Genomic DNA, 60948 nt, shown 5'->3' with positions numbered 1-60948 from the left:
GGGATGAGCTTGGAATTGGCTCTTATGCTTCCCAGTTCAGGCGCTAATAGATGGCGAAGGAAAAAGAGGATCCCTTTTAAAAAACTCTTTTTGAGGCCTCATCATTTTGTTAGAAGCTTGTACATTGTGGATGTAAGAAAGGAAGCCGCGGTCGTTGTTAATATGGAAAATAGAGTCTCCCACGCACTGCTTTATGTTCATGTGGTTATGTCCGTGACTAAACATGTATTTTTGGCCGAATAGAAGTTATTTTAGAATGTTTAAGTACTTTAGTGATTTTATTTTGTTTTAATCAATCTATCCAAAACTCTACATCGAAGATATGGATTGAGGACTCATCTTTGAAATGTATGCCTTTTTTTTCTTTTTTTACCGGAAGTGTTAACTTTGTAAATAAACAATTACAACATAATAGAATTAGTGGTTGTAAGGATAACGTCAAGCCAAAAAATTAATGACCAGAACAAAAAAACAACATTTTCTTTACATTTTGAAAAAAGTTGAATATTAAAATAAGAAATTGATATTTATATGTCCGCAATTTTGGATATTGCCAGAAGTAAGGGTTTTACAGACATATGTCTTATACAATGTATCCATGAGAAGCACGAAAGAAAGGTTCCTGCGCAATGTAATGATAATGACAAAACGTTAAAACACATTTCAATTACCCTCTCTAAAACATAAGCTTATTTTAGAACAATGTCCGCCATGTTGGATTTTACCGGAAGTAGGGTTTTTGAAGACATCTAATTTATATAATATATCTATAAGTAGTACATAACAAAGGTTTTTACCAAATATTATGATAGTAGCATGATAATAACACCTTTTCTCATGCTAGCTTTCGATATTTGGCTGGTTCAAGTATGTTGTCCGCAATTTTGGATTTTACCGGAAGTGAGACATTTTTTTCAAATGCCTCCCTATCTGAGATAATAATAATTGAGGAAGGTCTTTGCCAAATTTCATGCTTGTTGCAGGATGTGCACAATTCTTCACAAAGCCGCCGTACTATTTGAATTGTTAATTTGAAAAACAAAAAAAATATTGCCATATTGGTTAGATTTATCTGTCTTTTCCTTTTATTTTCCATGTTAAGTATCAAAATAAGCAGATGTCGCAAAATTGCTAATTACAAGACAACTATTCGCCTTATAACAAAAGAGCAACGAACAAGTATCACACCATGGCCTTCAACAGTGAACAACATTCACTCTGATGGTTACTTATAAAAAGTTACTTCAAGCAAAACGTGAAGCAAACCGGAAGGAACAGTAGCGCCAGTAAATCTAGATACGACCAATGTAAACTCGTTGATCTTTGTATTATTTCATTTTAGATTTTATCAATTAAACACAGTAGTAAAATATATAAAGGGGCATTAGCTACGAGATTTTTAAAACTAAAAATATCATTTTTTTTTAACAATCGCTGATGAATTATTCACTTACAAGTGAATAATTCGACCTCAATTAATCCGTAATCATGTGACCCCATGCTGAAGATTGGTTATGATGTATTCAGCTATTAAAAGGAAAAGAATGTCAACATTTAAAAAGAAACAAAGAAGACCTATTTGGACGAATACTTCGATCAAAAAAAAAAACATTCTTATACATATAAAACAACGATAAACATACTTTTTAACGTAAATTATGCAATCAAACAGATCTAAATTAAAAAAAAAAAGCAAATTGCATATGGTCGGTATCTGTTTATATTTAAATTCATGTTTATATCAGGTTATATTATCGTCAGCAGTTTAAAACAGGTCATCTCGATGGTTTAAAATTATATGTTTTCTGGATAAAAAAAAATACACACATGTTGATACATCGATTCAATATTAATGCATTATTATTTATTTTTTGACTTTTTCAAATTTGGATATATGTTTTGGTTTGTTATCAATCAAATATGAGAAGTTGAGTTAAATTTGTAAACATGGATTTGACAGCGAAGCCCCCTTTAAACAGTGTTTTGTTGGTCATATAATTTTGTTAAATAAACAAAAACATAGCTAAAAACTGTGTATTCGTGTATTTTCGTATGTAATCATGTTCGTGAATTAAGAAAAAAATGTATTTTTGTGGATATTTGAATTCGTTAATTTACATAATGACGACTACAGTATGTATATTAAAGAAATTTATCCTGTTGAACTTACTTTAAATAAAGCTAATACTAACAATGACCACTGCCCTTTCCTCGATCTTGATATCTATATCACTAACGGAAAGCTGAATACTAAAATTTAGGATAAAAGAGATGATTTTTCATTTCCTATCGTTAATTATCCATTTTTTAATGGTGACGTTCCCTTGTCACCATCTTACCGTGTTTATATATCTCAACTTGTACGATTCGCTCGTGTATGTAACAATGTTTTAGATTTTAACGAGAGAAATTTATGTATTACTGAAAAATTATTACACCAGGGTTTTCGATATCACAAACTAGTCAAAACATTTACTAAATTTTATCATCGGTATAAGGACATCATTCGTAAATATAGCTCAACATGCAGACTTCTTATATGTTCAGGTATTTCACATCCAATTTTTATGGAAATATTCTTTATAAAGCACAAAGGTGTCAGTATTCACCTCAAAAACTAACAAAACCTTTGAATAGACTTATTAAAAAGGGATATAGTTACGATACTGTTGTCAGGTCATTAAAGATTGCATATTTTGGCGTTAATATTTATTCACTTATACGGTCTTTGCATCGGAACTGAACACATTTATTCAAAACCCAGTTGTTGGCATGACACGGGTTATGTTCTTCTCATATATGTTATGATGGTATGATACTAAACCCCTAAAGGGAAGGATTGTGCCTGATGTTCATATGATGAAATCATAATCTTTCAGTCAGTTTAATTGAAGTCTGGAGCTGGCATGTCAGTTAATTTCTAGTAGTCTGTTGTTATTTATGTATTATTGTCATTTTGTTTATTTTCTTTGGTTACATCTTCTGACATCAGACTCGGACTTTTCTTGAACTGAATTTTAATGTGCATATTGTTATTCGTTTACTTTTCTACATTGGTTAGAGGTATAGGGGGAGGGTTGAGATCTCACAAACATGTTTAACCCCGCCGCATTTTTGCGCCTGTCCCAAGTCAGGAGCCTCTGGCCTTTGTTAGTCTTGTATTATTTTAATTTTAGTTTCTTGTGTACAATTTGGAGTTTAGTATGGCGTTTATTATCACTGAACTGGTATATATATTTGTTTAGGGGCCAGCTGAAGGACGCCTCCGGGTGCTGGAATTTTTCGCTACATTGAAGACCTGTTGGTGAAAAGTAAAATCACAAAAATACTGAACTTAGAGGAAGATCAATTGGGAAAGTCCATAATCACATGGCAAAATCAAATAACAAAACGCATCAAAAACGAATAGACAAGAACTGTCATATTCCTGACTTGACCTTCCTTCTGCTGTTGTTTTTTTTGTTTTTGTTTTTTTTTTTCTATGGTCGGGTTGTTGTCTCTTTGGCACATTCCCCATTTCCATTCTCAATTTTATACAAGCCTATGGAAAATTTGCAGATCCAGATGCGGATTTAGCCCCCTGTTTTTGAAAATTTTTGGTTGGTTTTTATAGGAAATCACTGAAGCGTAACGGGAGCGGGAGATTTCAATGACTGCGATCGCTGTTATATCAATACAACGTGTTATTGGTTTTTTGTGTGCTTCGTACCTATCTACCAATTTTGTAACTGACTTTTTTTTTTTCTTGTGTTGTGCTGTTAAATCACTTTCAATATAGATCAATAGGTTGATCGCTCACAAATATGTTAAACCTGCCTATTCTTAATGTGTTTGACCAAAGTCTGTGATTCAGACGTGAGTGCTTGTCGCTGATTCATATCTGCCATATTTGTTTTTCGAAAACTGTATTGTTATTTAATTAATTAGATCATCATTTTCTTATTGCAGCTGTCAACTTTTCGGACCATAATTGAAAATATTGTATTGTCAGTTTTTTACTATAAGGACTCCTCTTTCAATGTTGTTACTTAGATTCTGTTATATTAAATTGGTTAATATTTTATGCTTTAAGACAAACAATATAAGTTTCTTTATATGGAATTTCGCTTAAATGACCCTATATGAACCAGGGGGTATAACAAAAAACGCCTCGTCCTTTTTCTAAAAAAAATTATCAGAAGATACCTAGATGTTATTGATAAATATTCCGTATCAACTTCACAAATGATACACGATAGTCTTGAAGTATTGATTCTAGGTACTGTCGTTGCTTATCATTTTTATTACGTGTTATAGTGTTCTTTTATTTGTCTGTGTAAGTTTACTGTTTACTCTATTTTTGATAATGTCCATTTGACAAGGCCCTATACATTCCGTCAATGTGCTATTATGATAGTAAATTTTTGTATTCTTGTCTGTCGTTTTTGTTCGTGTGCTTCATGTTTAGACCTTTTTGTTTTTCTTTGTTGACTTATTTGTTTGTCTTATAGTGATGAAAATTATAACACAATGTTGACCGCTGTACCCCTATTTTTACAGGTTTACCTAAATTAAATTAATTATGTCTATTTATTTTGATCACACATTCATGTCAATATAATATGATAGAATTTAAAACGACTGTCATACAAGTCAGAGGTTTGGTTAGCTATAACACCATTAAGTCGGGTTGGTGACAGTTGTTATTTATTCGTTTAATGTGTTTGAGCTTGTGATTTTGTCATTTGTTTAGGAACTTTCCGTTTTGAATTTTCCTTGGAGTACGTTTTTTTCTGTTATATCAGAGACAGTTATTTGTTTATACCCTTTTTAATTGGTTTCATTAAAATAAGCATAGATAAAGATTTATATATTATTATAGCATTCTTTACAACAATGAAAAAATAAATTAATAAAAGAAGAAATTTTGGTTTTGTCTTCTTTACGTTTCAAGTCCTATAGCAACACATTTCTTGTTCCAGTCGTGGCTGATAGCACATTCTAACATAAACTTTGCAACGTCACGCCGTGGTATTCTTCCGACAATATCTGCAATACATTGTCCCTCTTCTGCTTTTATTTCTTTTCCTGTAAAAAGTGGAAAATGTATAGTCTGACACAGTTTCATCATTTTACTAAAGAACGAAGTGTAATTCTATTTTTAACTAAAATAACCGACATTACTCTTTCATCGGGATGTATGACATCAAACGTCACAAACACGTAAGATACAGCTTAAAAATATCCGTTATGATGTAATGTTACAAAAGAGATGAAGTTGTCTTTAAATACTTTAGTAACGCACAGTTTCTGAATCAAAAATCAAATAAGCCAAAATTGCTTCTTCGTATCTTTCAAGTGTAATAATGGAACTTTGTTACCAAAGCGAAAGCTTACCTCAGTATATGTAGGTAGATGGATAAAACAAAAGGTTTTTTGTCCATAAACATTTCAGATTAGTTTTGTTTGATTAAAAAAATCAACGATTGAAAAGTTTGTTTTTCAATTTTCATGGTTAACAAATGTAGTCATTGGATGTATTACCGCTAATCTTTTTGACATAGGAAACCAAAACGCCCTTTTACAATGTTTTCCATAAATTCAAAATGAAAAGAGAATATTCCATAAACATCCATAATATATTCTTTCATAAAGTAAATAGATAATGACATTGTAGTTTCCAGTTCATAACAGTTCAACAATAATATTTCATTTGAATTTACTTTAATTCAACGAAATGGTTAAAAGAGATATACGGAATGTTTCGTATACCACATTTATTATGATACAAACGTCTCTGTTTCATGTTTTCATAAGCGAATGCTTAAATAATATAAACTATTCTAGATACCTAATGTTTCAATATTATCTTTGTATTTGTATTTACCTGAAGTGGGATCGTTAGTAAGCCCAGGTGGTCGTACGACTGTATAGTCTATATCCGTACAAGACTCTTTCAAATAATCTTCCATTTCTGACATACTCTTCAATGTACTTGACAGAAATATCGGTCTCAAAAAGTATTTTATTATTCTTGGTTCTTCGGGTGTACCTTGAAAATTATAAATAAAATATGAAAATTATAAAAGTAATACAAGAATGCTGTGATCATATGACAAAATTCCAACTTGGCAAGCTTGCATTGAACCATAAAGTATAATTCAAAACCGATAAATGTGGCATCTGATTTTTATCTCATTATAACGCATAAACACGATTAACCTGCTACTTCATTGTAAATTACTCTTATATCAGTATTTTGTATCTGTAGTCTTTCTGTCACTAGTATACTATAAAAAGTATTTGTCTCTTTTTCCTGAATACCAATCTGCAAGTCAAGCTCTTTCCAAAGTTTGTTTTACAACATGTTAAACCCCAATATCTGCCCCAAGGTAAGAACATGTAATTCATTGGTTGTCGATAGTTGCTGTCTTGTCTTATTGTTTTACATTTATTGTTTTAAGCTTACTCCTAGTGTATGGTTTGAGCTTTTTTTTTATTGTTGAAGAACGTAAAATGACCTGTTATAGTTCACAACTTTGTCTTTCAATTTTAATCGTTACCAGAATACCACAAAAACATAATGCATTCTACAAGACAGGGCACACAAATACAATGTATTTAGATAAATAAATCTTCACAAAAATTCGCTTCACCTTCACACGTATATATAGAAAATTTGAATTTCAAAATGCCCAAGTAGAACAACCACAAGACATTTAGAAGTATAGGCAAAATCTGATCGACTCGGCATCTTTGTTGTACAATTCATAAAGACCTATAGACCTTTACTCAAGTTTTTGTCCGGCACCAGAAAATCCTAGTTTATAAATTGTCCCCTAATTCATAAACAGATTGGGTCATAACCCCAAAAATCAATCACAACCTTCCTTTTGTATCATGTTGTATAAAAACCATTATGTAAAATGTAATTTTTGTCTCGTAACAAAATATACTTACTAACTGTTCCCCACGCAGACATACAAATAAGACGTCTTTTGTTTGCCGTTCTCATGGCGTTCACAATTGGTTTTATGCTGTCTAAATAAAATGTGATTGGGGACCATCCTAAAAAACTTGGTCGACATCCAAGACAGGATACCACTGCATCTGTGTTTTTAAAAGTTTCCACCAAGTCATCTTCTTTAAGGATGTCCACTTCTTTCACCTTGTTAAGCAAAAACAAGCATGGTCAGTATTTATACATTTGATAATCTACTTTTGTTATTCTTCATGCGTCGTAACATTGTCTGATAACTAACGACTAGCTTTTTATGGTACGTATACATAATGTTCGGGAGGGGAGAAAAAAAAACAGAAAAGGTTAAATTTTCTATGCCGCTATAAACGAGGGAAATGTCTTCTCGTCATTGAAGATTGGTACTTTACACAAATATCCCTATAAACACAAAACTCTTAAACTCATATTTTCAAGTTAAACATTCGAAATTTCAATTCATTATCCATTTGTCTACCAAGAAGCTAGCCAAAAAAAAAAAAGCCGTAATTAAAAAAGATTAAACATCTACTTGAAGGGCAAAGGGGCATACTAGTATACGTTTGTTTTGCGAAATGAAAACCACTGCAGAGAGAGTATAAATAAAATGTATCATATATCCCGGAGATACTGGAATCTGATAAATGCATAATGAAATGCAAAAATTCACACTAGCTATCAACCAATCAAAATCAAAGATCCTATTAATTACATTTATTTAAGCTTTATTAGATATAGATACATATTTAATATGTAGATAGATATGAAGTACCTGGTGGTATTCATTGACTGTATATTTCTATCTTATCATTACAAACTAAATATTTGACAAATTATTGAATTGATATGGCTATGTGGCGTAAATGATGACCTCAGATATTATGTAGTGCACATTCAAAAAAATACATACAGTAAAACTGTCCCAGTATATATCGGCTTCCTTGCTTGTATTCTGCCTCACTTCGTTTATAAAATTTTACGTGACTCTGAACATGTTATTCAAATTGCATTGCCCTTTCGTATTTCTGATCCATTCTATCAATGTATTATATTCATCAGGTTGTAGTGACAAAGGCATTTTTTTTTTTTTGCTTTACACAAATATATCTGCGAGTTTGACAAGAAGAAACCGGTCGGTCATAACATGTGGAAAGGGGGGGGGGGGTCCACAACACAAAATTGATTTTTTTTAAACAACGTTGTGTTTATAAAACTCAAGTGAAAAACGTGTATTTCAATTGAAAAATGATAAACAAATTTAAACACAATTGCTTTTTTTTTTAAAAAGACTTTTTCCTGTAGGTTATTGAACATGTTGTAAAAGTTAAGTTGAAAAAATAATGCTTTAGTACATTCTTCAAAAGTCAAAAGCGTTGTATATTTAACATTGGTTCCGCACCCGTCATATACATGTCGACTTATCTTCCAGGCAAATTATTTACTAAGTGACATGAACATTTACAATGACCATTGGTCGCTCAGCTATCTCTTCTGTTAATAATGATATAGATTAAAGGTTCAACTTGATTATTGTAAAGACGCAGTTATATATATATATATATAACCTTGTCTATGAGTTATAAAACTTAACTCAGTACTCGGGAGTACAAATTTTGTGCTCAAATTACTAAACCCAGAATTATAATTGACGAGTTTTTTTCAGTTTAAGTTCTACAAGAAATTTTTACGATGTCCGTGTGTCCGAACATTATTATATTTCGAAAAACTATATAAAGTACACTGTAAAACAAACTTAGGGATTTAATGTTAGGCTGGGCAAAGTCTTCTAGCTAATTAATGCAGTAGCAAAGATCTGGTAAGGAAAAATCGACGAATTTGTTTAAAGATAATGCAACTCATCATATAGGCCATCATTATATAAAAGGCTTTCAATGTTATTGATTGGTATCATTTATGATGTTATACGTATAAATTTTAATACAAAATGAACCAGTCTATAAAAGTCTGTATTATTAATAAACCCATTCCAGCTGTTACCTTTTATGTTGTAACAATAATGGGCAATTAAAATTATTCTGAATAAACCGTGTTATTTTTGTTCAAGGTGACGATCTCTTTCCACTACAAACACATGTTAAATAACGATGTGACAAACTGCACATTTATTTTTACAAGTTAACATTCTAAAATAGCCTAACATAGTCCATATGAACAGGTAAAAATTACAAAGATCCTTAATCTAAATATAAAAATTCGACCTCTACTTAGTTTGACCTCGCCTGAAACTTTGCTAGATATATTCCCATTCATTTAAATTTTTTTATCGCTTCTCAAAATTACACATGTACTTGCAACTTAAACCATATTACATACCTTAAGTTTATCGTTCGTTACTGAGCTAAGTCCTTCAGGATTTCTCACCAAAGCAAATATCTCATGCTCATTTTTCAATGCTTCCAACACAAACTGCAACCCAGTAGGACCTGTTGCACCAAGAACGGCAATCTTCATAGTATCTGTCAGTATTGATATACACACGTTTAACTTGTCATCGATTTGATGAGGTAATATTGTAATGAAAAGGAAGTCGAGTTATCTCTCTTCTTTTAAAATTATACACCAAATGTGAGATTAGTTATTCCCCTTTGGACTGTTGCATATTCGATTTTATGCAGCATATATACATTTACATAATTACAATCATCCGTTCAGTCATAATCATTATTTTTATTTATCATTAACGTTGATTGATATGCAATCCACTGTATTGGGAATGCAAAAGAATTTTGCTATTAAATCAGGAAAGCATTATAACGGTATATTAAAGATCATTAAAGTAAATGACTTTATACTTACACGTTTTGTAACTCAGTAGCGGATCCAACCACCTCCTTTGATTGCAAAAAATAATAATCTAGAAACTTCAATTATCGGGAGATATTCCCTTCAAAAATCCTGGATCTGCTAATAATCATGTACATGTACGTATACATGACGTACATAGCATCACATACTGTAAGACAGTTTCTGTAAATATGGTTCAAGACACGTAGCGGCTTGTTCACTTCCTGCATGAGTTATTAAATCTGGTTTCTTAATAAAAATAAAATAAAAAGGGAAACTCTCAGTAGATAAATCTCCAATGTTCCCATCAGAACTAAAACTCGTGTAACTGAAACAATCTGGGGCGTAGCTGGGTCCCTTTGAAGTGCACGCCAACCAGGGGGGGTTTGGGGGGGATTGCCCCCCCAAGATTTGTTTTTTTACTAGACGCAAAATGGTGGGTTTTGAGGGCCTAAAATTGGTTTGAATGACAAATAGTTAAGACTGAATTTGATCATATTTTATTGAGAAACATCAATAGTTTTCAAAAATCTGCCCTTCGTTTTTTAGCTGCAACAAACACGTCCATGGCCTTGTCTAAATTGACCTCAAAATCACGGTGGATGTGCAGTAAACCCAAAGCCGACAATCTGTCATTTCTCATTGTGGAACGGATGTACGTTTTCAAACGTTTCAGTACGCTGAACGACCTTTCAGCTGTAGCACTAGCAACGGGCATTGTTAGGAGAACACAAAGTATTGTATCAATAGACGGATACAATGCGGGGTTGACGATATCAAGCGTTTGACACAGTGTTGTCGGCACTTTTTCTCTTGGTAAAATTCGACAGCGAGCTCTCCAGCGTTCAACTTCTCTCTTGAAATCTTCTAAAGACAACCCAATATCCATCAGGTAGGTCTGATGAATTGTGACAATTTGATCATTAGTTATCTGTTCGACCACACACGGAAGAAGATACTGTGCATTAAAACGGGTTTCTGACTTGAGGAGTCGAGCATTAAGTTCTGTGATCATATGATCTAGAAACGGATAGTAGAGAGAGATTCGCCAATATTGTTTGGGTGTATCGGCTGGATGGTTAGCTCTAGATGTCTGCCTTCCACACCGTCTAGGAACATTTTCAACTATATCAAAAGGCTCTGCCATATCTAGAGCGGTTTGGTATAGCTCGTTCCAAACGTTATCATCATTTCGCTCAGAACGCAACATTTCAACTACGGTTTTACATTCCTTCACAGCCTCTAGAAGGTCGCATTCAGCACCTTGCAGGAAAATTGACAAATGAACTGTACTTTGTAACACATGCTCTGATACTACTAATGCAATTACAAACTGGAATCTCATTAGCGACGCAAGATGTTGGCCTGTCTTGTCGTCACCTAAGTTTTGTAACCGTTCTAATGAGTGGACAACTACCGGAAACGCTGTTTTGAACGTATACAGAGCATCTGCACGACTAGTCCACCGAGTTTCGCATAGAGTTCTTAATTTAGTTCGTTTTTCCATATTTTCCTTCGTAGCCGCGTCTGATGAAAGCTCGTCAAAGAAAGCTTGTAGTCGCTTTGCGGAATAGTCGAAAGCAAACCCTATTTCTTGGACGACTGTCATGACGTTTCGAACCGAATTGTCCTTACAGCTGTGAACAACCGCTAAGTTGAGACAATGCGATTTGCAATGTACATATGTTGCTTCTGGTATTATGCTTGATATTCTGGCCTGCACACCGTTATATTTGCCGGACATGTTGGCAGCTCCATCATAGCCTTGAGCTCTCATTTTGGCGATGTTGACACCCGCACCCTGTAAAGTTTCGATTAGTAATTCCGCTAAATGCTCACCCTTAGTACTAGTCGTCATGACAAAGTCTAGAAAGTCTTCTTTTATAGAAATATCACCACTAAGAGAATCCCGCTGTATATATCTAAGACAAACAGATACTTGTTCCCGCGTCGAGACATCTGTTGATTCGTCCGCGATCAGGGCAAAGAATTTGCTTGAATTGCACTTATCAACAATATCGGTGCGAATTTGATTTCCAATTATGTTGATGATTTCATTCTGTATATCAGGGGATGTGTATTTTGCTCTACTATTACCGTTCGCGAGGTGTTCGGTCAGAATAGGATCACCTTGTGCCTTTGAATTCAAAATAGCCATGAAGTTACTTCGCTCTGGGGTATGCCCACGAATAGCAATGTTTTGCTTCCCACAGAGTAACAGAGATTCCATTATTTTTAATAAGATGTGTCGGTTGCGGTTTACTTGTGTTTTTTTATATTCACAAATTTTGTATATAATTGGCTCTTCTTTCGAATCTTTCGAACAAACTTTAACAAAATCATCTGCCATCGCTTGGTAAGTGAAATGAGGAGATCCATCTTTAAGGTGCCGCTTTACAAAACAAGCTAAATTAGACCAGTCTGTCACTTTATTTATGAAGAGCTTATCTTTTGATTCCTGTCGTCCAAACAAAACACATGGTGCACAATACAAGGCATCATCATTCATAGAATACCTAAGCCATGGGTTTTCTGTTAGCCACTTCGCCGAAAGACGGCGTTGACGATTGCCGAGGTCTCTGGAAGAAAAAAAACAAGACACTATACATGTCTGACCCTGCGTCAACAATCGAATGTATATTTTCGAACATTACATAGTTCAGCACAGACAAAAATCTAGATACTAATACACGCTAGGAGATGCAAATTTTCTATATGTATATAAACACAATGCAAATAGAAAAGCAAGTAAGTGCATTTTTGAAATGGGGAATTACAATAAGAGACAAAATTCCGACAAAAGAGAAAAGGAACTAGCGAGAATTCTAGCACCCATATACGGACACAGCAAACCCTCAAACAATGATGTGTGATAGTCCAGCAAAAAAGGAACCAAACACTAAAAAAAAATACAGCAAAAAATACAAGCAAGAGTAGACTAACATTGACCAGCGGCTCCCGACTTGGAACAGGCGCAAAATTGCAAATAAATTAATTTTAATAATAGTGGTTCAATGCACTTGGAGTTACTGATTAAACACTTCAGGTACCACTTAAATACGTGGTGGACAGACGGACGGACGGGATCAATTGGTAGCTGTAACTGTATCTGACTTTTGTATTGATGTAAAAGAGGGACGAAAGATACCAAAGGGACAGTCAAACTCATAAATATAAAACAAACTGACAACGCCATGGCGTAATATGTTCTTTATTTCGGATAGGTAGGTTTTGCGGTTTATCGTGGGCACATATATACAAATGGTACGAGCTTCTGTATGAAATTAATCTGCGTAAAAAACACAGTGACCTCATAGCCTCTCGATTATTTTTATGTCGACTCCTCATTGACGTTTACCAAACATGTCTGGTGCATGTACAGTTACTATCATTCATATATACAAATACTTCTTTAAACAAATTTTAAATCAATTGATTGACCATTTGAGGCTAATTATTTTATTCCTTGCATTGGAGGTAGTACTGCGGAATTTAATTAGTGAAGTCTTGGAAGGTTATTTTATTTTATTTTTGATGCGTTGACGCCTTATTTCGACAGGTATGTGTCAACACAGTACAATATGAAGTAGCCTTTCAGTTTTGCCAAAATTATTGTACGAAATTTACAAGTTAACCCTTATCTGTACAAAAACATGGGTTAAGTTAACTACCCCTGCAATCTTCTTAGTTCAGGGATTAGCATTATATATTTTTTTATTGAAGTAGAGTTAGTTTACCTTGTCGGAAATTTGAAGGTGTGAACATCTTTCCATTTGTTGGTCAAAAGTTGTAACTTTTCATCTTTTCCTAAGGATGTCGAATCTTTCAACAAAGAAATATCTGGATAAGATGGTCCTAGATTTTTTTGTACTGGCGATGACACTAACTCTGATGCGGCGCTTAAGCTTAGTTCATCGTCAATTTTTGACGTTTCAGAGTCTCGACTGTTTGCTGCTGGCTGTGCTTCTGCATGACTATCACTGTTTGTACTGTTAGAAGGCGTTTTGGTGAAAAAATTGTCTAAAGTTTGCCATTTAGGCTTGTCACGCTTTGAACTGCTCATGTTTACGTTGCTTTTTAGTTACGTTTAGTACCGGAAGATTAATCACGCAAATAAATTAGAAAACGATTCCGGCAACGGTTGATTTTACATACGGATTGTGACGTTATTAAGATAAGACTAGTTATAACTTATAGTATACTGTATACTATGATTTTCTACTTAACATGGTTACGGGAAATGTTATATTTGAATTTCATACTCGTTTGTTTTATTTCGGTGTAAAACATTTTTTTAGAACTCACGATGTGCACGCCATGGCGTGACAGCGTATATGGAGCTACGCCACAGACAATATCTGCATGGGTAGGACAGGGCGCTCTGGCTAAATCAGCCACATTCATCTTTCAAACTAAAATTTAGTGTGTCTTTTTTTGGGCGTAACTACATTGGAAATTAAAACAAATAATTGTAAGTGCAATAGCTTTTTTGAATTTGCACTGCTTGGTTGTGCACGATCCTTCGCAGTCAATCTAATTAAATTATAGATCTCGGATTTCGTTATTCTACGTTACGCGCGATGTTCGTACCTCATTAAAAATTCGGTGTAGTTGGCAAGATGCAAGTCCAAAATATATAATTTTGTGATATCATATTCATTGCTATTGTACGTATTTTAAAAAGTAATAATTTTTAAAATAAAAACGAAAAAAATAATTGTTGAAACTATGTTTTATGCTGCATGCGACAAGCTTCATTTTTAAAAAACGGCGAATTTTAGGTTGTCCCGCGTAACATATTTCATTTATTGTAACCACTGAACTATGATTTGCGTCAAAACTATTTAATATTTTGAAAAACAGTTTTTTCCATTATTAAACAGAATGATTCCTTCAGTCTTTTATGCATTTTTTATGACGTTATAAACATATGAATAGTATAACGTAGTATAACGATATCAGAGATCTATATTTTAATTAGATTGCTTCGCAGTTACTCTTTTTGCTTTTGAGGGAAAAGTTAACCTTCTTACCAGCTTCATGTAGTGGTACCGATCTCAGGTCTTGAGAGTCCAATAAAAGTTCTTAAGAAATTTTGGAAATTATCTTTTAAAGTCGACATGTTGCCATTCTTGAGTAATAACAAATCGGTAATGACAATAGGTATAAAATGTGTTTACTATAGTTGTTACTAGTGAGTAAAATCAAATGCGTGAAACTGCTTATTTTTATTTAGTTTAATCTTTTTATCATTATAATATAATAAAATGACCTTTGGTATCATCTTTTTTAATGACGCGACAATCAGAAGGGTCATACATATGAAGAGTTAAGTATTTACTGTAAACTTGTTAATTACCCCGACCATACGTGTACGGTCGGACCATACTTTTAGAATGGTGCAAGCGTCTTATTTGATGATCGGTTTGACTTTTTTATTGTATAAATTTCAAGATTGTAATAGTTTAATCTAAGAAGACTTAAAGATGATTCATTTAACATCAGAATCTGACTGAGGAAGGGTATCTGTTATCCGAAATATTTATAAATAACTACATTTATAGTTGCCTTTTTTTTGTATTTGGAGTTGTTGTGTACATATTTTAAGGCGTTTATATATATATATATAAGTCTGAAAATTACACCAAACAGTGTTAGAGTTAGATTTTATACTGACAAATTTTTGTCCGTCCCTCAGCGGGATTCGAACTCACACCTTTGATACACTACAGCACCAATCGCTTAGCCTCATGTATACATATATATAGAATAGTGTGTACCCAAAGATTTGGGCTGATGGTTTTATTTCGCCAATTTTTAAATCAGATGATCCTTGTGATCCATCTAACTATAGAGGTATAACAATTACTAGTACCATTGGTAAACTTTTTAACAATATTTTGAATACAAGACTTGACAAATTTTTGTACCAAAACAACTTAATTCATAATTCTCAGATTGGTTTTACAAAAAATGCCAGAACTTCAGATCATATATTTATTTTAAAAACACTTATAGACAAATACTGTCACAATAAAGAGGGCAGATTATATACTTGTTTTGTAGACTTTCGCAAAGCATTCGACAGTGTAATTCATATAGGTCTTAAACTGAAGCTTATTAATATGAAAGTTGGTACTTTATTTTATAATATTATATCAGATATGTATAACAATAGTCAAGCATGTGTAAGAGTTGGAGCTTCTCTCACTGACCCTTTTAGCATTAAATTAGGTGTAAGACAAGGAGACAACTTGAGTCCTTCATTATTTAAAATTTTTATAAATGACTTCCCATCTTATCTTGACTCCTGCCTGGATGCAGTTTCCCTGCACTCCGAGAAATTAAATTGTTTGATGTATGCAGATGATATTGTGATTATGTCAACATCAGCCACAGGGCTTCAAAGTAGACTTGATCAGCTAGAAAAATATTGTGCTGACTGGTGCCTTAAAGTTAATATTAAAAAGACTAAAGTCATAATTTTTAATAAGGCTGGAAGGAAAATTCAAGCGAATTTTCGACTGCAGAATAACTTGATTGACTGTGTCGCTCATTACAAATATTTGGGTGTTCACTTTACTGCATCTGGAAGTTTTCATCTAGCTAAAACTGAACTTTATAATAAGGCTCTTAAGGCCTACTATAAACTTAGAAAGGATTTTATCAATTTGTCTCCTGGAATAAAATCTTGTGTTCATATTTTTGATCATACCCTTAAACCCATTCTGTTATATAATTCAGAGGTATGGGGAGGTTATAATGTTTCTTGTAATAAATTACAGTCTTCCTTATTTAATCTTGAAAATATTTTTAAAAATCTTAAGTGTGAGAATCTCCATCTTAAATTTTCTAAGTTTATACTTGGTGTACACAAAAGGAGTGTCAATTTTGCTGTATTATCAGAACTGGGGCGTTTCCCCTTACATTATGATATTGTAAAGTCAATTGTAAAATACTGGTATAGATTTGAAAATCTTACAACTGAATTCAGCTTATTGAAAGATGCTTATAAATGCAGCCAAGAGCTTCACAAATCTAACATAACTTCTTGGTACTCATTTGCTAAGAAAGTATTAGAAGTTTTTGAAATTAAACCAGAAGTAAAACATTTTGGACAATATAAATTTTTGAACATATCTAGCAAATTAATTCACACTAAATATATTAGCAATTGGTATGCTAGCCAAAATAAAGCTTCTGATGGAAAACTGTTTAATTATGTGAAATTTAAGCAGAATTTTGGTTATGAAAATTATCTTTCTTTAATAAAGGACTTTGATTTAAGAAGATCTATATGCAAATTACGTATTTCTGCTCATAAGCTTCAAATTGAAGTTGGACGTTTTTCAAATATTCCACGAAATGAAAGAATTTGCAAAAAATGCTCCTCTGGCTGTGTTGAAGATGAAATCCATTTTTTAACTAACTGTGAAAATTCTAAATCAGATAGAGATGCTCTCTTTGACTTTGTTTGCCAAAGAATTCCAAATTTTTCTTTACTGGATAATCAGCATAAATTTATTTATTTATTAAACTGTGAAGACAATCAGGTCCTTAATGCTGTTGGTAAATTTATTAAAGTGAATATGAGTTAGTAATTGTATTGTTACTGTATGTAAAATAATGTTTGTATCTACATTGTATGTATCTATCAAATTAATATTCTTTTTCCTTATTCATGTATGCTCTGTATGCCCCTTGTGGGCCCTTAATTGGAAATAAAATATGTTCTGTTCTGTTCTGTTCTGTTCTATATATAAACCTATGTGTTACATCGACCTATATAAAAGGTTAATTTCTACTTATAAATAAAACACTCAAAAAAGAGTAATGAAACACATCTGGTAATCCTTAAAATGCAACACGTATGTTACAGTATAGAATATAATTTCAAAACTATAAAAATCTGAATAAAACTGTAAGAGTTTGATGTGTAATCTATTAAAGCTGTCGAAATAAAGTCGTAACACTTACATTGTAGCGGATCTCCGCCTTCACCAAGACCGTCTAGCATGTGACGGTTGCATCAAAATCGAGAGCCCAGCGCTGGAACTAGCCATAAAGTTGTGTTGAGTTACAGTATGCCTTACGACACTGTACGACACTTCAGTGTAACATATCTCTTTGTATTCTGGTTTCAAATATACCCTCCCATATCGTTATATTTCATTATTGAATATAGATACAAGTACTTTCCAAATAGATAAAACTATAATGAAGTCTATTTCTAAAAAGGGTATTCCGTCTCGTCTGTGGTCGTATGACGGGTTGCATATATGTGTAAAATGAACAATGTAATCTAGTTCTTTTTAAACCTAAACTTTCTCTTCTGCTACTGCAGCATTTCATAAAAAAAATCCTTCATTACTGTACAAATCTACATGTTGTTGAATTTTAATACATTGCAGTCGGTCAATTTTATAAATTACGAAATTTCTTTTCCGCCGGTGGCACCGTGCTCTATTCTTGAGGCTTTACTTCCATACCTTATAAATACAAGTGGCACTCATATGAAACACCACTTTAACTTATGTTTTTTTTTTAAATTTAGTTTTAATTTTAAAAAAGCTTTTATGTTTAAAAGATACAAGGATCCTTGAAAGATATATAGGCCTAACAACGGTATTTGAAAACTGGTGACATCCGCAATTTGTACTTATCCGTTCGTTTTCGTATCGTTATTTATATAAATATATTGTATCCCTCATTAAACAAAAGTAAGTAATTTTTGTAACATTCTTGCAGAATTTGTATGCGCCATCGTGCATTTCTACCGCTTATTACATTAAAAATAAGCCAGAGAACTAATGTAACGTTAAAATCGACCATAATTATTATTTTGCGTAGAAAAAGTGTTCCTGTCGGTGTCATATAAAATAGTCACCCGTTTTCTGGTACCTATCTTTACTATATTTCTTTGTGTGTATTGTGTATTACTGTCGTGTATTTTCACAAAAATGTGCATTTTTAGCTCACCTGGCCCAAAGGGCCAAGTAAGTTTTTCTCATCACTTTGCGTCCGACGTCCGTCGTCGTTAAGGTTCATCATAACAAACGGACAAATATATATATGGCTGTATTTACAGGCCAAAAATTATTCTGAGAAGTTGGAAAAGTTTTAATGCCTGGCATCCACTAGATATAATAAAGTTAAATGCATTTTGTGTTTTAGAAAGATTAAATCTCTATTGGATTTTGATGGGTATTTTTTTTTCCTTCATGCAAAAGGTGTGAAAATTAACTAAGTTGACAGATGAATTATAGGTAAATTACAAGATGCCAGTCCTTACGAGGACCCCCTAATCCCTAATGTTGTTTTAGTCTAATTATCAAATGTTGGAGAAACGTGACCACACCGGTACAACTATGAGATGCTCCCTCAGGTAAAACACCGGTTTGTATTGTTTTGATTGTTCTTAATTGACATGGACAACAGGTATCATCACAACTATAGGTGAGTTAAAGAGTTTATCTGAGTCAGTGAGTGGACAGTATCAAAGTAATTCAGGTGTTTGTTTATTTTTACACCTTCTGCAGAAAGGAAAAAGAATGCCCATCAAAAACCAAAAACGATTTTATCTTTCTTAAACCCAAAATGCATATAACTTTTATATATATAGTGGATGCTAGGCATAAAAACTTTCCAAACAGCACAAGAAAGTCTGTGCACAGAGTAGTTTTTTAGTTGAAAATACGGCCATATTTGTCCATTTGTAATGATGAACCTGAACTTTTACAAAAGTCTTCTTCTCTGAAACTACTGGGCCAAATTAAACCAAACTTGGCCACAATTATCATTGGGGTATATAGTTTTAAAAATGTGTCCGGTGACCTGGCCAACCAACCAAGATGGCCGCCATGGCTAAAAATAGAACATAGGGGTAAAATGCAGTTTTTGGCTTATAACTCAAAAACTTAAGCATTTAGAGCACGTCTTACATGGGCTAAAATTGTTTATCAGGTCAAGATCTATCTGTCCTGAAATTTTCAGATGAATCGGACAACCTGTTGTTGGGTTGCTGTCACTGAATTGGTAATTTTAAGGAAATTTTGCTGTTTTTGGTTATTATCTTGAATATTATTATAGATAGAGATAAACTGTTAACAGCAATAATGTTCAGCAGAGTAAGATTTACAAATAAGTCGAACGAACCAAATGGTCAGTGGACCCCTTTAGGAGTTATTGTCCTTTATAGTCAATTTTTAACCATTTTTCGTAAATTTTAGTAATCTTTTACAAAAATCTTCTCTGAAACTACTGAGCCAAATTAATCCAAACTTGGCCACAATCATCTTTGGGGTATCTAATTTAAAAGATGTGTTTGGTGACCCGGCCATCCAACCAAGATGGCTGCCACAACTAAAAATAGATCATAGGGGTAAAATGCATTTTTTGGCTTATAACTCAAAAACTAAAGCATTTAGAGCAAATCTGAAATTTTCCGATGGATCGGACAACCCGTTGCTAGGTAACTGCCCTGAATTGGTAATTTTAAGGAAATTTTGCCGTTTTTTGTTATTATCTTGAATATTATTATAGATAGAGATAAACTGTAAACAGCAATGATGTTTAGCAAAATAAGATCTACAAATAAGTCAACATGACCAAAATAGTCAATTGACCTCTTAAGGAGTTACTGCCCTTTATAGTTAATTTTTAACATTTTTCATAAATTTTTGTAAATTTTTAGAAAATATTTTCCACTGTAATTACTGAGCCAAGTTCATTATAGATAGAGATAATTGTAGCAACAATGATGTTCAGTAAAGTAAGATCTACAAACACATCACTATCACCAAAACACAATTATGTCATGAATTAACCTGTGTCCATTGTTTAATATGCACATATACCAAGGTGAGCGACAAAGGCTCTTGAGAGCCTCTAGTTATAATGATCATTGTATTATGATGTTTAAATATATTGCATGAAAAGGGTCTATGATTGGTCATATAAAATAAATGTCTCAGTGTCTAATGTACAACTCGTCGTTATATATAGCTGTATTTGGCATATCTTTTAGTAATTTGGGTCCTTAATACTCTTCAACTTAGTACTTTATTTGGTCTTTTTAACTTTTTTTGATTCGAGCGTCACTGATGAATCTTTTGTAGACGAAACGCGCGTCTGGCGTATATACAAAATTTATTCCTGGTATCTATGATGAGTTTATATTAATTAATGTATTGTTCATACTGGATCGGTATTCCAAATAATATTATGACGTCTTAAAAGGCTATTATATTTTTTTTCTTTGACGCCTTACATCGACGTCATAATAATGAAGCCACCATTTTCAGTTGAATTTTTTTTTTGTGTGTAATTCACTCCTTTCCTCAAGCTCTTTTCGAGATCCAAAGTTTATAAATGCAATAAAGAAATAACAACTTACTTTGTGTGTTCTAAGAGGGGGGCAATACCCTTTTATGTTAACCTGTTTTGACCTTTTTCAAGGTGTTGTTAACTGAAAATTATCTGAGATAAATTTAAACTGTTCACTGTTTTCAACCCACTGTGTTAACTGTTATCAGCATTTTTGCATTTGTTGTTAACTGTTTGTCAAAATCGAGGTGTTGTTAACATGTTAACGGACCCCCTATTGTCCCTCTCCTTCTAAGGAAAAACAAGGCAAGGGGGAGATAAGAAAAAAAATTGAAACCAACAAATGTACAGATTCCAATAAAACCTGAAAAACTAAAAAAAAAATAATCAGAGTGAAATCTGATAACCTACATCTGTTGACAGAAAAATTAACTGTACATCAACTCTAATCAACCGCAGTATTTAATTTATACAGTCACATTAGAATGAATGATTGCTATGCAAATTTATAAAACATTAATAATTTATGTAAAGTTTAAACAAAATATGGATAAAAGTTAAAAAGAGGGATGGTACTACACATTAAGAATGTAACATTTTGAATGGTTAATGATATTTTAACACCGGAAGTACACTGATGTTAGATTATTTAATTGTAGATGTCCTCCATGACAGACGATTTGGACTGGCAGATAAATAAAACCTTGCCAGAATGCATGTTGTATATGTTGGAACATGAAATAATGTGTGACATTTCCTTTCGAGTTGGTCCAGAACATAGAATACTGAAAGCTCATAAATATATGCTGTGTAGCCGAAGCCCTGTGTTCTATATCATGACGCAAGGTTCCTTGCCGGAAACAGGCGAAATAGATGTCCCGGATGTTGACGCAGAAACTTTCCGTGTCCTATTGGAGTAAGTTCTAATCAAACCTGCGATAAAATGGAGATTATTATTTACAGCCGTGAGTCTGTAATAAGGAGAAGTCCTAGTTTATCCAAAACAGTATATTTCCCTCCCAACGTTTCAAATAATGCAGCTTGTGCAGATATCAAATATTTTAAAATAGTTTCAAAAATCTGTTACATATTTTTTTTTAAATGATTGACACCAGAGAATGCAAAAAGTTAAGTTAGAAACCACTGAATCAGAATATAAAACTGTAACTTTTGGAGTTCCTCAAGGTTCTATACTTGGACCTTTATTGTTCCTTATTTATAAAAATGACTTACCATTAACCTTAGAATATACAGAATCTGATCTATATGCTGATGATACAACTTTACATTTGTCATCTAAATCTATAGTAAAATTAAATATATTTTTGAATAAAGACTTAGACAATGTTATTAAATGGTGTAAAGAAAATAATATGACGATAAATAGCAAGAAATCAAAATGTATGCTTGTTGGATCAGACAGAAAACTGGTAAACTGTAATGAATGTGTATGTTTTATCACGTCAAGATAATATCGCTTTAGATAATGTTGAAGTTGAAAAACTTCTCGGAATTCATATTGATAAAAACCTATCATGGTCAATTCAAATTGATAAAATGTGCAAAACTATTTCAGCCAGAATATATTTGTTAAAAAGGTTGAAACGTTATTTACCATAAAGAGTCTTATTCCTTTTTACAATAACTATAATATATTACCCATTATTGACTACTGTTGTACAGTATGGGGTCTTACCACACGCAGTAATCTGGAGAGGATACATAAGCTCAAAAAACGTGCTGCAAGATTAGTTTTATCTGTTTCTTTTGATTTTCAATCAACAGTAATGTTCAACAAAACTTGCATGGACGACTATATTTACGAGGATACACTAGTTTCAAGCGGTGTTAATGTTTAAATGTATGAATGGTCTAGCATCTGATTATCTATCTATTAAATTTACTGCTTGTGCTGATCTTTACAATTATTGTCTGAGGTCGACTACATCAGGACATCTTCATGTATCAAGACCTACTTCTGATTTTTTTAAAAGAACATTTAAATGTTCTGGTCTTATTACCTGGCATAAATTACCAAATAATAATAAAGAAATAGATAATTTAGATACATTTAAGACCAACTGTTCAAACTATTTTCTTACTGAACAGAATAAAGATGCACGAAACTAATGTATTTTTTCTTCTTCTAATGAATGCATATGTACTTATTCAATATTAAAACTGCTATATCTAACTGTATATGTATTTTATTTTGTATGTATTTTTTCCGTTTTCTATTTGTATTGAAAGTTTTTGAAGGCCTCATGGAAGATTAACATGTGATTGTTAAATGTGTTACCTTCGTTAAATAAAGAATTTTATTATTATTATTATGTCAACTACAGTCTTTCTGTGTGAATCTTACTTTCGATTTAACATGTAAAACCAAAAGTACGATTCAAACAGAAAGTCTGTAGTTGACATCTTGGTGTCAATATTATCATTTTTGTTTTATATGTAACAGATTATTGAATTTCGCATACCAAAATCAATACTCAAATACATCAAACGAATGGATAACAACTGTCATATTTCTGACTTGGTACAGGCATTTTCTTATGTACAACATGGGTTAAACCTGGTTTTAAAGCGAGCTAAACCTCTCACTTGTATGACAACCGCATGAAATTCCATTATATTGACAACGATGTGTGAACAAAACAAATGATAATAGGCAAAAATGTCACAAATAGTGGTACATCAGTCAACATTGTGTTATATCCTTAATCACTATAAAAACAAACAAATATGTAACAAAGAAGCACAAAAAGGCACATAGACTAAGCACATTGGCAAGAATGAAAAACAAGAATACATAACAATAGCACAATGACGGTATGTAAAAGTACAGAGCCACGTCATATGTATTAATGATACAACACAACAAGGTATATAGACACAGCACATTAGCAAAAATGAAAGACGAGGTTACAAAATGATAGAACAATAACACAATGACGGGTTGTATTTTAGTACAGAGCCACGTCATATAATATGCTTGTTTAAAAGAAACACAAAAATGCATATAAAAAAAGCATATTAGCGAAAATGAAAGACGACAATACAAAAATTATCATAAAAGAATAACGCTAGAAAGGGATGTACAAGTACAGAGCCACACCAAATGGATATCATTAAAAAAAAAACAGACTAAACTGTAAAAGTAATCTTCATAAAGACAAATAAAAGAATAACACACTATAGAGATGATAACCAACGTCAACTGGTACGCAAATTTCATATTTTGTTTCACAGATACGTGCGCCTTTGAGTCTCAAGTGTTATGTGAATGAACTCAAATGGCTAAATAAAAACTGAATATAACAGTTTGTTTTGTCACTTGTTTATGTGTACATATTATTGATTGTTGATTTTTTGCATCTGTTTGATAATTCTAGTCTTTAAATAAGTCATCATGCTTTTGATTTAACACGATTTTTTTGGTACTATTTTTAGACATATTTATAGTGACAGTGTAGCAATACCAAAAGACAAAGTAGGTAAAGTACTGTATGCATCAGAGAAGTATATGCTTCCCAAGCTGAAATGTGCGTGTGAACAGTTGCTAGAAACCCTAACCACTTCATCTGACGCACCTATTGTTCTACAGACAGCTCACTCCTTTAACATGACAGACCTACTACAGGAGAGTTTACAATACATACTACAATCACCCAAGCAATGCTTGAACTCTGAAGACGCATTGAATTTGTCAGCTGATTGCATGGAAATGATATTGAGTTCGGACGAATTGATGCTTTCGGAGGCGGCAGTATTCACTTTTCTTTTACAATGGGCTACATATCGTTGTATGACAAACGACCTTGATATTAGTGACCAGTATATACGAGAGACCATGAGTAGCCTTCTTTACTGCGTGAGATTTCCGTGTATGGAACAAGATTTCTTTACCACAGAAGTATCAACCAAAGATATCTTATCAAAAGACGAATTGTTGTCAATCTATCGATCCTTTAATGGCGTAAAGAGTGAAATATTTTCGGAATTAAAAAGGAAGGAACCGGCCGCAAACAGAGTTATACGTTATAGTAACATTTCTTCTACTGGTTCCTGGATAAGCAATGAACAAGATGCAGTCACACTTACATGTAGCAAACCAGTATTTCTGAAAAGCATTCTCTCCTTTGGAACAAAGGTTGCAACTGCTTGTCTGTCACCTGGTGTTGAAATTCGAAATAGCACTGGGGCAGTTTTGTCGAGTGTTCAGAGAGACATATCCATTGGATTTTGTGAAACATTTGATATAGATTTTCCTCAACCTGTGCATCTTGACGCGAATGTGATGTACACTGTAATATCAAAAGGTGTTTCTAGGAATGTGTACTATGGAGATACTTGCAAGAACGTTGTCAGTGTCAAAGACATGATTTTTACATTTGGAGATTCCATTCAAAGCAAAACAGCTACATCAGCTGTCTTCGGACAAATAGCTGGCTTTACATTTCATTTGTAGTAAAACTATCTTCTTTGTTTGTTATAAACATTATTCATTTGTTCAACTGCTTTGCATATTAACAATGCCATATTTTATACCATGAGTTTTGTCACAAGTTCACAGCACAATCTCAATGTGACAATTTATCATTTTACAATTTTATTTATTAAATTTCTTTTTGCAAATATTGAAGACAGTGATTGTTTCTGAAGAAAGATATACATTTTTTGTAACTGGCTTATTATATTTTTTTGGTGAAAATATTTATTTAACATACATGACATATATTATATGCATGTATACTGTATATAATTATACCACTGCTGATACAGTTAAAGGGTCCTCTACAACTTTACAGTATCGGTCAAAAAGAAACGTGTCAGATTTGTACTTAACATATATTTATTTTACACATTATGGCGATGACTGCTTTATGAATTGCCAGATATGAATCAAAGTTTTATGAGATTATTCAATATAGTTGAAATACTGTTGAATGGTGTTATATGGTGATTTTAGATTTGAAGATGGGTATGAACAAAGTATACTATTTAAAATTTCATTTACAGAACCTGCAATACGTCTTGTTTTCTTGTTTTGATTCCCATTGTGTTTTATCTTATATATTCATACAATCTTTAATGCATATAAATTACTGTTTATTATAATGACATGTTCTTTGCCAGTGTGGATTTATATCTGTATATAGTTTGAAATTCATTAATTTCACGCCAATTTCGATTGAAGGGAAGTGCAGACACTTTCTTTACAATTTTTTTTTTAACATTATTGTAAACAAAATACTAACATTATTAAAATGTATTCTCATCTGAAAATATTGTAGAACTAGAAAATTAATGTAGTCTGTCCTCCTGATTAGAGGAACTGTAATAATATTATAATCATTATGTTATTTATTTTCACAAAATATGTATTATATATGAACTGTTATATAGCTGTGTTGGCTATATAACAGTGCATATATTATATTACTCAGAAGTATTTACTTATTTAAAACTATGTGTTGTTTTTGTTGAAAATTAAGTTTTTATTTTATTGATTTTCTATTTAAAGCATGTTTTTATATATTCGGAATTTTAAATATGTTTGTTGATGTTTGAAACAATAAAATTTTAATGAAATCTAATATTCTTGTTGAATCATTTTCACTTAAAACTGTTTCTTTAAAATGAACTAAAGCTAAAAGATATATGCATTTTTTTCTTCTGATTCGAAACACCTACATTGCTAGTGGTAAATAAAGTCTATATAGGATACCGATTTGAGTGTATTCGCATGTTCATGGAACTATCGTATTAAGATATTCTCGAGACTTAAATATTTGGAAGTTGAATTCATTAAAATTTTAAAAAAAACTTCAAAATCAAGGAGAGCTTAAATATGAGAACTTGTCTAACTTAAGTATCAACATGAGAACTTGTCTAACTTAAGTATCAACATGAAAACTTGTCTAACTTAAGTATCAACATGAGAACGTGTCTAACTTAAGTATCAACATGAGAACGTGTCTAACTTAAGTATCAACATGAGAACTTGTCTAACTTAAGTATCAACATGAGAACTTGTCTAACTTAAATATCAACATGAGAATTTGTCCAACTTAAGTATCAACATGAGAACGTGTCTAACTTAAGTATCAACATGAGAACCGTGTCTAACTTAAGTATCAACATGTGAACTTGTCTAACTTCAGTAAAAACATGAGAACTTGTCTAATCTAAGTATCAATATGAGAACTTGTCTAACTTAAGTATGAACATGAGAACTTTTAAGAAACTTCTTTCATCAATGTACATGAATTTTACATTAACAATAGTTTGTTGAATTTTCTTTAGCAGACAGCCAGCGTCTCCTATTAGAACATGTAGTTCCTTAGGTTTTCATTCGCAACTAAGTTTTTATTCGGAAATTGACAGACAGACATCCATAAAGATATAAGGAGATGTGGTATGATTGCCGATGAGAGAACTATCTATCAAAGTGGATGTAAGCAATTATGGGCAATCCTACCTCTCTTAACAATGAGAAATAATCCATACCGTATGGTCAGCTATTAAAGGCCTCGACTAAACAAATAGGACAAACATGAACCAACGACAACTAATGAACATCAGGCTCCAAATTTGCGACAGGCTCGTAAGGAAAATGTTTGTGAGGAATCAACCCTCTCTTATCTCGGATAGTGGTGTAACAGTACAACATAAACACAAACTATAACAAGTTTTAGCTTTCTAAAAGCTATGGACTGCCTCGCTCTGCACTGACTTAAGGTTATATGTGTGCATGCAGTTGTTAAATTAGTATTGGAAAGTGGTATTTTTATATATTGATTGATATAAAATGGATTTACTTTAAGAGTGTGCGTAATTCTTTATCTCATTTAATCCAATAGCTGTTGCTGTATCTCAGCCTCATTATGATGCAACCAATCAGAATTTATACGTGATAAGTAATTAAAACAAGATGGCGTGTATTTCGACTGAAACTAATAGCTCCGCACCGTGATGCGAAGCAAAAATCAGTTAAAAACGGTTTAATTCATCAAATGGATACAAATAGATAAACATCTAACGAAACACTGAGTGGACGGGTACTTGTTCATCCCGAAAACAAAAAGATACTTTGACAAAGTACTGATCTGAGAGTATTCATAGTTACTGACAGCTAATTGAAAGTCAATAACATCTAATAAAAAAAGTAAGTATCTGAGAAAAGTATGGTTATAATTTACTGATAAAAAAAATCAATAGTTTTACCAATAAATGAAAAACATTTAAAAGATCCATAGACATTCACTTCATTTGAAATTAAGTGGGTAGTTGTCTTATTGGCAATCATAACACATCAGCTTATTTTAAATTTATAAAGAAGAGCAAAAATAAATGTGTATTACATGATCTTTTACTTCCGTTCCGTTATATATAGAGGATGTCGTCCTCGAAATTGACGACTATGTGGATCTTCCCTATCCTTATCCCTTGGAACTTGAATAAAAGATATCACATATACAAATACAAGTACGAAGCCAATAAGACAACTAAAAAAGCAACCGTCTTATAGATAATAAAACAATAAACCGAAAACATATATGACAGACAGCATCCGACGGATTCCAATGAATTACAGACTCATGGCTTTGAACAAGCACATACATAATGTGGCGGGGTTAAACATTTGTAATGTTCAGTCCTTCCATTGCCGGGACAGTGATATAACTGCACACAATAAGAACAAACTTAAAAATGAATTGACTTGTGAGGGCGGATTTGAAAAAGAAAAAAGTTCCAATCTTACGGTACTCTCAGTTACTTCAAGTTAATCCAACGTCAATTTATTAGTTGACCTGACCATGTTTCCCAAACTTAAATATTAATTAGTACATTTCTGATCTTCTTCTCTCACGAAAAAGCATAATTGTGATAATAAAGGGGGATCGAGTTAGATATCTATTAAAATCTGATCTGTGTAAAAGATTTAACTGAAGTATGATTGTAATGTTGTAAAGTTTTTAAATCAAGTATTTACTAGAATGATATTTAGTCTATACTATAATTAAAGTTAAAGATAGATTTCCTTGTCCCATGTAGAAGGATTGATGAAAGTTGTATCTCAAACAGAATTTCCAGAAGATATCATGCATGTTTGGTAATGTGTGCTTCCGTTGTTGCCTTCAATACAATTGGTTCGGATTCTACAATCAAAATCTTCACGTAGTTTCTCCACATGACATGACATTGTCACGATTGCTTAGCTCACTTTCAAAACCTTAAGTGACCAAGCTGTTTTTTTCAACCAATAGCCATCAACCAAGATTAAACACAATCAAAAATGAAAATTGCAAAATTGATTCAATGTTGTTTGCTCCAGATGCTTCCTTATATATAAACTAATTTAAAAATCCAATATCCGCATTTGTAAGAAAGGTTTACATAAATACGTAGGTATCTATGGTTTCAAATCACAAATATACATGCACCCGTAAATCGTATAAAACAAAACAAAAAACAATCATAAAAACAGTAACAGAGTTGCACAAAGGGATAAACATAGACAAGAAGCACTGTTTCATTATAATGTATTTTGCAACGAAAATAATAATTGTCACTGTTATCTTGACTTCGAACTGCAGCTTGATAAAGCCTACAAGTGGTAAGGTTAATACAAAGTTTGTATGAACTAACTATTTAAAAATGATAACAACACGTTATAAATTCGGGGCGTCTGACGCTATTTTCTGAATATATATATATAACTTTATCAGCAACGCTGAAAGTGGAATATTTGAAAGCCAATTAAGAATTGAATTCCTCTTTTAATAAATTCATTTGGGTGTAAAACTGTTTACCGAAGAAAATTGTGTATGAAAAGCGCTCCATTCTAAAACCTTATATTCATTGATGAAACCTTCATCTGAAATTAATCTTTACATACAATTTATGTATAAGATTTTTTTGTATGAACATTTCAGTGAGTTGGGAATTGGAAAGCTGCATTAACAGCATCATGATCATATTTGATGCTAATTTTATATATGATAACAACTGTGTATAACTATAGAAGTATTATATTGACTTACATTTTACCTCAATGGTATAACCAAAACATCAGAACGCAGCCCTGTTTTAATACCTGCATATTACAAGCGTCCCTTACTCGGCGATCTCCATAACATCCTCATTTGTAAATATGTAGTCGGATTTTTTTTATATTCTAGAGTTTCCGGACTCTTACTTTGGTTGCTACAGAAGTGACAAGCAGTTTCTTTGGCGAGGGACATCTGTCAGACACTCGTCTGTATCTTACAATGGGTGCATAAATCGTTGTAAGGAAGATAGTTATCTATATGCAGGAATACAGGTAATAATGCAAAGCTCTGGTTCCTTTTACGGATTTGGCTATACTTTTTGGACCTTTTGGATTATAGCTCTTCGTCTTTTATATAAGCTTTGGATTTCAAATATTTTGGCCACGAGCATCACTGAAGAGACATGTATTGTCGAAATGCGCATCTGGTGCATGAAAATTGGTACCGTTAATGTTATTACTACCAATGGGTCGATGCCTCTGCTGGTGGACTGTTAGTCCCCGAGGGTAACACCAGCCCAGTAGCCAGTACTTCGGTACTGGCATGAAAATACGGATTTTTGTGTTATATAAATTTACTGTTACAATATGTTAGAAATTGTTATAAATTAAGGAATGTATCTCCCTCATGCAAAGCTCTGATTCCTTTCACGGATTTGGCTATACTTTTTGTACCTTTTGGATTATAGCTCTTCATCTTTTATATAAGCTTTGGATTTCAAATATTTTGGCCACGAGCATCACCGAAGAGACATGTATTGTCGAAATTCGCATCTGGTGCAGGAAACTTGGTAGTGTTAATGTTATTCACGTACGTCTTTAACATAACAGTTTCCATACCTCCATATATAATATATAATAGCCATAAAACATATAGAGGGCACCTTACGCATTTGTAACAATATAAATGTGTCTATATAATATGTCAAGCTCTAGATCGCACCGAGTCTTAAAAAGTTGTGACTGAATTAAATAGAAACTATCATCGACATAAACTTTTCAAATGTTACAAAAGTCTTTGAGATTGACATGTGACAACAACTGACGAGCTCACTGATGAAAACACGAATATTTAAGGGGAACTATTTTTTTCAAATATCTTTTGTTTTTCGTGCCGTTAGTTTGACTTTTTATTGACGTATACCACTAATAATTACAAGGAATTTCAAAAGTACCTAATTTGTAAAAAATATTAATTTGGGTTTATTTATTTATTTATACTTTTTTTTTTAAACCAAAAGAGGAGTAATTTAACTAAAAGGGTAGAGATTTAACTAAAGGAGAAGTAATTTTACTTAAGGGGAAGTAGTTTAAGAAATAAGACAGAATTTTTAAATTGTTGATATTGATTGAAATTTTCAGCAGAAGTAAATTCCTCTAATTTTCAGTTTCTGCAACGAAATAAATATAATAGTTACTCGTGTAAAGGGCTTGTCATTGGGACTATGATCTTAACTTCAACAAACATAATGACCATCGGTTTGGGCATTATCAATATTTCAGTCATTTATATTATCCCCTTAGGTAGTCTATATATCATGATAATGGCCTTTTTATAAATAAATTTTCCAAATGTTTGTACGCGTTGAAAAACTTAATAAAATTTTCTCACTGAGACAAAAAACAGCTTCTGGCGTTTCAAATTAAAAATGTATAGATAGCTTTTACACTGGTATTGTTGTTGAGTTTTTACTCTGATTGAATAAAAAATATAAATATATTCAAAGAAAGAATATTTGTACCCTTTTTAATAACATTTTAAATTTTACTAATTTTACAAAAATACTTTTTGAAGGTAAGATTTTTTTTAAACTTTCGTTTACGTAATGCATGATTATTCAATATAGAATTGAGGGAAACTCTAAAGTTAATATAATTCTAAAATGTTATTTTAACATCAACATATAGGATAAACGTCATCGAGATCAACGAGATAGCAAACCAATGATGTCTATAAATGAAAGCAAATGCTTTTGTCTCCTCATTGAAATGCGATGCCAGATTGATTTGGAATCAATGTGTGTATCAAACATCGTTCCTGTGACATATCGATTAATTTATATGATATCGTTAAATTTTGAATAGTCAGCTAAGTTTTTGTAGACTTAAAAAAATATATCATATCGAATAAAAGTAGGACAGCACCGATTTTTTGTCTCAATGACGGTTTTTTTACGTGTCCATTCATTCATTCTAATTTATCTTTGCAGTACAGTATTGCTACATGCACGTGTGGTAACAAGACCACTCAAATGCAGAAAATACAAGATGCAGAATGCAATGGCACAGGCTCGTCTGATACTATATCTGTTTATAAAACAAAGCCAGGTATTCTACTTCTATAGTGATTCTTTTCTCAAGTAACTAAAATGTCAACAAGATTAAATATAGAAAAAGGAGAAAAGACAAGAAAAGGCAAGGTTCGGTTTGGGACAAATTTGGTAAAACTGTGTCACTTAACTCATCCTGAGCTCATATTTACTGAAAGCTGAAGTAAATCAATAGCAGATGTTTAGGTTGAGAATTTAAAGGTTTAAACATGTTTTTTCTAGACGTCATTTGTGTCGGTGTAAACTGAGCCGATGACTTATGAGTCATTGAAAACCTGTAGAATAATGTTTTCAATCATTATAAATCTTTGTCGATTTTTAAGTTTCCTTTTGGAACTTATAATCAGCAGAGCCAAAACATGTTTTCATACTAGTGTTTTGGTTGAGATATTGTCTCTTGATGAATACTAAATGTTGCCTCTAGACATCCTTGGTTATGTTCAACTTTGAGGTACTATCTCATTGCTGCTGTTTTTTACGTTCTATTTTATTCATATCTAAACCATTGCTACTGTAATCTCGTAGTTGTGATATCAGGACTTATAAAGTATACGAAATAATTAACACCTCTGTGCTTCAAGATAGATATTTCCCAGGTTTTTTTCATAACAATATATTATCATGAGAATAACAATGTGGTATATAATTGGCTTTCAGACACCTATCTTACAAAGACCAAAAAGTAAGGATATATACAACTATGGGTCAACATATGGTCTTTAATAATGAATAAATCTTATGTCATAGATTAAGCTATAAAAGGCCAAGGGATACTAATTGTGAAATCATTCAAAAGACCGAAAAACGGTCCGATTTAAGTTTTTAACATTTATTAATTTAAATGAAAATCAAATTATGATGCAAAAGACAACGACTGGGCTTCGGATTCACTACTTTTGACATGAACATACAAAATGTTGCGGGGTTAAACATGTTTGTATGTGCTCAAACCGCCACATAAAGAAAATAACACTTGTAGATTTCGTGCGGAATAAGTTTAAAGGGCTTGACTAGCACAAAGCAACTAAAAAAAATTGCAAAAGTCACATAGTATCGATTTAAGATTACTGAAAGCCAGTTCAAATTGGTTATGTATTCCATATGACATTTATTATTGCAGAAAACACCAATAGCTTGCACTTCTCCGAAAGACCTACGGATAAAGATAACCTCCATTTACAGTTAACGACGTCATTATTCTCTTTACTCCAGTCACGAACCAAGGAACACAAGAAAATTCCAGAAATAAGCGGGATCAACGAAACTGCTAAAATCTTCCAAACAAAGTTGCCAGTCGTACTTAACATAACGGAACATGGCATCTATACATTGCCTAATATTATACATACTAACGCTACCGATTTATTGAACAATAATTGTGAATGTAAAAGAACTTCAAAGTGGGCAAAACTTCTTAGTTCGAATATTTCAAAATCTGATTTAGACATTTTGCTTGCCAAAGATATCCAAAAACTCAAGAAAGATCTGACTTTAAACAGAAAGAGTCTGAATTCTTACACCAGACGATTAACAAGTGCACATGACGACAGAAGATCTGCTAAGGCAATAGGATGGATTGGAATTATTGTTATATCATTATTTTTATCATTTTTCTTTCTGTTTGATTTAGTGTTAATTTTGCAACACTTTAAAATAGTTGAGTAACATGATTGAAATAAAAAAAAAATTGGAGCACAGACGGTTACCATGGGAATGCCGATGGTTTGCTGTCATCCAAAACCAAAGTGACAAATTGCGCATCGCGTCGTAGAAAAGTATGGCATTCCCAAGTAAAACAAATGTATAACGAACTAGATGTTTTTGATACAGTCAATAACTTTGACTTGAGTGTGAAAACAGCAAAACGCATTATCAACAACAAGTTACTTAATTTATATCAAAACCAATTTTTTAAAACTTATTTGGATTCGAGCGTCACTGATGAGTCTTGTGTAGGCGAAACGCGCGTCTGGCGTATATATAAAATTTAGTCCTGGTATCTATGATGAGTTTATTTATATCAAAACCAATTTTTGCAAGATTTAAACAATGATAGAAACAAAGTGAATGGCAATAAATTAGGAACGTACCGCTTACATAAGACGAAGATAGCAACCGAAAAGTACATTACATGTCAACTTCCACGAACTGTGAGACTTACGATGTCATTACCGCTAGCTGTTGAGAAGGGACGATATTCTAGACCGCAGATACCATGGATATAATTTGTAAATTACGCATACGAACTCTGTAGAAAACGAAATACATGTTTAATGGTCTGTCCTTTATATAAAGACATCCGTTACAAACTTGTTTCAAAAATCACTAGAACTCATTGATGACTTTGACAGAATAAACAGAGAGTGATTTATTGCTCTTATGAACTGTAAATACATATTCATTATTTTAAGCTTGAATACATTGAATGTAATTTTTGATGTGGTTGTAAATAATTCATTCGATTTTGCCATTTGATAAGAGACTTTTCGATTTGAATTTTCCTCGGAGTTCAGAATTTTTGTGATTTTACTTTTCATTTTTTATAAATTGTATATTTTAAAGTGCTTTATTGTTCATTTAGTGTCTCGTAAGTCTATGTAGGCTGGGTATAGATCTTTGTTTTAACTATTTTATTTGTAAGATAAATATGTGACGCTTTAATAAAATAATCATTATCTTCTATCTGATTTTATCTTATTTCTTAGAATTTAATATGCAGGTCGACTGCATCAATCTGTTATTAATCAGACAATTGTCATGTTAAGGAAGTTTATATAAATAAGATAACTGTGTGAAATTAATGTAAAATTAAGTATATTCAATTACTCTTATTGTACAAATTACTAATCCTTAATCTATACATCTGATAAAATCCGACATCTCAAATACAAAGTGTGCTTAAAGATTAAAAGTAAAGTAAACAGTCATCACGAACAACGTAGATCCATACAGATTGTATATAAGAACAATAATATAGGAAAGGACTTCGGGTGGCGGATATTAAATTGTTATTCAAATTTCTTTTTTTTTTACGTCCGTGTGGTTAAGATTACATGTACGTAACCTGATATTCTATTACAATTGTCCTGTGGAATTGCCATTTGACGCTAGGCCACCAATTATCAACCAATCAATCATTAGAAAGGAATTGTATAGAATGAAGGCTGTTTGTCAAATGATTTGTTCGTTATTATTTCACACAAATAATCAGAAGACATGAGGCTGCAATAATAATGTGTGGTACAAGCAAATTATGAATATCTGCTATAGAATATTACAACTCAGATAATTAGTATTTAAACTAATGATGTTGCTGCTGTACATCATACCTTTCTTTCTTTCTTCGTCGAGGATCCACTCTTGTTGTTTCTTCTCTTTTTTTAATGGAGCTCCACTATCGCTATTATATTTTTTTCAGTTTATGTTCATAGAGTGTTTATATTGTAAACATCATAAAACTTTATATATCCGAATTTTTTTAATTTCCTTATTTCCTCGTATGTTTCCTTTTTTTTCAATTAGTTTATTATATTTTCGGTAATGATTTCACTATTTAGTATGCTGAATTATTTACAAACCTAAAAAGATAAAAACACATCCCAACCTAAACATGCTAAAAGTTCTCTTAATTTTAAGGGACAAAGTTAGTTCTTAAAAAAATTAGTCATCATCACCTCTACAATTAGACTTTTCTTATTTTTTTTATAATCTATATGTACATGTAGATTTCCCTAAACGACTGTCCCAAGAACGCAAAGATAAATAATACATCATGAAAGATTGATTTTTAAATGAAGTTGATAGATGATAAAACACATAATCTTTCAATAATTTGTTGATTCGATTGACTAAAGCAGTTCCTAAAAATATATGAATTATCTGAACTATATCATTGGTCTGAATTCGTGACCTAACACAACATACTGATAAATATTAACAATTGTGTAAATAAACCACCATTTTTTTTCTGAAAACGTCCTGTATTAAGTCAGGAATATGGCAGTTGTTATCAAATAGTCCGTTTCAGTGTATGTTGTTTTGTTGCAATTTATTGTTTCTGTAGTTTTGTCCTTTTCCTCTTATAGTTGATGTGTTTCCTACGGTTTTAGTTTAAACCAGGATTCGTTATCGCTTCATGATTATAAAACAGCGATTTACTACTGTTGCTTTTATCTATAGAATATATGTGATACAATTGAAAATGAATTTCTTAACCGTAATGATTGTCAAGCCACATATGACCACGCATCTGTTCACTTTGTTACGTTAAATTCCTGCATTGCTCGTGTATGACCGAATGAGACTATATGTTACTATGCATTATCACGACTAACACGACAGGTTAGTTCGTAATCTTGTGTGTGCACTGTTGCTTGTATTAATATTATCTTTTTCTGGTGTTTTTTCTTCCCCTCCCCACCCCCACCCCCACCTCTTCCGCTTTTCATTGCTCCTGATACCTTTTTCCTGTTTTATAAATTACATACCCAGCATTTTAATGTTTAACTAGAACACACCCGCGAAATCGCGGGCATTCAGAGCGTAGTTTAAAGTATGTAAAGTGTTGTTGGAAGAATTTTGTAAAATATTGAATGACTGGAGAATTTCAGCAAAAGTATCATAAGTCATATATAGGTTGTTTGGGACAGGAAAATACTTTTTTTTTTTATCCCTCCTCCTTTATTCCCAAAATTCACAATTTTGGGTTTTCTATCAATTTCAATATGAATATAGTTTTCATTTAGTATGTTATGAACATTTAAGTAAGAAGCCTGTAATTCAGTGGTTGTCGTTTGTTTATGTGTTACATATTTGTTTTTCGTTCACTTTTTGTACATAAATAAGGCCGCTAGTTTTCTGGTTTGAATTGTTTTACATTGTCAGTTCGGGGCCTTTTGAAGCTGAGTATGCGGTATGGACTTTGCTCGTTGTTGAAGGTCGTACGGTGACCTGTAGTTGTTAATTTCTGTGTCGTATTGGTCTCTTGTGGAGAGTTGTCTCAACATGGCAATCATATCACATCTTCTTTTTTTTTGTAATCAATGAATTTTGTAAAAGATTTAATGACTGGAGAATTGCAGAAAAGGTATCAAAAGTTCACATGAATATTTTTAGCGCTTATCTGTATATTATGAACATTCATTACTATATATAGTGTATTTACTTTAAATTTTAAGTTTACTAATCGATCCATGGTGGTCATTGATATAGTATACAGACCCTCTCTATTTAATAAACTCTGTGACCGCCGTGTATATTATGAACATTCATTACTATATATAGTGTATTTACTTTAAATTCTAAGTTTACTAATCGATCCATGGTGGTCATTGATATAGTATACAGACCTTCTCTATTTAATAATTACATTAGATGTATGTTTCATTATAATATTTTATTCTGATTGGCTAACTACACATCACGTGTTATTCCGTAAGCAGTTGTTTTGCTCAATACAACTTTTCATTCATGATAACACGTGCTCCAACAATAAAGTGCACAGGTGAATTAAATAATAAAATATATAAAATTCGTGTTTTCATGATTATAGCTAAAAAATGTAATTATAAGTATTGAATGCTTCTTTTTGTAACTTTATAGGGTTGTAAAAGCGTTGACCGTGCGTACATTTTTAGAATGAAGCGCTTCCGCGCTTCATACAAAATGTACTTCGGTCAACGCTTTTACACCCCAATAAATTTACAAAAAGAAGCATTCAATTCTTAAATAAACTCTGTGACCGCCGTGGATAGTAAACTTGAAAATGATAGCAGATAGAATTCTGAAATACACTTTACTCTTTGTATATGTATGTTCAAAGTATACAGAAAAACGCAAACCGGAAGTCTAATCTGACTTAAAATTTTGTCCAATGACGGGACAATATCCGGATGTCTTTTTTCTCGTTTTTTTCCCAAAATAACTCAATCTGAATAATCATATGAATGGATGACAAATGCGACTATGCACTGTACCTATAGGACACAGAGGCGTGTTGATTAATTTATTGTGGAAAGGAGAGAAGCGACACCAAAAATGAGGTCTTCTCGTTAAATAGTATAGATAAGGGCCCAATGGCAGAGCGTTCTTATACGTTAATCTACAGTATCACTGATATTAATAAGTTCGATCCACACACGTCACCGGTTCTTTCGACTCCAAATTGACTATGCTAGATAGTTTTTCCTGTTGTAGCTCGGTCGTTCTCTCATTCAATCAATCAATTCATTGTTAACAAACAAGCATTTGATGTCGTTTGTGGTGATTATAGTCATTCAATTATATGATTAAATCACCAGATAAGAAATAATCCATTACATAAGATAATTAATGTAAGAAAACATTAAGCGTTTATCATGTTTTTGCTTATTGACAATGATAGTACCGGAAATTATACATCCTTTATTCAGGTAAATGAAGCTATTTACCCTCTCTGTGATCCATATCTCAAAAGAAACCCATTATGAACTGTTTCTTAGAGAAGAAAACTGCACTTTTTTCCTGATGTGTTAAAATTGACTGTAATAGGTTGAGAAAGCGATAACAAGAATTCAGTACTTTAGACTGCTAACGTATGATCTATTTCCCTTAGAGGTTTCATCGTCATGGAACCATATGGACTAAAACTCATTTTTATTTTTACTGGATACGTCAAACTAGTATTTTCAATAGGTAAGTCTTCCGTACATATTAAGTTATGACCTAAAAATTAAAAAAAAAATGAGGGAGAAGTCAAAATTGTACAAGAATTTTATGACAAAATACTTATTTGTCTACGGTTTTATGTTCATTTATCTCTCCGCCTAAATTTGTGGATTTATTCCATCTCATTTGCCTCGCTAACAACTGAAATTGTAAAATACATATTCTTTATCCTCGCTTCGCTTACAAGGATAGTTTAATACTTAGCTCTAAACTGTACAGCAATATGTTTACATTTCATTTGAATTAGATCAGTATTAAGATAGTCTTGTATTTAGACTGACATTTTTACCTTATTTGTTTACAGATGCTGTGTACATTGGATGTTATGCAAGTCATGATCCAAATGGTACAGCTGTTTTCTCTGGTTCTAAATTTAGCGAAGTAGTTAATCAAATGTATTTAAACAACTGTACAGATTTCTGTTATACAAGTAATTCCACTTTTGCAGGCTTATATGGATGGATTTTAAAGAAAGCAAGTATTTTTTATGGCAATTTGGCTATTCTGTCTATGTTTATTTTGGTCAAATAACTCCTAACATTGCAGCGAATTGACATATTCCTGGTTTTTGCATGATAAAATTTGAGCGTTCCTGATGAAGACAATCCAAAAAAGTGCATAGACATTATTAAATCTTTCAGGCGTTTATTTCCTTTCCTAGCACTGGGTCGGTACCGCTTCTGTTGAACTGTTAGTTCTTCAAAGTATCGTTACCTGAACAAAAGGAAAGGAATAAAAACCACCAACACATTTATAAACTTTATCAGTAATCACAGATTGCATGCAGAATCATGATAGTTAAAATTAACTATGAATATTTGAGAAATCACTAATGTCACTGCAGAAGTTCAAATTGCATAAAGGACTGCTAGGATAAAACACTATAAAAGATAGACAAAAGATACCAGAAGGGTATTCAAACTCAGAAGTCAAAAATAAATTGACAAAGCCATCGGCAGATATACCGAAGAACCGTATTCCATTTTTCAATCGACCGAAACCATGTCGACTGGCATCCAAGTTTCGATTAAACCATGGATGTGTAAACAAACTCACCCTAAACTAAATAAAGGCGATATTAGTATACGGCTGTTCAATAGTCACACATCGATTAAGCGAAAAGCAAATCCGGGTTACAAACTAATTAAAAGCAAGGGTAACACAACAGCTAAAACATACACGTGTTATGAGATTCTTAACTAAAATATCTATTACAATCGCAACCCATCTTAAAAGACAGAACATGATATTACAACTTCAAGTTCTGTTTTGTTTTTGGCACATCATATTGATTTTTATTAACTGCATCTGTATCCATCAGAGACACCAATATAGTAACTTCATTTGTGGTTCATACGGTGTGTGATATTTAAAACAAAAGTCATATCGTATACACTTTATTATATACTTTTAAGTGGACCTTTTAACGTGTCATGACTTAATACTGATGAGGTCTTTGCAATCGTGAATGATAGCGAAATCGTCAAGAATGGATGATATAGCATTGTACACACATATAGAAGTATTCACAACTTAGTTATACTTATGATACATATCTTTATTCTCATTAAATTTTCATTTTAACAAGGCTTAGAGAAAAAATAATGAAAAGCGTAAGCGGTTTTTTTCACATTTACTCTCTTTTTTCCAATATTCTAAATGATCATTTGATGTATAAAAAGTAAAATCACAAAAATACTGATCTCCGAGGAAAATTCAAAACGGAAGGTCCTTAATCAAATGGCAAAATCAAATGATAAAACACATCAAACGAAGGGACATCCTAACTTGATGCAAGCATTTTCAAATGTAGAAAATGGTGGATTGCTGAGCATGATGAAACGTGCATTCTTGTGACAATTGCCATCACTAAATTTGTGGTATACATATGGAAAAAAATCGACGAACATCAAATACAGCTCATAACTTGCAAAACGTTTGCTGTTTTTTAGTGTGTCTGTGGTTTAGAAGATGAACTTAATACGAATTTGAAAACAGAAGATTCGTTTTGGTGTAACAGCAATTGTTTTGGTGATCATGAATATGGATGTGGAGGATTCAGAGTTATGGCCGTATACCAGTTATTTGGTAAATTATAATCCTGGTACCTTTGATAACTATTGGTACACGTTTTTTTTACTTAACTCAAGGTACACACACATTTAGACCATGCGTTTTCCGATATCTAAATTGTACAATAACAGATCACAGAAGATTACACTCAGCCTTGATCTTTACAGAAATATGCAAATCTTTACTGAATAATATTTGTAAGACTTATTTTTTTATCTTGATGAATGGCATTATGTTTCATCTTATTTTTTACAAAATATAATAATTTATTTTTCATGAATGAAAAAAGTAAAATCACAAAAATACTGAACTCCGAGAAAAATTCAAAACGGAAAGTCCCTAATCAAATGGCAAAAGCAAACGATAAAACTCATTAAATGAATGAACAACAACTGTCATGTTCCTGACTTGTTACAGACATTTTCAAATGTAGAAAATGGTGGATTGAACCTGGTTTTATAGCACTAAACCTCTCACTTATATGACAGTCGCATCAAGTTCAATTATATTTACAAAGATGCGTGAACAAAACAGACATAATAGGTAAATGAGTCAAAATATAGTACAGCAGTCATCACTGTGTAACAATCTTAAAAAAAACAATTATTTAACAAAACAGCACAAAAACCATCTATCAAATTCATTGCTTCGCGTGTTTGACGTCAGAAAATGTAAACGTCACATAGGAAGAAATATAAAATAATTTTGTCGTTCAAAGTTTTTTCAAAAAAAATATAATTTCACATGGGGAATGGTGGTGAGCAGGGTTTAAAAATCGAAATATGTTAGAACTTATTTCAGAAACAGACTTAGATTTAAATTATCCAGAAGTTCTTTAGAAATTTTCAGAATCCACATTTGGTTAATACAACTACGCGAGTAAAATAATTTTGTCGTTCATAGTATTTTCAAATCTATAATAGAACAATAGGCGGAAACTTTAAGACCACAGAGTCACGTTATATGAACCAAACAAACACTGGATGTACAGCAAATTTACCTTTTTTTGCTTTCGAACTTTTGATCTGAAAGCTCATTATAAAAGTTTTTTTCTTAAATGATTAATAAGAAAATTCTAACGACCAATTTTGCTATTATTACAAATCTGAACGTTGTACACTGCTCGTAGCTTATACAAATAGCGGGATATAAACTACGACTTTTCAAAACAGGGAAAACGCATGTTGATAATTACGACTCCGTTTATGTGTTTAGTCTTTTTTTTATGATATCCATTTGGCGTAGCTCTGTACTTATACATCCCGTCATTGTGTTATTGTTCAATCATAATTTTTGTATTCTTTTCTTTTATTTTTTGTTGATGTGCTTGGTCTATATGCCTTTTTGTGTAGTTGTGGCAGTCAATAGGCAACTTTTGATTTAAATTTTCCAAAAGCCAATCCCGATTAATATAAGACGCCAACAGTCCTTGTATTAACAGTCCGTTTTTTATTTACGATTCTCTAGTAGCAACTTTCATTTATCTCAAGACTCTATCATACATTGGTGGAGATCCATGTGCCTTTTTTTTCTCTCGATTAATAGCGATTTTCAAATATTACAAGACTCCAACAGAGGTGAATTTTCGAGACCTATGAATTTTTTCATTTTTGGAATCAAATTCTCCCCTTCAGACGTGTGAATAGAGCCTATGAACTTTATTGTCACCTAACTTTGTAAATCTAATAATTTCAATAAAGCTTGTAATACACAATATAACAATAGGACTTGTTTCATAATTTCCGTTAAGATTGTCATAATCAGATGTATTTGTTTTTTCTCTATTAATTATCTTAAATGTTTATAAAGGTGTAAGTACAACAGAGAATGACGTGATATCATCAATGAGAGAATCTGCAATAACAACGAAAATGTACCCTACACAATCTTCAGACAAAATCATAACTGCCACGGTAGATTTAAGCCATTTTCACGAAACAACAGAAACCTGGGCTACAAGACTTGAAAGAAATAGTACAAATATAGAAAATAGATTACACTTCCCGATAGAAACAATCGAACCACCAGCTACAAGTGAGGACAAAACTGTCACTAAAATAACACATTCCAAAGAAACAACGGAGCCCTTCTCCACAAATTATGTCAATAAAGGTACCACTCCCGTGACAGGTGGACTGACATCCTTCTTAGAAACAACACAATGGTACACTTTGGGTTCGCCGTTGAACAACTGCAAATGTCCATGTCATACTATCAACTCCAAATGGAAGATCATTTTTCATTCCAATATATCGCAACAAGAAATCCTTTATTTAATTAAAGAAGAAGTTAAGGAAATTCAAAAAGAAATTGCTATTGACAAAACAGCTACAAATGCATATCTTAGACGTAAATCTAGTGCCACCGACAAAAGAACATCGTCAGTAACCGTGGGGATACTAGCGGTCATAATTATAGTCCTGGTTTTAATGTTTTTTGTTTGTTTAGATTGCATTTCAGTTTACCAGAAAATTAAAATCAATTGATAGATTTTTTGTTAAAATTTTCTTAACTATATATTAAAAACCAGGTAAATGTCAACTGACACGGTTGCTTTTTCCCCTTTTTATATTCATTGGTGTTGGTATATGTCGCAATATTTGTGAATTGTTTGCAGTGAAATTGTCAGATATTTATTTGTTAACAAGTGCAAGCGTTACCTTTTCTCTATGATATGTATAAATACAATTGAATGGTAAAGCTACCTTGTTTGGTTCATTGAATTTGGAAATCAAAAGTACTGCAACTCTACATAAAAACACACTTTAAAGGACATTAGTTTGTCAAACATCGGTATGTATATTTTTGATTTACAATTTGAGATCTTGTCATTAATGTTCGAATATGAGCCAAGACTTTGCCCATAAAATATGTTGTTAAAAGATGTATTTTATAAAGATATTAATAGTGTAATAGTTTATTTAAAACAAAGAAGTAATTCAGATAGTAGAAATATCTATATATTAACAATTTTTTCCATTCATCGATATATTTATCACACATTTTTGAATTGACTATCAACAAAAGGTGTTTCTAGGAATGTGTACTATGGAAATACTTGCAAGAACGTTGTCAATGTCAAAGACATGATTTTTACATTTGAAGATTCTATTCAAAGGAAAACGGCTACATCAGCTGTCTTCGGACAAATTGCTGGCTTTACTTTTCATTTGTAGTATCTTAATTGTATTTTATTATACACAATTTTAACTGCTTAGAATATTAATAATTGCGTATTCTATATCAAGTTCACAGCACACAATATAAATATGACAATTTTACATTTTACTGTTATAGCATTATTTATTTTACAAACATGACATATCTTTACTATTAAACGAGAAGACCTCATTTTGTGTGTCGTTTCTCTTCCTTCCACGATAAATTAATCATCATGCCTCTGTGTTCTATAGGTAACATGCATAGTCGCATTTGTCATCCATTCTTATGATTATTCAGATTGAGTTATTTTTGGAGAAAAACGACAAAAAAGGATTCCGGATATTGATTCCGTAATCAGACTGACTTTTAGTCATAGATAAGATTTCCGGTTTGAAACCTGCACAAAACCAACCAATCGTATGATAGATAACAAAAATGAATAATAAATGAGCCAATGAGAGCGTTCTCCATATCATGGTGTTTAGATCGCAAGAACCACTATTATACCTCCTTAAGCTGGGGTCACACATTCACGATTTTTACTGCCGTCCTTGACAGGACCATTCCCGATTAAAATTTGTCAAAAGTCTGATCAAGATCGTGTGAATCGTGGATGGAAATTCGATTTGTATCTTTCGCCAGGTAAAATTCGACCGAGTCTGTCACGACTGCGTCCCGATTCTACCGAATGTAATCCGACAGAGATCAGATAGTGACAAGACAGTGAACCGACGCTGACGGAAGTTATCCGTTCGAAAACTGTCGGCATAATCGGGATGATCAAGTACTGTCGGAACGTCATCCTATCACGGTCCGCTCTATCGCATTGCAAACGGCTTTGTCTGGTCTCAGTCGTATTGTATTCTGTTATTGTCGGGACTTATCCAGATCATTCTCGTTCCACAGGACACCGTCCCGAATACACAGAACATTGTTAGGAATTCGATCCGATACAGCAGAATCTGTCACGACATAGGCACGATTGTAATCCGACTAGAAAAAATCGGCTGAGTTTCCCCGAATGTTACGGGACGCACTTAACTGTCGGGGTGCTTTGCCGAACTATTCGGACCCTTTCCGACCAGTAGGAATCTGTTACGAACTAAAACGACTGCGTTCAGACAATAATAGGACATTCCAGATAATTGAGGATACTAATCCGACTTTTTCTCTTTTCGTGTCGTATCGCTGTCTGATCTCAAACGGGAGCAATAATCGGCAATGTGTGAACCCCGCATTAGAGAGGACAATTATTTTTCGCGTTTATCTACATGTAAACTACGATTTTACTACTTTAATATATAGACACTCTCTGTATTATGTCTACTGTTTTCTTTGAAATGTTTACTTTTTAAGGGGTCATACCAGTTGCATATATATTAAAATAAGTTAAGGTGGTACCCAATACTTTCACTAAAATTAATTTAGGTCGTTTAATTTTCATAAAATTTTGTCAAAGTATTAACGTTGACACTTTAACAAAAATATAAAAAAAATTAAAAATTTGAACCAACCGTTTTGTCAGAAAAATTACACTGGTTATATATCAATTTGACAAACACCAATTTTGATCATTGAGAAGCTTAATATTCCTTTTACAACACAACGTAATTAAAACGTTAAGCTGACTTTACAGAGTTATCTACATGTAGTGTTAGGTACCACCTTAAACATGTGGAAACATGAATGTGTCCATAGTACATGGGTGCCACATCGGCACTATATTTACGAAGTTTTGAGTTGATTGGACTTCAACTTCATCCAAAACCACCTCGACCAAAAACTTTAACCTGAAGCGGGACAGATGGACGGACGAAAGAACGAACGAACGAACGAACGAACGCACGGATGCACTAGAAATCATAATGCCCATAAATGGGGCATACAAATTTATTGTTGAGAGTGAAAGTAGTGATTTGACATAAATGAAGGTAGGGTAGAGATTAGAGGGAGGCAATACCTTTTTCGGAACGTTGGGATCGGGTGTTTTTAAGCTCGGGGTCCTTTCAGGATCCGGTAATATATTTAATGATTTCGGTATTTCGGGATATGAATTCCTTTAAATTCTAAATCTTGGGATTTCATGTTTTTAAGCCAAGGATTTCTGGATCAGGACCCCTCCGACCACCCCTCAAATAGCCTTAGTCGGTCTTAGTCATTTATACAAGATTCATATCTTACCATTGGCATGTTAATAAGGCTCTCAAAAGAAATAAAGCACTGATGGATTGTCCTAGAAGCATATTTTATTAGACAAATAATGGTCTATATATAAGCAGTTACATTTATTTCATGTTTGAAGCGGTGCCAATTTTTAATTTGATTTGCCTTTTATCAAAAGATTCATTGTAGCAAAGGAGAAGAATAATTGTGGTCTGAGGCTAGAAACACGAAAATAATTCAATTTAACAGAAAGGAAACAAATATCGGACTTTGGAAAAGGGGAGAGTGCTTTTGATACCTTATCGGACTTTGGAAAAAGGGAGAGTGCTTTTGATACCTTTTATGAAATTCTCCATACATAATATCTTTTACAAAAAATCATCCAACAACAGTTCACAAAGGGGGACGAAAGATACCAAAGGGACAGTCAAACTCATAAATCTAAAACAAACTGACAACGCCATGGCTAAAAATGAAAAAGGCAAACAGAAAAACAATAGTACACACGACACAACATAGAAAACTAAATAATAAACAACACGAACCCCACCAAAAACTAGGGGTGATCTCAGGTGCTCCGGAAAGGTAAGCAGATCCTGCTCCACATGTGACACCCGTCGTGTTGCTTATGTGATTACAAATCCGGTAAATAGTCTAATTCGGTAGGTCATATTCATGAAAGGAACGAAGGGGATTGTAATTACGACGTAAGGAACATATCCGATATCATTTGTGAAACGGTTATTCCATAACGGTCAACCAACTCGTGATGACGTCCTTAAAATTTACGAAGGGATGATTTCAACTTCACCATTTGGAACTCTTGGTTTAATAGCTTCCTTGTGAGCAGCAAACCGCTATCAAGAAAATCATGATAGGAAATGCAAGCACAAGCTGTATATGCTCGCGATTTCGCGGGTGTGTTTAGTAGATATTTATACTGCAACTACATGTAGTTGCGTTATTTCCTAAATATAGTAGCATAGCTATATTTTGTATAACACTTTCTCCACAATCAGGGGTCCATTAAGGGATGAAAATGAGTTTTGACATTTGTGTTATGATATAAAAAGCTATCAATGTATTAGTTTATGTTGCAGTATAAAAACAATATTAGGTCAATGTCATAAAAATATAAACTTTTTTGTACTCGGCGCAAAACTGGGGAAGGTGCTTGGTAGAACCTCGCTCAGCCTCATACAAGAAGTTTATATTTTTCTGTCATTGACCTAATATTGTATATATACATGTACAATGTAGTTACTAGCATTTATACCACTGCTGATACTGGTGAAGGGTCCTCTACAACTTTACAGTATCAATCAAGAAAGAACGTGTATCAAATTTGTACATAACATATTCTTTTTTACACATTATTGTGATGGCATTTTAAATGAAGAACAAGTCATTCTCTGTTTTATTGCCAGGTATGAATCAATATTTTATGAGATTATTGAAATAATTATTTTAAAATACTGTTGTATTGTGTACTATGGTGATTTTAAATTTGAAGATGTTTTTTTTTATAAACGGCCAAAGTTTACTACTTAAGGATGACATAGCCTGCAAATACATCTTGTTTTATTGTTGTTTCCTGATTTTATTTCCATTGTGTTGTTATCTAGTAGTTTTATACAATTTTAAACGCAAATGATTAGCTGTTTGTTACCATGTTCTTTGCCTGTGTGGATTTATTCGATTTCGATTTAAGGGAATTGCTCACACACTTGCTTTACAATTCAATACTGTATGTTTACGTCTCAAACTCTCAAGCCTATTGGTTTTGTTTTGTATGACTAATTCGCTCGTTTTCTCCCCAAAAACAAAAATATTGTAAAAAATTAAATTATATATTTTATATATCGTTGTGTTGGTTATGTAACAGTGTATATATTATATAACTCAGTAGTATTTAATTATTTATAAAAGTATGTGTTGTTTTGTTGAAAAGAAAGTTTTTGTTTTATTGATTTTCTATTTAAAGTATGTTTTGATATATTCGGAATTTTACATATTATATTTGTTAATGTTTGATACAATAAAATGTTAATGGGATTTGTTATTCTTGTTGAAATATTCTATCTTAAAACTGATTCCTGTAAAAGCAGGAAGGTATGCATTTTTTTTCTTTTGATTCGAAACATCTGCATTGGTAGAGGTAAATAAAGTATATGTATGATACCGATTTGAGTGTAATCGCATGTTCATAGAACTATCATAATTAGATACGCTCAAGACTAAGATATTTTGAAATTGAATACATTAAAATTTAAAATGCTTCAAAACCAAAGAAAGTCTAAAAGAACAAAGTCTTCCCTTTAGAGTTTGTTATAGTATCAACATGAGAACTTTTAAGTAACATCCATCATCAATGTAAATGATTTTTGTATTAACAAACTAACTGCCTAATTATACTACAACAAAACAATTTCCATAAACAAACAGACAGACGAACCAACGACAACCACTGAACTACAGGCTCCAAACTTTCGAAAGGCTCGTAAAGAATGTGGAAGGGTTAAACGTATTTGTGAGGAATCAACCTCTTGCTTATCTTGAACAGTGGTGTATCAGTACAACAAACAGGATACAAATGGATAAACATTTAACAAAACACTGAGTGGACGTGGACGGGTACTTATACATCCCGAAAACATAAAGACACTAAGAACAGATCTGTGACTACTCGCAGTTACTGCCAGCTAGTTCAAAGTCAATAACAACAAATAAACAAAATAGTATCTGAGACTGAAACATCAATCAGTACACATCAAACTTCCAATGGATTTAGTGTAAAGACGTCATTAACAGTCATAAAAACATGGCCTTGTACAATTCTAAACTATAGGTATCGACAGATTGTAGTACCGTGAAAGAACATATGTGTAATATCAAGTCTGGTTATAATTTACTGATAACAAACCAATAGTTGTACCAATAAAAACAACATTTAAAGATTCATAGACATCCAATTCATTTAAACTTGGGTGAATAGTTGTCCCATTGGCAATCATACCACCTCACCTTATTTTTAAATTTATAAAGAAGTTTCTTAAGAAGAACAAAAATGAATTTGCATTACCTTTTACTTCCCGTTCCATTATATAGAGGATGTCGATCTTAAAATTGCCGACTGTTAGGATCCTCCCTATCCCTTGGAACTTGAATAAAAGATATCACATATACAAATACAAGAATGAAGCCAATAAGACAACTATACACCAGAGACTAAAAGACGTGAATGTAAGCATCTATAGGTCACCTTCAACAATGAGATAAACCCATACCGTAAAGTAAGCTATAATAGATTCTAAATGAAAAATGTGAAACAATTCAAACGACAATTATAATAGTCGGAGCCGGCAAAAAAATCAACACTCTTATAGATAATAAAACAATAAACAAAGTGTGTTAATTATACGTTTTTTAATTGAGCTAAGCCTTCCAATTGATATTTTATCGTGTGTTTTTCTTTGTTGTGATGTTATTCTATTGTTTCGGAAAAAGTGAGAAGGTTTGGTACCATTACAACGTTTAATCCCGCTGCAAATGTTTGCACCTGTCCTTAGTCAGGAATCTGATGTACATTAGTTGTCGTTTGTTTATTTTATTTATACGTGTTTCTCGTTTCTCGTTTTTTATATAGATTAGACCGTTGGTTTTCCCGTTTGAATGGTTTTACACTAGTAATTTTGGGGCCCTTTATAGCTTGTTGTTCGATGTGAGCCAAGGCTCCATGTTGAAGGCCGTACATTGACCTGTAATGGTATACTTTTATAATTTTTATTTGGATGGAGAGTTGTCTCATTGACACTCACATCACATGTTCCTATATCTAAAACATGTATGACAGACAGCATCCGACAAATTCCAATGAATTACAGACTCCTGGTTTGAACAAGCACATACATAATGTGGCGGGGTTAAACATTGGTAATGTTCAGTCCTTCCATTTCCGGGACAGTGATATAACTTCACACAATAAGAACAAACTTAAAAATGGATTGACTTGTGAGGGCGGATTTGAAAAAAAAAGAAAGTTCTAATCTTACGGTAATCTCAGATACTTCAAGTTAATCCAACGTCAATTTATGAGTAGACCTGTCCATGTTTTCCAAACTAAAATATCAATTAGTACATTTCTGATCTTCTTCTCTACCGAATAAGATATAATTATAAAAATCTGATCTGTGCAAAAGATTTAACTGAAGTATAATTGTAAAGTTTTTAAGTTTTTTAAATGTGGGATTTACTAGAACGATTTTTAGTCTATACTATAATTAATGTTTAAGATAGATTTCCCTGTCCCATGTATATAGAAGGAGTGATGAAAGTTGTATCTCAAACAGAATTTCTAGAAGATATCATGCATGTTAGGTAATGTGTGCTTCCGTTGTTACCTTTAATACAATTGGTTCGGATTCTTCAATCAAAATCTTCACGTAGTTTCTCCAAATGACATAGCATTGTTACGATTGCTTAGCTCAATTTCAAAACCTTAAGTGGCCAAGCCTTTTTTTCAACCAATAGCCATCAAACAAGAGTAAACACAATCAAAAAATTAAAATTACAAAATTGATTCAATGTTGTTTGCTCCAGATGCTTCCTTATATACAAACAAATTTTAAAATCCAATATCCGCATTTGTAATGAAGGTTTACATAAATATGTAGGTATCTATGGTTTCAATTCACAAAATTATACATGCACATCCGTAAATCGCATAAAACAAAAAACAATCATAAACACAGTAACATAGTTGCACAAAGGGATAAACATAGACAAGAAGCACTGTTTCATTATAATGTATTATGCAACGGAAATAATAATTGTCACTGTTATCTTGACTTCGAACTGCAGCTTGATAAAGCCTACAAGTGGTAAGCTTAATGCAAAGGTTGTATGAACTAACTATTTTAACATGATAACAACACGTTATAAATTCGGGGCGTCTGACGCCATTTTCTGAATATATATATATAACTTTATCAGCAACGCTGAAAGTGGAATATTTGAAAGCCAATTAAGAATTGAATGCTTCTTTTTGTAAATTCATTTGGGTGTAAAACTGTTTACCGAAGAAAATTGTGTATGAAAAGCGCTCCATTCTAAAACCTTATATTCATTGATGAAACCTTCATCTGAAATTAATCTGAAGAACATTTTATATGAAGCGGGCAGCGCTTCATTCTAAAAATGTGCGCACGGTCAGCTGTTTTGCAACCCTATGAAACTACTAAAAGTAGCATTTTTATTGATCTCGTTTTAAAACCTTACATGCATTGATGAAACCTTCATCTGAAATTAATCTTTACGTACAATTTATGTATAGGATTTCTTTGTATAAAAATTTCGATGAGTTAGGAATTGGAAAGCTGCATTCACAGTATCATGATCATATTAGATGCTAATTTCATATGTGATAGCAACTGTGTATATCTATAGAAGTATTAAATTGACTTACATTTTACTTCCAAGGTATAACCAAAACATCAAAACGTTGCAGCCCGGTTTTAATACCTGCCAATTACAAGCGTCCCTAACCCGGTGATCTCCATAACATCCTCATTTGTAAATAAGTAAAGAATTTCCGGACTCTTACAGAAGTGCAAAGAGGGACATATGTCAGACACTCGTCTATATCTTACAATGGTTTCATAAATCGTTGTAATAAGTTCACATAAGTCTTTAACATAACAGTTTCCATACATCCATATATAATATATAATAACCATAAGACATATAGAGGGCACCTTACGCATCTGTAACAATATAAATGTGTCTAAATAATATTTCAAGCTCTAGATCGCACCGAGTCTTAAAAAAGTTGTGACTGAATTAAATAGAAACTATCATTGACATAAACTTTTCAAATGTTACAAAAGTCTTTGAGCTTGACATATGACAACAACTGACGAGCTCACTGATGAAAGCACGAATATTTTTAAATTTTTGTTTTTTGTGCCTTTTTTTCGATTTTTCATTGACGTATACCACTAATTACAAGGAATTTCAAAAGTACCTAAGTTTTATTAAAATTATTAATTTGGGTATATTTATTTATTTACACTTTTTAACTAAAAGAGGAGTAATTTAACTGAAAGGGTAGATATTTAACTAAATGAGAAGTAATTTTACTTAAGGGGAATTAGTTTTAAGAAATAAGACAGAATTTTAAATTGTTGATATTGATTGAATTTTTCAGCAGAAGTAAATTCCTGTAAAATTTTCAGTTTCTTCAACGAAATAAATATAATAGTTACTCGTGTAAAGGGCTTGTCATTGGGACTATGATCTTAACTTCAACAAACATAATGACCTCCGGTTTGGTTTTTTTTACACTTTCGTTTACGTAATGCATGATTAGTCAATATAGAATTGAGGGAAACTCTAAAGATAATTCTAAAATGTTATTTTAACATCAACATATAGGATAAACGTCATCGAGATCAACGAAATAGCAAACCAATGATGTCTATAAATGAAAGCAAATGCGTTTTGTCTTCTCATTGAAATGCGATGCAAGATTGATTTGAAATCAATGTGTGTATCAAACGTCGTTCCTATGACATATCTATTAATTTATATGATATCATTACATTTTGAATAGTCAGCTATTAAAATTTTTGTAGACTTAAACAAAATTTCATATCGAATAAAAGTAGGATAGCACCGATTTTTTGTCTCAATGTCGTTTTTTTTTACGTGTCCGTTCATTCATTCCAATTTATCTTTGCAGTACAGTATTGCTACATGCACGTGTGGTAACAAGACCACTCAAATGCAGAAAGTACGGGATGCAGAATGCAATGGCACAGGCTCGTCTGATACTATATCTGTTTATAAAACAAAGCCAGGTATTCTACTTCTATAGTGATTCTGTTCTCAAGTAACTAAAATGTAACAAGATTAAATAAAGAAAAAGGAAAAAAGACAAGAAAGAAAAAGGTTCGGTTGGGACAAATTTGATAAAAAGGTGTCAGCTAACTTATAATTAGCTTGAGCTAATATTTAAGGTTTAAACATGTTTTTCTAGACGTCATTGGTGTTAAAACTAAGCCGATGACTTATAAACTTTATTCATTGATAACCTCTAGAAAATTGTTTTCAATCCCATTATGAATCTTAATCGTTTCCTTTTGGAACTTATAATCAGCACGGCCAAAACATATATGCTTTTATACTAGTGACTTGGTTGACATATTGTCTTGTGATATCAGGGCTTATAAAGTGAACGAAATAATTAAGACGTCTGTTTTTCAAGACAGATTCTCTCCAGGTTTTTTTTCTATAACAATTATATATTGTAATTAAAATAACTTAATTATCTTAATAATGAAATGTGGTATATAATTGGCTTTCATACAGCTATCTTACAAAGACCAAAAAGTAAGGATATAAACAACTATGGGTAACCATATGGTCTTCAATAATGAATAAATCTTATGTCATACATTAAGCTATAAAAGGCCAAGGGATACCAATTGTGAAATCATTCAAAAGACCGAAAAACGGTCCGATTTAAGTTTTTAACATTAAATGAAAATCAAATTATGATGCAAAAGACAACCACTGGACTTCGGATTCCCTACTTTTGACATGAACATACAAAATGTTGCGGGGTTAAACATGTTTGTTGGTGCTCAATCCGCCACTAAAAGAAAATAACACTTGTAGATTTCGTGCAGAATAAGTTTAAAGGGCTTGACTAGCACAAAGCAACTAAAATAAATTGATGAAGCTGAAGTCCAATCAACTTGAAACTTAGTACACTTGTTGCTTATGATATGATCTTGCTAATTTGAAAGCCAAATTACACTTGTGACCCCAATTTCACGGTCCACTGAACATAGAAAATAAAAGTGGGAGTTTCAGGTAAAGTTTTTGGTCAAGGTAGTTTTTGATGAAATTGAAGTCCAATCAACTTGACACTTAGTACATATGTTCCCTATAGTATAATCTTTCTAATTTTAATGCCAAATTAGATAATTACCCAATTTCACGGTCCATGGAACATGAAAAAGGATAGTGCGAGTGGGGCATCCGTGTACTTTGGACACATTCTTGTTTAATAATAGTTAAAGATGTGCTTGTAAATAATTCATTCGATTTTGCCATTTGATTAGGGACTTTCCGATTTGAATTTTCCTCGGAGTTCAATATTTTTGTGATTTTACTTTTTATTTTTTATAAATTGTATATTTTTAAAGTGCTTGATTTTAAATTTAGTGTCTCGTATTAAAGTCTATGTAGGCTGGGTATTGATCTTTGTTTTAACTGTTTTGTATATTGAATTTGTATATTTATTTGTAAGATCAATATGTGACACTTTAATAAAATAATCATCATCTTCTACCTGATCTGATCTTATATCTTAGCATTTAATATGCAGGTCGACTGCATCAATCTGTTATTATTCAGACAATTGTCATGGTTAGGAAGTTTATATAAATAAGTAAAATGTGTGAAATTGATGTAACATTAAGTAAATATTTAATTACTCTTATTGTACAAATCACTAATCCTGACAACTCAAATAAAAAGTGCACTTTAAGATTTAAAGTAAAGTAAACAGTCATCACGAACAACGTAGGTCCATACAGATTGTATATAAAACAATAATATATGGAAGGACTTCAGTTGGCGGATATCAAATTGTTATTTAAATTTCCTTTTATTTTTACGTCCGTGTGGTTAAGATAACGTAACCTGATATTCTATTACAATTGTCCTGTAGAATTGCCGTTTGACGCTAGGCCACCAATTATCAACCAATCAATCATTAGAATGGAATGTACAAACGTTGTTATTTCACAGAAATATGCAGAAGACATGTGGCTGCAATAATAATATGTGATACATGCGAATTAGAAGTATCTGCTTTAGAGGATTAAACTCAGATTATTTGTTTTTAAACTAATGATGTTGCTGCTGTACACCATATCTTTCTTTCCGTTGAGGGTCAACAATTGTTATTTCTGCTCTTTGTAATGAAGCTCCAACATCGCTAATATATTTAATAGCTTTCGCTAACTCGGCTTTGAATTTTTTATCTGCTGGTTTAGGTTGTTTTATGTATCCGTTTTTATTCTGTAGTTAGTCACCACTTCAGTTTTATCCTGCATATCTATTATATAAATCATTTTATAAAATTCAACTGTTTGCAAAAGTACAAATTACTCTAAATAATAAGGATATTGTTATCCCAGGCAGAAAACCTTAGATGTATTAGGCACAACTTTTTGGATCTTTTGGTCCTCGATGCTCTTCAACTTTGTACTTGTTTTGGCTTTCGAACTTTTTTCATCTTAGCGTCACTGGTTAGTCTTGTGTGGACGGGACCCGCATCTGGCGTATTAAATTAAACCTAGTACCTTTTGCTAGCTATTATTCGTGTGTTTCACTGTCCTATATGTTCTCCAATTTATTTGTATTGTAGTCCTGTCATGTAATGTTGTCATTTTAATGATATATTTAACATTGCCATAAAAGTGGGAGGTTTGGCATGCCACAAAACCAGGTTCACCCCACCATTTTTTTCTTAAAATGTCCTGAACCAAATCAGGAAAATGGCAGTTGTTATATTCTTTTTTCGTTTCTGTGTGTGTTACATTTTAATGTTGTGTTTCTGTTGTGTCGTAGTTCTCCTATTATATTTGATGTGTCTCCCTCAGTTTTAGTTTGTAACCCCGGATTTTTTTTTTATCTCAATCGATTTATGAATTTCGAACAGCGGTAATCTACTTTTGCCTTTATTTATGCTGTAACCATTAAATATACTGGACACACAGTTGTTGTATGTTTCTTTGTATTTTCTTTTCGCTACATTTTTTGTATGGGCCTAATTCTAGCCCAGTTCTTTTTTTTTGCCCGTCGAATTTCCTTATTGTACGACATCTTTTTACGCCTTGACAGTTGTTCAATTCTGTATTCATCAATGGTTGAACATATCTGCTTGTTCTTGAGGTCTGTGTAATTTTTTTTCAGATTTTGTTTATAGGGTGTTTATATTGTAAACACCATAGAACTTTAAACATCCAATATTTTTTAATAATAATAATACTTTTTTCAGAAGCTTGTAGAATATACATTTTTACAATAATTTTGATGCATCAGTGTAATATAAATAACAATAATTATACACAATAGACGAATGGCGGAGAACGAAAATAAATTCATATAATAAATAAGTAATACAACTACATATTACGAACTTTGTATTATTTAACAAAAAATACATAAATTATAAAGTTCTTTCACGTTGTGAACTGATAACAACTGTATAAGTTTAAAAGTGGATGAATATTGCCAATAATATTTGTTAATATATTGTTTTCTTACATCACTATATCTATTACATTCTAGAATAACATGATATTCATCTTCTACAGTATTGTTATTGCACACACAATATAATCTATTTTCTCTATAAAAATTGTAATATCTGCCATATTGAGGCTATGGGTAGAGATACGATATTTACATACAAAAGGTTTATATATTTCATTAACAGGTATATCTAAATAAAATTGCAATATATCTGAGTCATATATATATCTATAAAGTATACATTTTGAAGAATTGTTAAAACAAGCATTAACATCAGCAATAAAGGTATCGTTAATTTTTTGTTTTAACTCATGTATAAATATATCAACATTATTTACGCTTTTTTTATTCATACATCATGAAAACCATATCTACATAAATTATCTCTGACTAAACATGCCTAATTCGATTTGTCATTGGGTTTTTTAAATGAACTCTCCAACATATCTTCATAACACAATTTAAGTATACAGTTATCAGTTTGTAATAATTCGAACCAACACCAAATCATTCTTCTGTGTCTTGCATAATACATTGGATAACGTCCCAATTCACGGTAAACCATGTTATTAACAGAAGTTTTTCTAACCTTTAGAATTCGTTTTAAAACATATGAATGTACTTTCCCTATATCATCAGCTTTGCGATTAACCCGCACTTCACAGCTATAACTAAGAATACTAAATATATAAGTATCAAATAAGGACAGTAACGTTTCAAAGTTATAATATTCATCTACAATTTTACTACATAAAGCAAAAACAGCATTTGCCCTGATTGGCTAACATTTTTTGTGTATGTAAAAACTACCATAATAATTAAAAAGGATACCCAAATATACTAACTGTCACATATATCAAGTTGTTTTTATTCAAAAAACTTTATTTTTTATTTTTTACACTACCTCTATTTCTAAACACGACTACTCTAGTTTTAGACATATTAATATATAAACTATATTCCTTCCCAGAATAGTTTACAGCATTTATTATACTTTGCAAATCATCTATGTTCTCACTAAATACAACCGTGTCATCTGCATACATAAGTAAAATAAATTCAAGGATTTCAATTCATATGACAGACAGCCATTACTAACTTCCATATCATTAACATACAACGAGTATAATAAAGGGGATAAAGATTCACCTTGCATCAAGCCAGTATTACATTAACTTTTTCCATTACAATTTATACAAGTTTTCTATTTGAAAACATAGATTTAATTACAGTAAGAAGTTTACCAGTAACACCACATTTAACTAGTCTAAACCACAATTTTACATGACATACACTATCAAAGGCTTTAATGTAATCGATGAAACAGCAATATAAGCGTTTACCCTTTCTTATTGACTTAGAAATCAAAGAATGAAGACAGAAAATGGCACCAGAAGTGCCGTATCCAGGACGAAATTCAAACTGTCAGAGTGTTGTTACCCAACGCATATTAATGAATCCACAGTAAATCATTGGTCCTATTCGTGACCTCACACAACATACTGATAAATATAAGCAATTATGTAAATAAACCACCATTTTTTTTTCTTAAAACGTCATGTATTTAGTTAGGAATATACCAGTTTCAGTTTGTTTTCTTGCAGTTCAGTGTTTCTGAGGTTTCGTTGTTTTTCTCTTATAGTTGATGTGTTTTCCTCGGTTTAAGTATATAACAAGGATTTGTTATCGCTTTATTAATATTAAACTAAGATCTTCTACTGTAGCCTTTATTTATAGAATATATGTGATATATATGATCCATTGCTTGACTATTATAGAATATTTGTGTTACAGATGAAACTGTAGATTTTATTTTTTTTACCGTAATGATGGATATGCCACATATGACCATGAATCTGTTCGCATGTTATGACAAACTCCTGCATTGCTCGTGTATGACCGAATGAGACTCTATATTTTTTATATGTCTTAACACGACTAACAAATAGGTTTCTCAAGGTTCTTGTGTGTGCTCATGTTGCTTTTTTTATTATCGTTTTCTTTCTGTTTCACCCCTTCCTCCTTTTGATTACCTCTGATATTTTATTCCCTCTTTTTAACTTGACACACCCAGCATATTCCTTTTTTTAATGTTTTATAGGGGCCAATGGCAAAATGTTATTATTAGATCATCTACAGTATCACTTGTCTGACAACCCTGATGCTAATCAGTTGGATCCACACACGTCGCAGGCTCTTTCGACTCCAAATTGACTATGCGTGGTAGTTTTTCATGTCAAAGCTCTGTGGTTCTCTCATTCAATCAATCAGCAATGTTTGAAAATGTTCAATCAAAGTGTTAATCAGCAAGCATTTGATGTCGTTTGCAGTAATTATATTCATTTAATTATATGATTATATCACGAGATAATAAATAATCCATTACATAAGATTGGTTTTCAAATAAAGCGAAAAGATAATTGATGTAAGAAAACATTAAGCAATTATCATGTTTATGATAGTACCGGAAATTATGCATCCTTTATTTAGGTAAATTAAGCTATTTACCCTCTGTGTGATCCATATCTCAAAAGAAAGCCATTATGAACTGTTTCTTAGAGAAGAAAACTGCATTTTCCCCCTGATGTGTTAACATTTACTGTAATGGGTTCAGAATACGATAACAAGAATTCAGTACTTTAGACTGCTGACTTATTTTCTATTTCCCTTAACGGTTTCAGCGTCATGAAATCATATGGACTAAAATTTATTTTTATTTTTACTGGATACGTCAAACTGGTATTTTCAATAGGTAAGTCTTCCTTACATATTAATATTTATGACCTAGAAAATAAAATAGATAAATGAGGGAGAAGGCAGAAATTATACAAGAATTCTACGACAATATACTAATTAGTCTACAGTTTTATGTTCATGTATCCCACCGGCTAAATATGTGTATATATTCCATCTCCTTGCCTCGCTAAAAATCTGAATCTTTAAAATACACACCCTTTATCTTCGCTCCGCTAACAGGGATAATTATCAGTTCATAACTGTGCAGCAATATGTATACCTTTCATTTGAATTATATCAGAATTTATTCAGAGTCTTGTACTCATAAAGATAGTTTTACCTTATTTGTTTACAGATGCTATGTTCATTGGATGTTATGAGAGTCATGATCCAAATGGTACAGCTATTTTCTCTGGTTCTAAATTTAGCGAAGTAGTTAATCAAATGTATTTAAACAACTGTACAGATTTCTGTTATACAAGTAATTCCACTTTTGCAGGCTTATATGGATGGATTTGGAAGATAGCAAGTATTTTTTATGGCCATTTGGCTATTCTGTCTATGTTTCTGTTGGTCAAATATATCTTAACATTGCAGCGTATTGACATATACCTGGTTTTTGCATGATATAAAATCTATCAGGCGTTTATTTCATTTCCTAGCACTGGGTCGGTACCGCCTCTGGTGAACTGTTCGTTCTCGACGGTATCGATACCTGCAGAAAAGAAAAGGAATAAAAACCACCAACACATTTATATAAACAGATATCATATATTGTCTGCTATGATAAAACACCATAAAAGATAGATGAAAGATGCAAGAGGGGCATTCAAACTCAGAAGTCGAAAATAAACTGACAAAACCATCGACAAATATACAGAATGACCTTTTTCCATTTTCCAATCGAACGTTACAATGTCGACTGACATCTAAGTCTCTATTGAACCATACATTTATAATCTCTATTGAACCATACATGTATAACCAAACTCACCCTAATATTAATAAAGGGGTCATTAGTATACAACTGTTCAATCCTCGTACATCATTAATAGTTATCCCATAAGGACGCGGTGTGTCAGTGTAAGATCATCCCGATGGCCGGAGGCCAGAGGGTGATCTTACACTGACACACCAAGTCTGAATGGGATAACTATTTTACATCCCAGCTGTTTTAGATTAGACGAGAAACCATTTACAATTCATAAAATCTAGTTTAAAACGCCACACAACCATTATAATATACTTTATATATTACTATATAATGTATGCCCAAATTGAAC

General features: G+C 32.3%; 3 protein-coding genes across 4 annotated transcripts; 1 reads left to right on the top strand and 2 right to left on the bottom strand.

The window, feature by feature from the left end:
- Positions 1–4793: 4793 nt before the first annotated feature.
- On the bottom strand, positions 4794–9988 carry LOC139517712 (flavin reductase (NADPH)-like). Of its 2 annotated transcripts, XM_071309072.1 has the most exons (5): positions 9794–9988; positions 9311–9453; positions 6940–7147; positions 5867–6031; positions 4794–5067 (listed from the first exon to the last, which is right to left on the bottom strand). In XM_071309072.1, exons 2-5 carry the CDS (start codon positions 9446–9448, stop codon positions 4922–4924), a joined length of 657 nt encoding a protein of 218 aa, XP_071165173.1. In that variant the 5' UTR covers positions 9449–9453; positions 9794–9988; the 3' UTR covers positions 4794–4921. The 2 variants fall into 2 exon arrangements, with proteins under 2 accessions (XP_071165173.1, XP_071165172.1); XM_071309071.1 differs by lacking the exon at positions 9794–9988 and having other exon boundaries at positions 9311–9528.
- A 316-nt stretch (positions 9989–10304) lies between these two features.
- On the bottom strand, positions 10305–13844 carry LOC139515480 (zinc finger MYM-type protein 1-like). The gene is made up of 2 exons (XM_071305053.1): positions 13519–13844; positions 10305–12360 (listed from the first exon to the last, which is right to left on the bottom strand). The coding sequence occupies exons 1-2, from the start codon at positions 13842–13844 to the stop codon at positions 10305–10307; spliced, it is 2382 nt and encodes a 793-aa protein (XP_071161154.1).
- A 4560-nt stretch (positions 13845–18404) lies between these two features.
- Positions 18405–26709, top strand: LOC139517711 (BTB/POZ domain-containing protein 6-like). Its single transcript, XM_071309070.1, has 3 exons — positions 18405–18501; positions 21766–22022; positions 24563–26709. Exons 2-3 carry the CDS (start codon positions 21766–21768, stop codon positions 25578–25580), a joined length of 1275 nt encoding a protein of 424 aa, XP_071165171.1. The 5' UTR covers positions 18405–18501; the 3' UTR covers positions 25581–26709.
- Positions 26710–60948: the final 34239 nt, after the last annotated feature.

The sequence above is a fragment of the Mytilus edulis genome, chromosome 3 (genome assembly GCF_963676685.1).
Source record: "Mytilus edulis chromosome 3, xbMytEdul2.2, whole genome shotgun sequence".
NCBI lineage: Eukaryota > Metazoa > Mollusca > Bivalvia > Mytilida > Mytilidae > Mytilus > Mytilus edulis.
Note: the sequence above shows the minus strand (reverse complement) of the source record. Positions and strands in the feature narration are given on the sequence as shown.

What these genes read in the sequence shown, in the direction of transcription:
- LOC139517712 (XM_071309072.1), bottom strand. Translation starts at nt 9,448, where the DNA reads ATGAAGATTGCCGTTCTTGGTGCAACAGGTCCTACTGGGTTGCAGTTT. An exon ending in TAACGAACGATAAACTTAAG is followed by an intron (nt 7,148 to 9,310) that starts GTATGTAATATG and finishes TTGCTTAACAAG; the next exon opens with GTGAAAGAAGTGGACATCCT. An exon ending in TACTAACGATCCCACTTCAG is followed by an intron (nt 5,068 to 5,866) that starts GTAAATACAAAT and finishes CACTTTTTACAG; the next exon opens with GAAAAGAAATAAAAGCAGAA.
- LOC139515480 (XM_071305053.1), bottom strand. Translation starts at nt 13,844, where the DNA reads ATGAGCAGTTCAAAGCGTGACAAGCCTAAATGGCAAACTTTAGACAAT. An exon ending in ACCTTCAAATTTCCGACAAG is followed by an intron (nt 12,361 to 13,518) that starts GTAAACTAACTC and finishes TTTTTCTTCCAG; the next exon opens with AGACCTCGGCAATCGTCAAC.
- LOC139517711 (XM_071309070.1), top strand. Translation starts at nt 21,766, where the DNA reads ATGTCCTCCATGACAGACGATTTGGACTGGCAGATAAATAAAACCTTG. An exon ending in ACTTTCCGTGTCCTATTGGA is followed by an intron (nt 22,023 to 24,562) that starts GTAAGTTCTAAT and finishes TACTATTTTTAG; the next exon opens with ACATATTTATAGTGACAGTG.